Source organism: Pelophylax lessonae, assembly GCF_965119305.1.
Source record: "Pelophylax lessonae genome assembly, contig: HAP1_SCAFFOLD_368, whole genome shotgun sequence".
Taxonomy (NCBI): Eukaryota; Metazoa; Chordata; class Amphibia; order Anura; family Ranidae; genus Pelophylax; species Pelophylax lessonae.
In genome coordinates, this window is record NW_028119976.1 from 85,174 (window position 1) to 157,262 (window position 72,089).

Sequence of the window (72,089 nt, forward strand, 5' to 3'; positions counted from 1 at the left end):
GTAACAAGCAAACTGGCATGCCGCATGGCACATATTTTCTAGCAGCAGTGACGGTGAGTGTGTAGCTGTTTTCAAAACAGCTACACACTAAGGGCTCTTTCACACGGTCCGTCTCCGTAGGCGGATCCGTGTTGCTCAGCGGGGATCGATCCGCGATCCCCACTGAGCCAGCGGATGAAAGCTCCGTCTCCGCTTGCAGAGCGGAGAGGGAGGTGTCTCAGTCCCCGCTGCCCTCTATGGGGGATTGGATGAGAGCGGACCGCCTGTCCGCTCTCATCCGATCCGATCCGATTACTGAACAGATGGAAAAATAGGGTTTCCATCCGTCCAGATTTCACGGACAGGATCGGATACAGATGGCAGCAGGTGTCAGCAGAGGTGTCTCCGCTGACATCCACTGCCCCATAGAGCTGCATGGAGGATTCGATCAGATCCGCCTAAAAAACTGACAGGCGGATCTGATTGGACCGCCCATGTGAAAGAGCCCTTACTGCTAGAACATGTGCCATGTAAGGAAAGGGCACAAAAACAAACACAACACTGCTGGGATTTGTGGTTCTGCCTCCGGCAGAGCATTGCTCACTTCTGGCTTAGCAGCAGGCAGGCGTAAAAAACAGAAAACAGCTACACAACTTGGAAATGTGCACCTGGCTGTCACATCACATGTAACAAGCAAACTGGCATGGCACATGTTTTCTAGCACTAGTGACAGAGTGTAGCTGTTTTCCGTTTTTTATGCCTGCGGTCTGCCTGCTGCTAAGCCAGAAGTGAGCAATGCTCTGCCAGATGCCAGAACCACAAATCCCAGCAGTGTTGTGTTTGTTTTTGTGCCCTTTCCTTACATGGCACATGTTTGCTGGCAGTGACAGTGTGTAGCTGTTTTGAAAACAGCTACACACACACTGTCACTACTAGAAAACATGTGCCATGCGGCATGCCAGTTTGCTTGTTACATATGATGTGACAGCCAGGTGCACATTTTCAACTAGAAAATCTGCACCTGGCTGGCACTTTACATGTAACAAGCAAACTGGCATGCCGCATGGCACATGTTTTCTAGCAGTGACTGATCTGAGGTGTAACAGTGCAGGAATTGGGGTGATCTGAGGTGGGAAAGTGCAGGAATTGGGGTGATCTGAGGTGTGATAGTGCAGGAATTGGGGTGATCTGAGGTGAGAGTGCAGGAATTGGGGTGATCTGAGGTGAGAAAGTGCAGGAATTGGGGTGATCTGAGGTGTGAAAGTGCAGGAATTGGGGTGATCTGAGGTGTGAGTGCAGGAATTGGGGTGATCTGAGGTGTGATAGTGCAGGAATTGGGGTGATCTGAGGTGAGAGTGCAGGAATTGGGGTGATCTGAGGTGAGAAAGTGCAGGAATTGGGGTGATCTGAGGTGAGAAAGTGCAGGAATTGGGGTGATCTGAGGTGAGAGTGCAGGAATTGGGGTGATCTGAGGTGTGAAGGTGCAGGAATTGGGGCTGATCTGAGGTGTGAAAGTGCAGGAATTGGGGTGATCTGAGGTGTGATAGTGCAAGAATTGGGGTGATCTGAGGTGTGAAGGTGCAGGAATTGGGGTGATCTGAGGTGTGATAGTGCAGGAATTGGGGTGATCTGAGGTGTGATAGTGCAGGAATTGGGGCTGATCTGAGGTGTGAAGGTGCAGGAATTGGGGTGATCTGAGGTGTGAAGGTGCAGGAATTGGGGTGATCTGAGGTGTGAAGGTGCAGGAATCGGGGGTGATCTGAGGTGTGAAGGTGTAGGAATCGGGGGTGATCTGAGGTGTGAAGGTGCAGGAATTGGGGTGATCTGAGGTGTGAAGGTGCAGGAATTGGGGCTGATCTGAGGTGTGATAGTGCAGGAATTGGGGTGATCTGAGGTGTGATAGTGCAGGAATTGGGGTGATCTGAGGTGTGAAGGTGCAGGAATTGGGGTGATCTGAGGTGTGAAGGTGCAGGAATTGGGGTGATCTGAGGTGTGAAGGTGCAGGAATTGGGGCTGATCTGAGGTGTGATAGTGCAGGAATTGGGGTGATCTGAGGTGTGAAGGTGCAGGAATTGGGGTGATCTCAGGTGTGAAGGTGCAGGAATCGGGGGTGATCTGAGGTGTGATAGTGCAGGAATTGGGGTGATCTGAGGTGTGAAGGTGCAGGAATTGGGGTGATCTGAGGTGTGAAGGTGCAGGAATTGGGGTGATCTGAGGTGTGAAGGTGCAGGAATCGGGGGTGATCTGAGGTGTGATAGTGCAGGAATTGGGGTGATCTGAGGTGTGAAGGTGTAGGAATTGGGGTGATCTGAGGTGTGAAGGTGCAGGAATTGGGGCTGATCTGAGGTGTGATAGTGCAGGAATTGGGGTGATCTGAGGTGTGATAGTGCAGGAATTGGGGTGATCTGAGTTGTGAAGGTGCAGGAATTGGGGTGATCTGAGGTGTGAAGGTGCAGGAATTGGGGTGATCTGAGGTGTGAAGGTGCAGGAATTGGGGTGATCTGAGGTGTGAAGGTGCAGGAATTGGGGCTGATCTGAGGTGTGATAGTGCAGGAATTGGGGTGATCTGAGGTGTGATAGTGCAGGAATTGGGGTGATCTGAGGTGTGAAGGTGCAGGAATTGGGGTGATCTGAGGTGTGAAGGTGCAGGAATCGGGGTGATCTGAGGTGTGAAGGTGCAGGAATCGGGGGTGATCTGAGGTGTGAAGGTGCAGGAATTAGGGTGATCTGAGGTGTGATAGTGCAGGAATTGGGGTGATCTGAGGTCTGAAGGTGCAGGAATTGGGGCTGATGTGAGGTGTGAAGGTGCAGGAATTGGGGTGATCTGAGGGGTGAAGGTGCAGGAATTGGGGTGATCTGAGGTGTGAAGGTGCAGGAATTGGGGTGATCTGATTTGTGAAGGTGCAAAGCTCACTTGATTTCTTACTATTATTCAAGCGGTTTACAGCAGTTACTTTATATGAAGTTGAGTTGTTTTTTATGTATCTGGCACTCCCAATTTCTTTGAAAACATTTTTCGGCACACTGTGCCCAAAAAGGTTGTCTACCCCTTGATTAGAGTAACCCTCATCTTGTGCTGCTTCATACTATTTTTAGGATTCAACCATCAAAACAGGATTTAAAGTAAGACAAAAAAAACAGCATCATATGGCAGCTCTGATCTAAATTGGACCCAGTCTGTCAGATTAAACTAAAAAAAGGTACCGTAATCGAATCCACACATCCTGGAACATTTAAATCCTGTCATCAACCATCCCGACGAACGTCACGCCCCAGCCACGCCCCCGTCACGCCCCCCTCCTGGGCTGCTCAGTCCAAAATGCCCGGGCCTATTTTTTGTCCCAGTCCGGGCCTGGTTGGTTGCAACAATATTGGAATGCAGCTTGAGTTATTTGCATCTTGGAAATGGTAACTTCACCCAGGCCCACAGCAATCATTTGCGGCTATGAATATTAAACTAGATGATGGGAGGAAGGAATCCAATAGGGGACCTTCTAGTTATTGGATACATAGGGGTTGATTTACTAAGGGAAAATAGACTGTGCACTTTTCAAAGTGCAGTTGCATTCTGCAAGTGCAGTTTCTCTAGAGCTTAGTAAAGTAACAGAAGCTCTGCTAACTTCCACCATCCAATCATGTGCAAGCCAAAAATTTATTTTTATTTTTTAGTGTCCTTGCATGTGATTGAGTATTCCTTGCAAAGTAGAGCTTTACCTAATTTACTAAGCTTTGAAGCAACTGCACTTGCAGAGTTCAACTGCACTTTGCAAAGTGCACAGTCTATTTGCCTTTGGTAAATTAACCCCATAGTGTCTGGTACCACATCCTTAACAAGTTATATATACAGAGAAAAACCTAACTATAAAACAGAGGACTTTTAAGGTACCATGTGTTTGCAGAAAAGGTCAATATTTTATTCTACAAATATTTAAAAACATATATGACATTTAAGAAAATAACAATATTGCATGTGAACATTGCAAGTACATGAGATACTATTATATATCATCACTCATCATCCCTGTCAAACTTCAGTGATGGAATGCTTGCTGTGACTTTGACATGTTTCATGGGTCCATGCCAGGTTCATCAGAAGGATAGCAACAGTCAAGCTTTATAATAGTAAAAAATGCAATCATCAAGACAACAGTACAATGAAAAATATCCGATACAGGATTGTCCTCCCTTTTAACCGCTTGCCGACCGTCGCAAGTAAATTTACTGCGGCGGTCAGCCCCTCACAGGCAAAGTGACGTTAATTAACGTCACTAGCCTGGGAGGGTCTGGGGAGTGAGCGCGCGCCGCCGGAGGCGCGCTCCCGCGTGGTCACGGACCCCCCCGCGCGTGTGATGTCCGCCGGTCACTCGGCGATCGTCGGGGGAGAGGGAGAAAGTCAGGCGGCTCGTGTAAACAAGCTGCCTGTCATTCTCCTCTGTGTAAAAACACTGATCACACGGTTCTACTATGTAGAACCGTTGATCAGTGTCCTTACACCTCAAGTCACAGCCAAGTAAGAATCACGCCCCTAGGGACACACACAGCCCCTCCCTCTCAAATAAAGTTAACCCCTTCGCTACCAGTGTATTTTTACAGTAACAGTGCATATTTATAGCACTGATTACTGTAGAAATGTCACTGGTAACCCCAAAAGTGTCAAAAATGTCAGTCAAGGGTCCGATCTGTCCGCCCCAATGTCACAGTACCGCAAATAAAATCGCAGATCGCCGCCATTACGCGTTAAAAAAAAAAAACAACAAAAATGACAAAAATCTTTCCCTTTGTTAGTAAACGCGATAACTTTTGCGCAAACCAATAAAAATACGCTTTTTGCGATTTTTTTTTTACCAAACATATGTAGCATAAAACAAATTGGCCGAAAATGTTAAAAAATTTTGATTTTTACATTTTTTTTTTGGGGAATTTCATATAAAAAAAATGTGAAAAATATTGTTATTTTTGCAAAATTTACGCTATTTTTTGTTTATAGCGCAAAAAGTAAAAAGCGCACAGGTGATCAAATACCACCAAAAGAAAGCTCTGTTTGTGGGAAAAAAAGGACATCAAATTTGTTTAGGTACAGCGTCGCACGACCGCGCAATTGTCCGTTAAAGTCACGCAGTGCCGAATCGCAAAATACCCCCTGGTCGTTTAGCAGCCAAATCCTCCGGGGCTTAAGTGGTTAAGGAGCAGATAATGGTACATACCTGTACTTTGCATATAAACCAATCATGAACAGAGTGATACACACAACCACCAATTGTAAGCTTCCTGGAACAGATAGGTCAGCTCCTCTAAGGTTAGGCTTTTCCAGGACTTCTTGTTATTCTTTTCTGTAAAGATCGTTCTTTATGACTTTGGCTGCATGTCTAGGGTCATTGTCCTGTTGTCGAATAAATTTAGTACCGCGCAGGTGGTATTGCCTGACAGATAAGTATATGTCTGTACTTTTCAGAACTGACAAGACTACGAATTCAGATCAAATCCCCAACTGTGATTTCCCATATGCAAAATTTCCCATGTGCGGTAATGTAGCACCAAGCCTTGAAGGAACCTCCACCATGCTCTACTGCCTGTAGACACTCATCCTTGTACTGCTTTCCAGGCCATCGGCAAACAAATTGCCTTCTGTCTCAGTCAAATATGTCAAATTTGGACTCATCTGTCCAGACCGCCTTTATTCTGTACACTATATCTTCTGTGTATGTGCATAGGTAAGTCACTTGGTCTTGTTTCCAGTCTTCCATCAAGACCACTTCTGTCCAGACTTCTTCGGACTGTAGATAAGTGTACCAGGGGACCCACAGGTTTCTGACAAGTCTGAGGTAATAGTGTCACTGGACATTTTCCAAAGGTAAATAAGCATGATGTTTTTTTTATTTTTTTTTATTTATCACTTAATGAGTACTTTGCATAAATGATGCATCTGATCATCCATGGGTTTTTTTTTTTTTTTAATCTTTTTTTTTTCCTCACTTAATAAATATATTGCATATTAGATGCATCTGATCACTCGTGTTTTTTTTTTTTTTGTGATATCACTTAAGCTATTACTACACAATTGAAGTTTTGGAACACATGTGGATTTTTTTATTTTTTTTGCGTGTTTTAGGGGTAACACTATTTATGATAACATTGCACAATTGTTGTATTGGAGCACGTGTGAAAATCCCTGATATTTTTTCATTCACCTATGTGTAATTTACAAGCTGGAGAACAGGGGATGTGTATTGTATTTTTGTTTTGTTTGTATATATATTTTATGTATTATTGTGTTGAAAAATTAATAAAAATTTAAATAAAAAAAAAAAAAAATAGTCAGGTGATAATACATAGTCTGCAGTAATCCTTGGCCAACCACTGCATGGTTGCTGCTGTACTCAGCTTAGTCATGTGAAGAAGGCAATAAGGCAATATGCCTAGCTGAAACTCCTGGAAAAAGCCCACACAAATATAGGAAGAACATACAAACTCTATGTAAATCGAATGCCAAGTGGGATTTACATGCTAGGAATAGAGATGTATGAAATTATTTTGAAGAAATTAATTTAGCTGTTGACAAGATTTTGCCAAAGCTATACCTCTCAATTTCGCTCATTGAGCTGCTTAGACAAAATTACTTAAAAATAAAAAAATCTATTTTTCTTTGTTTAGAGGGTGTGTTGTTTTTGTTGGGGGATTTAGAGTAGAGTAGTTTAGTTTATTTAATTTAGTCTTTTTTGTATTTGTGTTTTTTTTTTTCTTTTATCTTATTTTGTATGTACAGTATGTATACTGTATGTGTATGAGAGAGATGCCTAATATGTTTTGTGCGGTCAATGTCTATTTTCATTAGGTTTTCTATTATTTTGTATACATATACAATGAGTGTGCATTTAGCTTCCTTTTTGTCTATCCAATGCAGACTGTTTAAAGAAAGCGCCCCAGCAACCACTCACTCAGATCCTGATGACGAAAAGTTGAACCTATTGCCCTTAAAAATTTGTATTTGTGCATTTTATGAAATGCAGAGGAAATTTGTGAAAAAGATTGCGATAAACTCCCAGCTCTTCCCATCCTGCCATCTTCTACATCGCTTTCAGTCTGTCATGAGACCGAGGTGAACCATACCAGATAGCAAGCAATTGTGCTGAAAGTTTGAAGATGACTTGCTAAGCTATTGCTAGACTTGCCAGGCTTCATAAGTTTTTTGCACATTTGCAAGTCCGCATTGAATGACTCCAGATCAACTTCTTCTGCAAACATTCTGCAAGTCTGCTGCAAGTTCTGGTTCAGTTATTTTGTGCAATAGTCATCCCACCACAGGGGTCACTGTGGATGAACTTTCATGCTGTAAACCTGCAGAGCTCTTGCTGTAGACTCACCACTGCAACTTTGCTCTTTCTAGAGACTTGCCATTCAAATTTGCTACGAATTGGAAAAGTGACAACTAGAACTTGTGCTTCAAGGGCTCTGCTAGTGTAGCAAGTTAACAACAGTGCCACAAATTTGTGGCAAGTTATCCTTGCTATCTGGGATGGGACCATGGAGACACGAGCAGGAATATGTCAGTGTAAAACCATGAAAAATGATCAGGTAGCTTCCCAGCCACCCTAAATATTTCTATCTGCTTACTTTGAAATTTAATAAATAAAAAATCAAAAACAAGCTCACGGCTTTAACAGCCACAATACTTGGCTCAAGCCTTGGTGTTTTGGTGCGCCTCCACTATCCCACTGTACAACGAGATGCCTCAACAGTGCAAAGTCCAGTGCTCCCCTTGGAACGCAGAGAGAGAGGACATACCAAAGGTCCAAAGTCTGGGCTTGGTGGATAATTCTTTGCATGCAGTTGACAGCAGAGCCTTACCCTAAGGTACATTAGTGTCTTATTTTCTTCTGTACTGACATACAAGAGCATTCATGGGTCTCCATGATGAAGCAGCCTACTGGAAGTGGTCGCAGTGACCAGCTAGCAAACATGGAGACCAGGATAACTGAGAGGACATCAAACAAAGCGCATACTGCTTTAGGTGGAATTAACATATGCTCTGATCACTGCTCTGTCATTCATTCCAAGCCTAGAGTGCCCACTCAGCTTGTAGGCAGGGGCAGTCTGCTTTATCTACGACAGGTGGAACTCTCTGCGGTGGCACCATTGTTGGAGAGGAAGTCACGAGGAACAGTGTTCATCTATGGTTTACTGGGTCACTGTGTGAGCTATCCTATCCTGCCGCTCCATGTGACTCTGGTGGCCATCTTAGGATAGGCAGCTTTGGCATGCATTTGCAAGTGGGCAGTGTAGGGAAAGATACCCTGCCTGTAAGGGACAGGGTTAGCGGTAGGCAGAGGTTTCTGGCGAGGAAGGAAAGCGTAGGGTCTGCTACTCTTCTGGACATCTCCTGGATTAGGCACAAAATGGCCAGTCCTCATTCAGCTCTTTACCGGCACTGTGAGTCCGGTTGAGCATCTTTCCATTCTCTTTGCTGAAACCGTGGGCACACCCAGTTGGGCGGTCCTCCCTCTGGACTTTGTTGGGAACTGCTACTGCATTACTTCAATACAAATTCTCTATTGCACCCGACTGTGTAAGTTATTGCTGCCACACCACCCCCCACCTACCTACAAGCTTGTCAGCCATCAATCATCCTGGATAAAGGTCTGGGACAGTCCCTGGCAATAATTACGCACTTAAAATTTGACATGCTGGTTGTTCCCAAGTTGATCCATCGATTAACTTGGGAACAACCAGCGTGTTGGACTTTTCTATTTTAGTTTCTATTCTATTTTATTCTATTTTGTTTTATTCTATTCTATTGTTTTCTATTCCTTTATATTCTATTCTAAACTATTCTTTTCTGTTTTAATCTACTCTGTTTTATTCAATTTTATTCCACGCTATTCTGTTTTTTTCTATTATATTCTGTTTTATGCTATTCTATTTTTTTCTAATGTTTTATTTCCATTTCAATTCAATCCTTTTTATTTTCTATTCTACTAGGTTATATGCTATTATATTCTATTCTATTCTTTTCTTTTATTTTCTTTTCTTTTCTTTTCTTTTCTTTTCTATTCTATTCTATTCTATTCTAAAAAGCAGCCTAAGTAGGAACCATAATCTTATTCCACTTTTTCACCATACTGTATTTTTTGCAATATGTTTCCAGATAATTTGTTTCATTATTATTTATTTCAGGTTTGTTGAAATGTATTACTAAAATTATTTGGAAATGAGTGTACATCCAAATCATGAAAATACAATCCCATCCACACAATCCTATACCAGCAGTTGATCCAGAGGAAGGCGAAAAAACTGCAGCAAAGCATGATCCAATTTGCTACATTGTATCTGTTTTCAGAACTGAAGAAACTCATGGGTTGATTTACTAAAGGCAAATAGACTGCACACTTTGCAAAGTGCAGTTACATTTTGCAAGGGCAGTTGCTCCAGAGCTTAGTAAATGAGCAGAAACTCTGCTGACTTCCATCATCCAATCATGTGCAAGAAAAAATGCAGTTTTTATTTTCCTTGCATTTGATTGGGTATTTTTTGTAATATGAGGCTTTACCTCATTTACTAAGACCTGGAGCAACTGCACTTTGCAAAGCGCACAGCCTATTTGCCTTTAGTAAATTAACTCCTATGAATTCTGACCAAATCCCCATCTCCATGTGCAATACATGTCGCACCAAGCCTTAAAGGGACACCACCATGCTCGGGTTCAATTGAGAATCTGTACAATCAGCCTGCCCATAGTTGGATTGTCTGCCGATAGCTGGATCTATCTATGGCCAGCTTAATAAACACGTTATTTTCTTCAGTAGACTGAGAAACGTTTTGAACCTCTGAAACTGAATTTCTATTGTTGTCTGCATCCCCATTTGGAGACATACTTTATATACAGGCCTGGCTCTTGGCCATCAATGGGTTAATAGCGGTTAGTAATGTCAATAAAGATTTGCCAGACGGCTGCGTGGAAATTCTGCACATGGATCATGGGTTGTATTATTTGTACAGTATACAGAGAAAATACTTTCAGCTTGTCTTTTGACTGTGTAAATTGTTCAACAGAAAAGATGACACGTCTGATATGTATTTATGGCCTGACTCCTGTATAGTCTGACTGTAAAGCACATGCAATACCGAAAACAATTATGTAATATATTGCAGCTTCTTTTCAAGCTTTATTTTCACTTAGCAATCCTACAGATAATATGCTCCCTGACCTAGAGCAACAACGCTAATGATAATAGTCAGCACAGGCGCAGAGCACAGGAGGCTGTCAGTTCACAAGATTTCTCGCAGGATCAACATGTATTTTTATACATTGGGCACAAATTGTGGAAATGTAAACACATGTAGTTAACTACCAATTGTGACAAACTCACTCGGGACACAGGGGCTTTTGGAGAGGACTGCAGGCTAGGCTCTTGCCTACTGACTATGGACCCTGGCTTCTAAGGGAACACTGCTCTTTGTGGGGTGTATGCTGGGGGGGACCCTTGGAGTAATGTTACTTTGGATTCAAGTCCACATCTCCCCAAGACACACAGACTCTGGGACTCTAGGCCTAGGATCCATGTTAAAGGTCTAGCTGCCTATTGCCAATAGGTGACTGTTCAGCACAGTCAGACTCATCACAGATGCTAATGTCATCAGCTCAACCACCTGTCTTCCATACATTTTTGATTGTGCTGATTAACTCACCTATTGTCTACTGTGGAGATCTGTTTACACTTATAATAATATTTACTTCAGGAGCTCGATGACGGCAAGTCTGCTAGGTAATTAGCTCAAGTTAATCAAATCACTGTCATCTATTAGTTGCTAGAGGGAAAGTAGAATACTGTTTGTGTTGGTTGTTACTTAGATATGTTAATTATATTTTTGTACACAATTTCATCTACATATGATAATGTAGTCAGGCACCTGACCTGGTGGGGTATATATTCGTTGTGAGTTTGTTCGAAAAAAATGTTCCAGGTCTTATACAAGCTATTTTTGGCTATTTTTGGATGGGGGCGGCTAGAATATCTGACATCTATGTTCAAGAATAGAGGAAGCCGTATATGATGGAAGCACACAAGCACACAGTGGGTCGCGGTTCCGTTAAATTAATGCTGTCTAAGAATCAGTGCAAAATCTCTACTCCATTTGCTGTAACCTGAGATTCACTATATTGTCAAAAGTATTGGGACATCTGCCTTTAAACGCACATGAACTTAAACCACTTGCTGACCGTGTCATAGCAGAATGATGGCTACAGCGCGGTCGGCTTTTTCTGGGAGGGCATACAATGAGGTTCTCACAGAATAGCGCTTCCTGCATGCCCCCCAGGGCACACACACGGAAGTGTCTATGCTTTCCGGGTCCAGTGGACCCGGCGCATCACAGATTGTGGTAAAGGACCAATGACAGCGGTCTTTTACCACATGATCGCTCCGTTCAATGATGGGGCAATGTCCGGTTCAGTTCTCTCCTCACATGCTGTACATAGTGATTCGTACAGCGTGTGAAGAGAGAGACTGCAGCACCACTCGCACCTGCCTCCTCCATGCCTCAATCATAACTCAATCATGCCTCAATCATTCCTAAATTATACCTCAGTCATGCCTAAATAATGCCCATCTGTGCCTCAATCATGCCCATCCATGTCTCAATCATGCCCTTCCATGCCTCAATCATGCCCATTCGTGCCTCAATCATGTTCATCCGTTCCTCAATCATGCCACATCAGTGCTCATCTGTGCCACATCCATTCCACATCAGTGCTCATCTGTGCCACATCAATGCCATGCCAGTGCTCATCCGTGCCACATCCATGCCACATCAGTGCCACATCCATGCCAAATCAGTGCCACTACAGTGCTTAGCAGTGCCCTACAGTGCCTCACAGAAGTGTAATGGGTAGTCAGGAAATTAGATTAGTAATTTTATGCCCCTAGAGCACCTAACGGTGCTCCCTGAATGTTAGTCCTCTGTATGTGGCTGTGTAAAAGTCTCACACATGCAGTATCACCATACTGAGGAGGAGAAGCAGAATGTATTTTGGGTCGTAATTTTTGCTATGCACATTCTATGTGTTTGAAATATCTTATAAATGGACAACTTTGTGTAAAAAATAATGCGTTTTCATTTTCTTTCCACATTTTCCAAAATTGCGGGGAAAAAATTACATGTTTAAAAGACTCATAATGTCTCCTAGATTGTGTGTTGGGGTGTTTGCTTTCCAAAATGGGGTAATTTTGAGGGCTTTTGGATTGTCCTGGTGCTCAGGGCCTTCAAAAGTGTGATAGGTAGTCAGGAAATTCCCTGGAAGCTCAGGTCCTGAATCTAGGGAGGCAGCTGGCAACACTGAGACGAATGTCCATACTGGAGGAGAGCCAGGATTGTACCAGTCAGGTGCAGGCAGGGGTCTGCACAGAGGTGGGCGGAGTATCGGAGGTGCAGGCATCAGAGCAGAGTAGAGGGGTGACAGTTAGGAGGGGTAGAAGGGAACAAGGCAAGGAGGCTGATCCTGGGCTGGAGCACCCCAACAGATTCGCCCCGTTGAGAGATGTTGGGGAAACCAGTCAGGGACCAGCATTGCTGGAGCAGAGTGACGCCCCTAGCTGCCAGGGGAAGAACTCCTCCAGTGAGGCCGGGAGAAAGGGAAAGGAAAGACAGGTGCTGGTGGTAGGGGACTCAATTATTAGAAGGGCAGACAGTGTAATCTGTGACATAGACCGTGTGTGCCGAACAGTCTGTTGTTTGCCGGGCGCTCCGGTTCGGCACATCGCGGATCGGGTGGACAGATTACTGGGTGGGGCTGGGGAAGACCCAGCTGTCATGGTACACGTGGGTACCAATGACATAGGCAGAGGAAGACGGAGAGTCCTAAACGATTTCAGGGACTTAGGCGCTAAGTTGAGGACTAGGACCTCCAAGGTAGTATTTTCCGAAATACTACCTGTACCTCGAGCCACACCAGAGAGGCAGCGGGAGATTAGGGAAGTTAACGAGTGGCTGAGGAGCTGGTGTAGTAAGGAGGGTTTCGGGTTCCTGGAGAACTGGGCCGACTTCTCAGTCGGTCACCGGCTCTTTGGTAGGGACGGATTGCACCTAAATGGGGTGGGTGCAGCCGTACTGGGTGCGAGGATGGCCGAAAAGTTAGAGGGGCTTTTAAACTAGGGAATGGGGGGGAGGGTACAGATGTAGAATTAGCCAGTGGAAAGCAAGATTCAGAGGGCAGAAATGGGGGCATTAGCGGTAGGGTGTTCGGAGCTCCTAAACCCAGGGTGGGTACGGGGAAAAATCAAGAGAGCAGCCTAAAAACATCAAATGAGGATAAATGTAACCAATCTAAATTACGAGGCTTGTATACCAATGCCAGAAGCCTGGCCAACAAGATGGGAGAGCTGGAGCTGCTGATGTTTGAGGAGGACTTAGATTTTGTGGGGATAACTGAGACTTGGTTCGACAGCTCTCATGATTGGATGGCGACCATTCAGGGGTATTCCCTTTATCGCAGGGATAGAGAGGGTAAAAAAGGGGGAGGGGTATGTCTGTATATTAAGAACAGTATACAGGTAAATATGAGGGATGATATTAATGGAGCTATGGACGAGGCAGAATCCCTATGGGTAGAGCTTCAAAGGGAAGGCACGGTGGGGAAGGTAATATTGGGCGTATGCTATAGGCCCCCCAACCAGAGTGAGGAGGGGGAGGCGGACCTCATGTTACAGATAGGATTGGCAGCAAGGATGGGAAATGTCATTATAATGGGGGACTTTAATTATCCGGATATAGACTGGGCAGAAGGAACCGCGCACTCAGCCAAGGCTAGGCAGTTCCTAAATATTTTGCAGGACAATTTCATGGGTCAGATGGTGAATGCACCGACAAGAAACAATGCGGTACTTGACCTACTGATTACCAACAATACAGACCTGCTCACGGATATAGAAATACGGGAAAACTTAGGGAACAGTGACCATAGGTCAATTGGTTTCAGTATTAATCACAGTAATAGGAAACACAAGGGTAATATTAAGACGCTGAATTTCAAAAGAGCCAATTTCCCTAAACTGCGCTCACTGCTAGAAAATATAAAATGGGATAGAACCCTGGGAACAAAGAACACGGAGGAAAAATGGGAGTGCTTCAAGAGCATACTTAACAAGGGGGTGGGCCAGTGCATTCCACTGGGAAATAAATTTAAAAGAACAAAACTAAACCCTGGGTGGCTAAACTCCAACATAAAAATGTATATTAGAGCTAAAGAAAAGGCCTTCAAAAATTACAAGACTGAGGGGTCAGTGGCAGCATTTAAGCATTATAAAGAGTGTAATAAGAAATGTAAAGATGAAATCAGAGCGGCTAAAATAGAACACGAGAGACATATAGCGGAGGAGAGTAAAAAGAACCCCAAGAAGTTCTTTAAGTATATAAACAGTAAGAAAGCGAGGCCAGAACACATTGGCCCCATAAAAGATGATAAAGGAAAAATGGCCACTGAGGACAGAGAAAAGGCGGAAGTGTTAAATAATTTCTTTTCTTCAGTCTTCACAAAGGAATCGGGGGTCTACACGAACCCAGCTTGTAAGGCCGAACTAAATAATACACCTCAGGAAGTGCCGCCATGGCTAACAGAAGATAGACTTAGAGCTAAACTAGAGAAACTTAACATAAATAAATCCCCGGGACCGAATGGCTTGCACCCGAGGGTTCTTAAAGAGCTCAGCCAGGTGATTGCCAGACCATTATTCTTGATCTTTATGGATAGTTTACAGACGGGTATGGTGCCAGCTGATTGGAAAAAAGCCAACGTGGTACCAATATTTAAAAAGGGGCCGAGATATATCCCGGGTAACTATAGGCCGATCAGCCTAACATCTGTAGTCTGCAAAATATTGGAGGGGATGTTAAGGGACCACATACAAGACTTTAGTAATGAAAACGGTATTATAAGTATTAATCAGCACGGATTCATGAAAAATCGTTCGTGCCAAACCAATCTATTAACCTTCTATGATGAAGTGAGCTGCCACCTAGATAAAGGTAAGCCTGTGGATGTGGTGTATCTGGACTTTGCAAAGGCCTTCGACACCGTTCCCCACAAACGCTTACTGTACAAACTAAGGAAGATAGGTATGGACCATAAGGTGAGTACCTGGATAGAGAACTGGCTCCAGGGGAGAGTACAGAGGGTGGTGATTAATAGGGAGTACTCGGATTGGGCGGGTGTGGAAAGTGGGGTCCCCCAGGGTTCTGTCCTGGGACCAATCCTGTTTAATTTATTCATAAATGATCTAGAGGAGGGGATATCTAGTACAATCTCAGTATTTGCGGATGATACTAAATTAGGCATGCCAATATCTTCTATGCAGGATGTGGAAACCTTGCAAGCGGACCTGAACAAAATAACGGAGTGGGCAACTACATGGCAGATGAGATTTAATGTTGAAAAATGTAAAGTAATGCACTTGGGGGCCAGAAACCAGAAAGCAAGCTACTCGCTAGGGGGGGAACCTCTGGGTGAGTCTAGGATGGAAAAGGACTTAGGGGTACTGGTTGACAACAGGCTTGGCAGTGGCATGCAATGCCAGGCCGCAGCAAGCAAAGCCAACAGAATACTGGGATGTATAAAAAAGGGGATTCACTCCAGAAATAAAGAGATTATTCTCCCGCTCTACAAGACTCTGGTCCGGCCACATCTGGAGTATGCTGTCCAGTTCTGGGCACCGGTCCTCAGGAAGGATGTGCTGGAACTGGAGAAAGTCCAGAGAAGGGCAACAAAAATAATTAGGGGGATGGAGGACATCAGCTATGAAGAAAGACTACAAGCCCTGAACTTATTCTCTCTGGAGAAGAGACGATTGAGGGGGGATATGATATCAATGTACAAATACTGTACTGGCGACCCGAGCATAAGGAACAAACTATTCAGAGAAAGGAGATACAATAAGACTCGTGGCCACTCACTAAAACTAGAGGAAAGGCGGTTTAACCTTAAAGTGCGTAAGGGGTTCTTCACTGTAAGAGCGGTAAGGATGTGGAATTCTCTTCCACAAGCAGTCGTATCAGCAGGGAGCATTGATAGTTTCAAAAAACTGTTAGATGGACACCTTAAAGACCACAACATACAGGGGTATACAATGTACGGCTAAAAGCAAACACACACACACATCATAGGTTGAACTGGATGGACTGATGTCTTTTTTCAACCTCACTAACTATGTAACTATGTAACTATGTAACTATGTGTAATTTATGCTCCTAGAACGCCTGGAGATGCTACTTGGATGTTGGGCCTCTGTATGTGGCCAGACTGTGTAAAAGTCTCACACATGTGGTATGGACATACTCAGGAGGAGTAGCAGAATGTATTTTGGGATGTAGTTGCAAGTATGCCTATACAGTGTGTTAGAAATAACTTGGTAATATGACAATTTTGTGAGAAAAACAAATCTTCATTTTACAAAGAATAGAAGGAAAGAATTACAACTTCAAAAATATCACCATGCCTCTTACTAAATACATTGAAATGTCTACTTTCGAAAAAGAGGTCATTTGGGGGGTATTTGTACTTTCCTGGCTTGTTAGTGTCTCAAGAATGAGATAGGCTGGCAGTACATCAGGTGTAATCAATTTTCAATGGTTGGCACCATAGCTTGTAGACTCTATAACCTTCACAAAAACCAAATAATATATACTTCTTTTGGTTATTTTTACAAAACATTTATAGCAGTATATTTGGCCAAAATTTATGAAGGAAAATTACTAAATTTGCAAAATTTAAAACCGAAACAAACAAAGATTTTTACAAAATTTTCAGTCTTCTTTCATTTATAGCGCAAAAAATAAAAAATCCAATGATGATTAAATACCACCAAAAGAAAGCTCTATTTGTGTGGAAAAAAAAGGGCGAACAGAGTTACTGGATGACTGAGTAATTGTCATTCAAAATATGAGAGCGCTGAAAGTTGCTCTGGTTAGGAAGGGGGTTTAAGTGCCCAGTGGGTAAGTGGTTAATGGCATTCCAGTCTTAGTCTGTAGGGTTCAATATTGAGATGGACCACCCTTTGCAGCTATAACAGCTTCAACTCTTCTGGAAAGGCTGTCCACAAGGTTTAGGAGTGTGTCTATGGAATGTGTGAGCATTCTTCCAGAAGCGCATGTGAGGTCAGGCGCTGATGTTTTGTGCCTTTGTCCATTCCACTGTTTTCCCATTGCTGTTATACACTAGTTAAACCAACCCTTAGTTGCCACTTTCTCCTTCTCCATGATATTTGTTACTTTTGTTTTTGCCCTTAATGAAGTAGAGTCCCCCTTCATATAGTCAAATGGCATATTGTCCTGTGATACTCTTTCACCTGCAAAAAAATGCTCAGGAAACAACCTTGTAACCTGCTAAGTTAGGAGTAAACTGCACTGGGTTTCATTCTGACACTTCTTGATGATTTCACGCTGTCTGTGGATTCTACCATCACTACTAACTACCATACTGTCTTGTGGGCAGATTGAAATAGTTAGATAGGTGCTGTCCCTGCCGGGAGGGTAGGAGTCAATGCCCTTCCCAGTTCTTTACGTTTTTTGGTGGGTTCTTCTCTGGGTCCAAGCCCACTTATCCTAACATATATTTTGGGACAGTGGTCTGGCACAGGGGCTCCTTGCAGAGAAACCCAGAGGGTGGTAGACGTGGGAGGAGCAGAATGATGATTTGCAGCACCGTCCAGATGTAGAGTAATCAGAACCTGGAGTTAACCCTGAAACCAGCACTAATTTGTGCCATGGAAGGACTTGTACCTACATGGAGATGCCTGTAAAGGACTTATCTGTGCTTAGACAACACCTTAGCAGGTATGCTGGGGCAACACTCAAGCCTATGGTTCGTTAGGGAATTAGGAAAGAATAAATGCGTTTATCTGTTGGACTGTGAGATGTCTATTTTGCACTTCCTTAAGTAAAGTGTTTGAAACTTTATTCTTGCCTGGTCTGAAGTTACTCAAAGAGGTGTATTGTAAGTAACTGGCACACATGAAATAAGAGAATATATGTAAATACAAGCAATATGTAGACACAAAAAATTCTAGTAGCGCAAAAAAGAATGATAAGCTCACTCCCCAATCACATTCACTGAAAACTTGTAAAGACTGTAGACATAAATATAAAAATATCTATAAAAAATATATATATATAAAAATAGTCCCAGCATGAATCAGTCCACCAAAGCAGCGTTGAAAAACATATGACAAATAGCGATATTCACACTGATGTATCCCTTGAAAGATCCTAATCGGTGCAGAAATAAAGGATCACCTTGACCACCACCACTGTGCTCTGAAGGGGGGAAGGTAATGCACACTCACCGACTTCACTGGCCCAGTGATTCTCACCACTGAGCAAACAAGCCACAATACAGCCACTACCACTCGGGCTTCCGAATTGGGTCCAATCAGACTAATGACAGGCTCTGCTGCATCCACTTGGAGTTCCGGGATGGGGCCGATAATGGGCTCAATCAAGTGAATGGACATGCAAGGGAAGGAAGGAATAGAGCTCCACTAGTGTGATAACGTATAATACTGGCTTTATTTCAAATTACACAATACATCACACTCACATGACATCAGTTGAAAATTCGCATGACCGGAGGTGTATACCCATCGGGACCCGTATCCTGACTCCACGCCGCGGATCGCGCCTTCCGGGTGCTCACTCTCCTCGTACACTCTGACTTGGTTACGCCGCCTGGCCACGCCCCTCAGGCGGCGTAACCAAGTCAGAGTGTACGAGGAGAGTGAGCACCCGGAAGGCGCGATCCGCGGCGTGGAGTCAGGATACGGGTCCCGATGGGTATACACCTCCGGTCATGCGAATTTTCAACTGATGTCATGTGAGTGTGATGTATTGTGTAATTTGAAATAAAGCCAGTATTATACGTTATCACACTAGTGGAGCTCTATTCCTTCCTTCCCTTGCATGTCCATTCACTTGATTGAGCCCATTATCGGCCCCATCCCGGAACTCCAAGTGGATGCAGCAGAGCCTGTCATTAGTCTGATTGGACCCAATTCGGAAGCCCGAGTGGTAGTGGCTGTATTGTGGCTTGTTTGCTCAGTGGTGAGAATCACTGGGCCAGTGAAGTCGGTGAGTGTGCATTACCTTCCCCCCTTCAGAGCACAGTGGTGGTGGTCAAGGTGATCCTTTATTTCTGCACCGATTAGGATCTTTCAAGGGATACATCAGTGTGAATATCGCTATTTGTCATATGTTTTTCAACGCTGCTTTGGTGGACTGATTCATGCTGGGACTATTTTTATATATATATATTTTTTATAGATATTTTTATATTTATGTCTACAGTCTTTACAAGTTTTCAGTGAATGTGATTGGGGAGTGAGCTTATCATTCTTTTTTGCGCTACTAGAATTTTTTGTGTCTACATATTGCTTGTATTTACATATATTCTCTTATTTCATGTTATTTTATCAAGTAGCAGCATTTGTTATCACACTATATTAGAGGTAGTTATCCTCTCGAAGCGCTTGGTTGCTTGCAAACTAGTGTTGGTTCCGGGTTGTGTGTAAGCTATCTATAACTGGCACACATGGTTCATCAAGTGGGTCTTAACACACTGGGGTAAGACATCGGTGTGGGGTGGAGTGGAGTGGTGTGAAGACACAATTAGTTGTAATGGAAGTTTAACGAGCAGCCTGTCGATAGTGTGTACTTGGTATAGGTGGAACAGCCTCTAGCAGCGAAGGAGATTTTTCACCAGCGGTCTTTCTCCCATAGCAACAGGAGCGAATTACATCGCAGAGGTTCTCATCCTGTACAGAGGTATGGAAGTTCAAGAGTAAAGTTTAGTGCATGAGTGGAGTCTGCACAGAGTGCACAGCAGGGCCCACTCCGCTACTGGGGAGCAGTAATGGAAAACGCTGGGCAGGTGGATGTGGACATTGGCTCAGCATGTCTCTCCTAAATGCAGATTATAGAGAGCGTGTACATTGTCACAGGGAACCGAGAGTTAACTGGAGAACAGTTGCAGTGCAAGTGTACGTGGCATATGTTCATCTCTAAAGAGTGGAGGCCCACCTTAAGGTCGAGTATTCCCCCACAGCAGCCTCAGCCTTGACCCAAGGCATTGATGAAGACTACACAAAAGTAAGGTATCCCTTGCGTGTAGTAAATTGACCCTATAAAAAGCGCCTAACATAGCCCAGAAGAACCCACGCGGGGTAGGCCTTCCATGTGACCCAGTACTTGGCACCCAATGAGCTAATGGTGAAACATGGAGGACATAACAAACAACTTATCTACCCCCTGTAGGCTCCTCCTGCCCATCTGCTACAATCTGCATAGACTGGGTCTCAGGGGGTATCTTGAATTGCATAAAACGGTATTTTAAACAGAACAGTAAAGAGCATGATTCAGTATACTTATACTGTATACACTCTGCTGAGAAGTTTTGCTTATGCTTCTGAAAGCACAGTCGTCTGTCCACACTATGAGTCAGCATATATTGCATAAGGAAATTAGGATCCAATAACAGTCTCCTGCATTACTCCCATTTTTCCATGGCCATCTTTATTATTGATTGCACCCTGGACAAACACTTTCTTGGGCCCCACTACCCCCACCCCCTCCCTGCTTTGAGACATACAATGAATTGCAGTAAGACTCAAAATCAGTTTACTGAAGCAGATCAGGCAGCAACTGTGAATGACAGAGGTTACAGCATATCATTACTGCTCACTGACAGTTGCTAGAGTTTACAGCACATCATTTATGCTTGATGATTGGATGCTAGAGGTTATTGCACATCATTACTGCTCACTGATTGGTTGTTAGTGGTTACTGCAAATTATTACTGCTTACTGATTGATTGCTATAGGGTACTACTTATCATTACTGCTCACTGATTGGCTGAGAGGCGGCAGGGGGCAGAGCAACTGCCACTGTTGTAGCCCTGCAGTGTATCAGATTAATCAACGATCCTGTCCACCTCCTACTCAAAATGAACACTGGACAGGACATAGACATCCCGACACCCAGAAACCAGCTTATTATGGACCAATGCAGCATTCATACAGTCAATGTATCAAAAAAAATAAAATAAAAAAAATTCTAAACTTAAACTTTATTATAAATATAATTTCCCAAATATATTAAAGAACAATATAGGTAGCCCAATTCAGGCATATACTCCTACTTCAAGCAAACTGAATCATGAAACAGGAGTCATGCATAATCTCAGTACATAAATAACTCTTGAGCTTGCTGGCACTAGTAGTCTTTCTCACAACTGAAACTTATGTCCACAAAAGTACCACTTGACAATTACTATATTTGCAAGGATGCTCCTTTGTTTTTTAACCTTGATTTTACACAGACAAGCAGATTTTGTGAGTAGGCTTAGGTAAACATACAGCTTTTTAAGCAATTGCTTTAGCAGAATATTGTAAGGGTCCATTCACATGGGCTTTCCGCCCGGCAGACTCAGTTTTTCTTAGCAGGTTGAAAATGTAATCTTTATTTGCATAAAAGATATACAAAAAACAATACTTTTGTCGGGGTACATTCTCCCCTGTACTGCGACGCAGCGCATAAATACACTACATTACAATACATTTCCGGTCATACTAATAAATACATTCAATCACATACATTCATTCTGCGGTATGATGCCTGATGTGTTGTGCGGAGTAAGGATACCCCGAGCCATCACATCATGCATGACGCCGCAATACCCCTGAAGCATGAAACTAAATAACATTGTCTATACGTTATGTTACTCAAACTGAATCAATACTGTAACATTTCAAAAAAGCAACAGGTGTGATGGGGGGGTGGGAGAGAGGGGTAAGGGGGGGGGAATGAAATCACAGGCCCGAAGCTTTATTGAATGGACAAAGACACACAAGGGAGAGTGGGGGAAGGGGAAATCTTCAGACCTCCTCTTCCTCCATGAGATCCATCAGGTTATAGTCTCTGAGCAGACTGTGAACCAGTCTGCGACAGTCCTCAATGGACATCCTCTCCCTCTGGTGGATAAGGCGCTTTCTGGCGCACCATAAAGCGTCCTTAAAGCAACACAACACCCGCCAGGCGTTGTCAATGTCCTCCTGTGTAAAAGTACCATGAAAAAGTCCATTCAGCACAGCAAAATGTGTGATGGCAGTCTGTGAAACAAAGTCTTTAAGTTCAGGTTCCAAGGCCCTCAACAGGCTCTGTGCAAATGAGCACTCCCAGAAAACGTGAAAGGACGTTTCCTCGTGGATGATACAAAAGGGGCAGTGCCTGTATCTGCACAAGTTTCTGGCATGCATAAATGTCCTGAGTGGCAGCCCTCCCTGGACAGCCATCCACGCCAGATCTTTATGCCTGTTGGTGAGTCTCTTTGAAGAAACATTCCTCCAGACCACTTTGCAAGTGGCTGAAGGGAGGCCTGGAACAGTCTCAGCAATGTCCGATGCTCTGATCAACTTGTAGATAGTTTTTGGCTTCCACAAGTCGGGCTTAACTCCATGCAGCCCCAGCTCCTTGATGAACTTGAAAGTGTCCAAGTAGTACCAAGGAGTGTCCCAGTTGTAGGGGATGGAGCTGTCCCATTTGTCCCATCCAAGGGACCTCCAGAGAGGCAGGAGGAAAAAACGGGACATGGAGTTGCCTCCAGAGTCCGAAGTTCTGTCAATCAAAGTTCTGCGGATGCAGTTGCAGGCAAAGAACACCCCCAGTAACGTTGCGATGTCGGGCACGCCCTTACCGCCCTTGAGGGGTTCCTTGAACATGACTGCTCGCTTCACTCTGTCCATCTTGGAGCCCCAGATGAAGTGGAACACCGCCCTGGTGATGGCCTTGCAGGTGTTGACCCGGGGGGGCCAGGCCTGGGCGAGGTACTGCAACACAGGGAGGATCTCGCTGCGGAGTACCAGTGTTTTCCCTTCGATGGTGAGTTCTCTGAGGCTCCATAGTCCAAACTTTTGTCTCATCTTGGACAGTCTCTCCTCCCAAGACTTCAGGGCTGCGCCCTCAGCTCCAAACCAAACTCCAAGAATTTTGATGAAGTCCGCCTTGATGCTGAAAGGGATTGATGCAGAAGAAGGCAGGAACCACTTTCCGAAGAGCATGATCTCTGACTTCCCGCAGTTGACTTTTGCCCCTGAAGCTTTGCCGAAGTCCTCACAGGTCTGGACGAGCGAGTCGATGGAGCGCTGGTCAGCACAGAACACCGTTACGTCGTCCATGTAGAGTGAGCACTTGACAACCCTTCTGTCCGGTCCCGGTGCGGTGATCCCTCTGATCTCTGGGTTCTGTCGGATGCATTCGGCAAAGAGCTCTATACAGCAAACAAAAAGCAGAGGTGAGAGAGGGCAGCCTTGTCTGACCCCAGAGAGAACAGGGAAAGGGTCAGTTTTCCAGCCATTCACCAACACCGTACTACAAATGTCATTATACATCACATTCACATACGAACAAAACATGTCCCCAAGACCAAACCTGCGCAGAGCTCTGCACATAAACTCATGGGAGACACGGTCAAAGGCCTTTTCCTGGTCAAGACTGACCAGGGCCGCGTGCACACGGCGGCCTCGAATGTACTGGACCGTGTCCCGGACAAGCGCAAGGCTGTCCGCAATCCTGCGGCCAGGAATGCCACAAGTCTGATCTGGGTGGATGATCTGTCCGATGACAGATTTCAGCCTGTTGGCCAGAACCTTGGCGAGGATTTTGTAGTCCACGTTCAAGAGAGAGATGGGACGCCAATTTTTCAGATCCCCTCTCTCCCCCTTACGCTTATACAAAATCGTGATCATCCCCTCCCTCAGCGACGGAGGCATTGTGCCCTCCACCACCATCTCCTCGTACAGCTCGAGCAGGTCCGGGCCAACGAGATCCCACAGCGCTACATAGAGCTCCGCTGGGAGACCGTCGCAGCCCGGGGTCCTGCCTTGCCTAAAGGATCTGACGGCAGAGTGCAGTTCCTCCAGCACCAAGGGGGCGTTGATTGCCGACATACCTGCAGGATCAATTTGGTTAGTGATACCTGACAAGAACCTGTCGGCCTCAGCCGTATCTGTTTCTTTCGGGGAGTAGAGGTTGGTGTAGTAGTCGCTGACAACTTGCATCACAGCCTCCTTCCCCTTCTGGAGTGTTCCGGTCTCGTCCCGCAGCTCAGACAAGGGAGTGTGTCCTGAGTGGAGTTTCCTGAAAAAGAAAGAGTTACATTTCTCACCTTTCTCAAGATTCTCCACCTTGGAACGGAAGACGAGGTGCCTGGATTCTTCCTCGAAGTGTCTCTTAGCAGGGATCGATCTGCTGATCCCGGCTGAGCAGGGGGATGACAGGTCTGTCCCCGCTCACCGTACAGAGACGGACCTGTCAGAGCCCCGCTCTCCTCTATGGGAGATCGGATGAAAACGGTCCGCCTGTCCGTTTTCATCCGATCCTATCCAATTCCATCCGATCCTCCAGACAAATGGAAAATAGGGTTTTTACAGACAGGATCGGATTGGATAGCAGCGGGTGTCAGCGGACATGTCACCGTTGACATCCACTGCTCAATATGGGTGCACGGAGCATCCAGTCAGGTTCGCCTGAAAAACTGACAGGCGGACCTGAGTGGAAAGCCTGTGTGAAAGGGGCCTAAAGGTGTTATAATATAGTAGCCGGTCCAAGCACCTTTAAAGGAGTGCAGAGGCTCGTGCAAACAGATGTGATTGCTTTACCACCACCATCAAGCTTGCAAAGGATGTCCCATTCCACTGTATTTGCATATACTGTACATATAGACTAATAGCAGGTTTGAAATAACCACAGCTTGTGCGACAGAGGTTTATGCAGACTGTTAGAGCAGCTTTGGAATGCACACATCAGCTCAAGCAGCTTGCATATAATAAGCAGAATTTTGCAGAGTAACGTAGCAAAGTGCACTTTGTCTTAAATTAGTCCCCACCTCATATTAGGCAGGAACAGGACAGAACAGTGTTAGCAAAGCAAAGCCAAGTTACCGCAAGCTTTACTAAGCTGGCTCACTGTCTCCAACAGCATGTTAAACAACAAGTCCTCCGCTCCTACCACCTGCCGCGCTGCACACTGATATTGCTAATCTTCCCAGCAATAATGCAGACAAGCCGCTGCCTGAATCGGTGTACTGACAGCTTCCTTCTCGCATAAACCTTTTGCTTTCTGCCTGATAAAGCTTTCCGGAAACCTACCGCTTAGCTGGGCACCGTGTTCAGCGCTAGAAATCTGCCGTTGGGCTTCCCGCCGTCATATGTCAGTCTCTCTCCACATAAACAGGCGGAAGCTGCTTTGAGCCCCACAGCAATGACTGAGCCCGGGGCAGCTGACCCTTTTGCCTCCTCCCTAAAGACGGCCCTGCATGTGTCTGTTCTCGCTTGTTATAAGGAAATCTTTCTACAGTTTGGAAAGCTGTGCATGTACTGGGTTTTATGTTTTCTGAACTTTGCATGTGAAATTACAAGAACAGAAGTTTACAGAATTATCCTTGCCTCTTTTATTCCTGTGCTATGATAGACTGTAATTGACTCCCAACCTGCACAAAAACCTGTTTTCAGCAAGTATCTAAGCATTTAAAAGACAGTGAGCAATCATCCTTCCTCAAGATGTAGCTGATTTGCAACAGGTAAAGATATCTGCTAAACCCAAAGTCACAGTTAGAGTTGATTTAAACCCCATTCATGAAATTTGATCTGGGCAAATATTTCTGTAGTGTTTACCTATTTCTCTCCAAAGCCCGATGTCCTGTGTCTTTCTGCTGCTCGTTTCCTCTGTTATCAACATGATAACTTCTGACAAGCTCTCTTACACACAGGATAAAAGCAACTGTAAACTTGTGTTGGGTTGTGCATATAGATAGATTAGCAGAGAGCTGGTCTATTCACAGCTCTGCATGTTTCTTCCTTCCTGTGGAGAGGGGATGTGTGCCTTTCCTCCAAACAGCTGTCACACAGCGAATGCCAAGACTCCACACCAACTGATGGAACAGGAAGAAAACATTCTAACACGATGTTAGAACCTGAATACATCAGATATACAAATACAACTTATGTAGAGAGATTTGTTTCATCTCTGTGTATCATCTGTGGCTGTGCATTTCACTGGGTATATGTGAGGGTTTCAGAGATGTATGGTAACTAAGTAGAACTACTTCACTACTATACTTAAGTACCGAAAGGCGGTATCTGTACTTTCCTAGAGTAGAATTTTTTTCTCCTACTTCCACTTTTACTTCACTAAATTTTTTCAATGATTTCAATACTTCTACTCCGATATTTTTTTTTTTGTGCTGCATAGTTACTCGTTACAATTATAAAAATTACCACAGCCAGAACAGTAGATGGCAGGTTTCATGAAGCTCAAAACATGTGTATTATCAGCGCATACGAAAATAAAAGCTACTGTATGTATAAATAAAAGCTGCATTTGAAATAATAAAAAACAATACGATCAAACTTTTGACTTCTTTCTTTAATAACTACATAACACAGTACTTGTACTTTTACTTTCAGTACTTGAGTAGCAATTTTTTTTTTCAAAACTACTGGTACTTTTACTTTCAGTACTTGAGTAGCAAAATTTTTTAAAAAACTACTTGCAATACTTAACCTCCTAGGCGGAAATCCCAAGCGTGACTCGGGGTTGGTTTTTCATATCAGGAGCGGTAACCCCGAGTCACGCTTGGGGTGGATTGCAGAGAGCGCAGCGGTGTTCTCTTACCTTATCCTGGCGATCCAGCGATGATCTCTCATTGCTGAGATCGCCAGCCGAGAGTCCCGCCGCTCCTCCGTCCCTCCGTCGGTCTGATCACTTCCTAGTTCCGTTCCCTGCAGCAGCAATGCTGCATGGGAGCGGAACTAGGGAGGGAAATTCAAAAAAAAAAGTTGCACAAAACACAAAACACATTTTGTATTATATATATATATATATAAAATTATATTATTGATTCAATTATAATTCATGCGTATATATATATATACACACATATATCTATAATATATAATGCATGAATTATAATCTAATCAATAATATAATTTTATTATATATATTATATATTAAATAATAAAATAATATTATTGATTCGATTATAATTCACGTGTTTGTGTTTCAAATTTATCACATCTGGGATGTCTACTAGACTCTTGTTTTGGTCAGGTTTAAGTCAGTAATTACTAAGAATTGTAGGCCTATAATACATAACGCCAAATTTCCATGAAAACAATTGTACCGCTTTTGGTATGTAATTCCTGACATAATCATACCGCCAGGGAGGTTAAGTACAAAAAATGTTGAATACTTTAGTACTTCTACTCAAGTCACTTTTTGATCGAGCACTTCCACTTCTACTCAAGTCACTTTTTGATCGAGCACTTGTACTTTTACTCAAGTATGGGTTTCGAGTGCTTTATACAACTCTGGAGTGTTTACATCCACTTTACGCCTTCCTTAAAACTGAAAGACAGTTATTGGGCAAAAATGTCAGAGATGACTGATAATCTATCTGATCTATGGACTATAACTATGCAGTGCTAAACTGTTGCTGATGAAACCTGTAAGGACATAAAACAATTAGGTAGTGCACTTATAAAACTTAGAAGGGCCCATAAAAGCTGTAGGAGACTGTTATTCTGTTTTATCAAACGTTAATACAGAAGATTTTGTGTAAGAGCTAAACAGCTCTACTGCCTTAACCAATATGGAAACCACATTTCTGATGCCCAAATCATAGACAGAAGATGGGATCTTACAAAAACGTGAATCTGCATTCTGTTACTCCACTTCCACCGAAAAGCTCCAAGCGGTCCTCTAGATCACTGAGGTCATACTCACAGCAATGGTTGCTTAGATCCAGATCACCACAATCTCTGCGTACCCCACTGACATTAGCCTGTGTGAACATAGAGGCAGCAAAGTTCCAAGCTTCTTCCATAAAAAAAGAAGCATCCATTAGGGCACACGTCACCAAGGCAAAAGCGTACAGGCAGAGATGCATGCAACGCAGGCCAAGGTAGATGCGAAATTGGAAGTCCTTCAGAGAGAGAGGGAGCAGCGTCTACACTGAGCTAAGGGTTTCGGAACAGGCTGCAGAGAACGAAGTCCATTATTCTATTTTGACTGCCCCTGATGGCCCTGCAAGACAGACCTTGTTCTTTGTCCTAAGCCAGAAAAGCAACCACAAAATCACACAGAATGCTTCAAGTCTTGCGCATGACCAGAGAGCTACAGGAGCTGGATAGCTACAGTCATGTAAGTTGTGCAGGACCACAGAATCCCACCCAAGCAAACTGTGATCTGCTAACCATTATGTGTCAAAAGGTTTAAAGTTGTTCACATCAACGAACCTGACCAAGGCCCTAATCTCAAGAACCAAGTAGAGATGCTAGAGCAAACGTATGACAGCCCTTAACCTCCCTGGCGGTATGACTCTTTCCAATTTTAGGTGCTGAAAGTGGTACCATTATTTTGCATGTAATTCTTAAGAATGAGCAGCCCAAACCAACTATTTACATATGATTTTTTTTTTTACTGTGCGTTCTTCTTTATAACATCTCGGGTATGATAAAGTTTGAAACACAAAATCATAAATTATAATATAATAAATAACTATAAATAAGTTAAAGTATGTATGTATATATATATATATATATATATATATATATATATATATATATATATATATATATATGTATATATACACATGTATACATATATTATCTATCTATCTATCTATCTATATATATATATATATATATATATATGTGTGTGTGTGTGTGTGTGAATATATACATATATATATATATATATATATATATATATATATATATATATACATACATAAAAAGTACAGTAAAACTGCAGGAAAGGGCACTGGGGGGCAATCTAATGTGAATTTATTTTATTTTGCAATATATCAGTGTGTTTGGTGTGTTCTACTGTTTGAATTTGCCCCCGGTTCCACCCCCCTGCGAGCGTCACGTCGCAGGAGACGGAAGCCGGGGCACAGAGGATCGGGAGGAAGATCTGGCCGCCGCACACTGCCGGGACACATCGCTGGATCCCGGGGACAAGGTAAGTACCCTCTCTTACAGGATCCAGCGATCTCCCTGACGGTACCCCGAGTGTGGCTCGGGGTTACCGCTTTTGGCACTGAGATTGAACCCTGAGCCACACTCGGGAATACATTTCTGTACATACAGTATATATAAAAAACATTATGAATACATTTTTTTTTATAAACGATAACATAACCTCTGTTCTCAACTGCATAGGGGGCATAGAGGGGTTAGGGTAATTTACTAAAACTTTAGAGTGCAAAATCTGGTGCAGCAGCTGCACAGAAACCAAACAGCTTTCAAGGGTTTTTTTATGTCAAAGCCTAACTGAACAAGAGGAAGTTAGAAGCTAATTGGCTGCCATGCATAGATGCACCAGATTTTGCACTTTCCAATTGTAGTAAATCAACCCAATAGGATTTGAGAAGCAGCAGTACACTGATATTCCCAGTGAATGGCTGTGCTGAGTGGCATGCCAGCAGAAGTCTGATCATTGAAGGACAGGTAGGCTTTGCTCCCAGAAAAGCCAGAAAACTGGCCACGCTGGGAAGGATGTGCTCTTAAGCCTAGTGTGGTCAGTTTGAAACAGGAAAGCAGGGGGACTGGCAGCATCACCAGGTATTTCACACAAAGGGAGCACATTTTAGAAATATTAAATGCTGGTGTAACATAATGTTTAAATTCAAAAACTTTCCTAAGTTATTCAGCACGAACACTGTTCAACACCAGAGGTTCTAGGGACTATGTGATTTTTTCATGAACTAGAAATTGCAAAGAATGATTCTCTCTTACCAGGCCTTAGCTTCTTAAACACTGCACACATTGTGAACCCAGTGCTGGCAAAATTGCCTTATTAATTTCAAGAAAAGTGGGCAACGGCAGTTCCTAAATATCAAAGGGAACGTCAGGTATATTTACTACCCTTTGGCTTCTTCTTGGAGTTTATCAGAGCAAAGGCCAAGAATGACCCAACTTTCTTTGTTATTGATATACAGTAAATGCTCCTAACTTCATAGCTGTGAAGCATGAGAACTCTACATCCAAATACAAGGATTAAAGCCCCGTACACACGATAAGAAATTCGGAAGGGAAATTTCATCCAACGACCGATCTGCCGATTTTCGGATTGATAGTATGGTGCTTTCGACAGCCGACCCCGACTTTTCGGCTGACAAAATCCTGATGTGCAGGCTATAAAATTTTTGTTGTCCACAATACAACGTCCGATTTTTGCCTCATTAGTACAGATTTCGACGGAAAAAAATCTTTAGAGCAAGACTAGGCATGCTCAGAGACGAAAGAACACATAGAAAGCAATCCAACACATGACATCACTTCTGAAGTAGAATTCTGTCTTACGGGAAAATTCGTATTGAAAAAACCTCTTCACTTTCCACATCAGACTAGTATGCCACAAATAATGGACGACAGATCGTTCGATAATCTGATCGTGTGTACGGGGCTTAGGCTGGCCATACATGATACAATTTTCTTTCAGTTTTCTGTTGGATTTTCTTGAAATTTACCTTCAAGTATGTAGTACGAAGGCCTGCCTAATTGGATACAAGTGAATGTGTTGTTTAGCTTTGACCTCACATTATGTGGTTTGTGGTAGATCTGACAGAAAATTGTACAACAAAAGTTGAACATGTATGGCCAGCCTAGACTTTGACTTCAGTCAGAAAGACAGGAATTGCACCTGTTGCCACCATTACTAATGATGATGGGGATGAAAGACATAAGGATCCAAATTGCTATGTTCTCATCCACAACAAGCCAAATCCTCTGAGAAAATGCAGTGCTTTTAGTTAAAGGCCTTTGGAAGAAGGCGTTCCTAAGGGTTATGACATACATTTCGGATATTGTTTGTGCATAATTTTCAGGGATTTGCTGGTACTGAGATTCTAGCTAACAACCCAGTCAGCACATCTGGAATCAAGTTAGTGAACAACCTAGGGAACTTGAAAAAGTCTCCCAGCTTAGTCATCATGCCAGAGCATTTTTCTTCACATGTAAGGAGTAGAACTTCACAATGATGGACTCGTCAAGAGTTTCCTTGAGCCAATAAAAGGGATTACTTTACCTTTACTGCCAAAGGATTATGCAAGTCTTGCCAACTTTGAAGAAGTGACTTAATACTCCCAAGAAATGATCCAGCTGTTTCAATGCTACACTGAGGAAGATTCATCACAGACACCACCATTCCCATGAGCTATGCATGTTTTTGTTATTTCTTGTTCACTATCTCTCCTTTTTATCTTTCAGGTTTAAAAGACAAAAATCATCCATGCTTACAGACTTTAAAGCTGTATTATTGTTATTGCAATCAGTGGCATAGCGTGGGCTGTCAGCGCCCCGGGCAAGGCAAGTAATTTGCACAACCAAACCTGTGGACTTTCAGATACCCCACCTTGATCACACACCTCAGATACCCCCCCCCCCCAATCTGATCACACACCCCAGATTCCTCCACTCTGATCACACCCCCAGAACCCTTCACTCTGATTACACCCCCAGATCCCGCACTATATCCCTCTACTCTGATCACACACCCCTAGATTCCCTCCACTCTGATTACACCCCCAGATCCCCCACCAGATCCCTCCACTCTGATCACACTCCCAGATCCCCCACCAGATCCCTCTACTCTGATCACAACCCCAGATTCTTCCTATTTTGATCACACACCCAGAGTCCCTCCACTCTGATCACACCCCCAGAGCCCCCACCAGATCCCTCCACTCTGATCACACCTCCAGATCCCCCTCATCCCTCCACTCTGATCACACCTACAGATCCCCCCCAGATCCCTGCACTCTGATCACACCCCTAGATCCCCCATCTGAGCCCTCTACTCTGATCACACCTCCAGATTCCCTCCACTCTGATCCCACGCCCAGGTCCCCCACCAGATCCCTCCACTCTAATCACACCTCCAGATCCCCCAAGATCCCTCCACTCTGATCACACCCCCAGATCCCCCACCAGATCTATCTACTCTGATCACAGACCCAGATTCTCTCCACTTTGATCCCACCCCCAGGTCCCCCACCAGATCCCTCCACTCTGATGACACCTCAAGATTCCACCATCCCTCCACTCTGATCACACCCCCAAGTCCCCCACCAGATCCATCTACTCTGATCACAAACCCAGATTGTCTCCACTCTGACCACACCCCCAAATTCCCTCCACTCTAATCACACCCCCAGATTCCCTCCACTCTGATCACACCCTCAGATCTCCCACCAGATCCCTCCACTGTGATCACACCTCCAGATCCCCCCCATCCCTCCACTCTGATCACACCTCCAGATTACCCCTCCACTCTGATCACAACCCCAGATTCTACCTACTGTGATCACACACCCAGATTCCCTCCACTCTGATCACACCCCCACATCCCCCACCAGATCCCTCCACTCTGATCACACCTCCAGATCCTCCCCATCCCTCCACTCTGATCACACCTACAGATCCCCCCCCCAGATCCCTCCACTCTGATCACAACTCCAGATACCCCCACTAGATCCCTCCACTCTGCTCACACCCACAGATCCCCCACCCAATCCCTCCACCCTGATACCACCCCAGATCCCCCCCCCCATCTCTCCATTCTGATGATCAAACCTCCAGATACCCCACAATATCCCTCCAATCTGATCACACCCCCCAGATACCCCACTATATCCCTCAACTCTGATCACCCCACCCCCATACCCCCCATCACACACACAATCCTGCCACATTACACCGGTCCGGCAGCACCAGGGACAGGAGGATTAACTGTGTCAGCAGGACTCCCAGTGGTGGCGGCAGCTGCACCAACATGCGGGGAGCCTCCTCCACCCTGACCTCCTCCTCCGCCAGCACCCACAGCCTGAATACCCCCCTGCACAGTATGGCCCTCACTGCCTGCACACACTCAAGTTCAGGATCCGCCTATTGCTCTGCCCTCTTCTGCATGCTTGGATCCATTCTCCCTGTTTTCTCTGTGACAGCAGCTAAACAGTAAGCAAACTCAAACCACCATGCTGCGCCCCCTCTCTTACCGAGCACAGCGTGGTGGTTTTAGTTTGCCTCCTGAGGGGTACAGGTATTTTAATAATCCAAATTTGGATTTTACTCCCCCCCCTCATAAGGCGGCTGCCTGGGCTGCCTTATGGTGGCGCCGGCCCTGTCTGTGCCCCTCTAAATGTTGCGCCCAAAGTGACCGCACCAGCTACCCCCCCCCCCTCTCCACGCTACACCTTTGATTGCAATGCAGTCACATGTTTTGTAAAGTAATATCTACCAATACCAGGCAGGGAGTGTTCTGGCCCCATTTCATGTTTTGTGCCTTGTTGCAGTTCACTGTTTTCCCCCTCAAGTTATGCATTAGTTAGGCCAGCTTTTAATTGCCACTCCCTTCTTCTCCATGCTTAGGATGTAAAGAGCTCTCTCCATCCCCCCATAGAGTTAGTAGCCTTATTGTCCCATGATGTTCTTTCACCTGCAAGAAATGACTGGGATGCCATGTAAAGGCAGGTGTCGCTTCTTTTTTATTGCAGGTAAGACTGAGATGACACCATTGACAAGGGCAATGTCTTGTCATTGGTGACTCTTGTTATTGGTGTTATTCCTTAACTCCTTCATGCTAACCGTACGCAAATACTTGGCCCCACTGGATTGGGTTTTTTTCCATGGGGCCGCATATTTTTGTATCTCCCTTTGTGCTTAGAGTGCACCGTATGGCACGCTCCCTTCACAGAGACAGGGGTCTCACCAAGAACCCGGGCCCCATTCTAATGATCGGGACACGGAACGTCCGATTCCAGGTCACCTGATCGCTGTGATAGCCTCTGATTGGCTATCACAGTGATCAGTCACTGTGAAGCCCACCCTGGTTTTTTTTTTCTTTGTGAATGGACGAGACAGATACATTGTATCTTTCTCTGTCCTTGCAGAGAAAAAAAAAAGTGTGTGTAGAAAAATAGATAAATAATAATAATAAAAAATAATTCTATCCTCCTAGATAGGTTGCTATTTAGTTCTGGTTGCTCTTCTGCAATCAGTTTGAACAATTTTGGTTGTTCTTGGCCCTGCAGGCTGCAGGTTTGATTGCTTCCCCATTTTCTAGAGCAGTGGTCCTCAACTCCGGTCCTCGGCGCCCACTAACAGGCCAGGTTTGCAAGATAACTAAATTACATCCAAGGTGATCTCATTTGCTGCTCAGTGATTGCAGTATTATAGTCTGGATCTCCCTAAGGTAATACTTAAAATCTGGCCTGTTAGTGGGCCCTGAGGACTGGAGTTGAGGACCACTGTTCTAGAGGATTCCAGAATATAGTGGGTTGGGAGAGTCAGAAGAGCAGCCTGAATGTTTTTGTGTTTCCAGCCATTCCCTGGGGTAGGGGACAGTAGGTGACTAGAGAGTGCATAAATAGTCTGGGCCTTAGGCAGCTCTGTTATTGTCCAGGAGAAGTTCCCGGCCTGAAGGGCTACTGCCCTTCTGGGCAGCCCAGCTGGAAATTATATTTGTGCTCATCAAGATCCCAGCTGTGGCAGAGCTGTGGGACCTGTTCTGCTAAAATCTGTGAAGCTAAGCAAGGAACTTGATCTGGTCTAGAAGACTTATTGAGAAATTGCCTGTCTAATACTGAAGGGAGGCATCCAAGTATTCGGGTATATTGTGAGTACAGACTCGAAGGGAAGGTCCTAGTGACTGCTGCTGATATCCCTATCATATCTTTACTAGTGCTTGTCTGGCCTGGGACATTGCTGAAGGTGTCCCGGCACCGTTCAATTTCTGGGCTTTTGTTGGAAAGACTGTTTTGAGAAATAGTCAATGGGGAGTGCCCTTAATTCAGCATTCATGTAGTATCCCACAGCTCCAACGGGCAACCCTTAGATTGTTTATTGAGCCAGAAGAGTAACTGAGGAGAGTTACCAGAAGAGTAAATCTTGCTGTGGTCTGGCTGCTTTTGCACTAATCTGGGAAAGGAACCTGATTTTTTTTCATAATTTTTATTGTTTTCAGGATAATTTGTACAAGCAAAAAGTTATCATACAGAATGTGTCAAACTGCACTTATATTACTGACATTACATAAAGCCATCCTAAAATCCTGGAAGGTCCCTACCCCATCATCACTCTCAATAGTGAAAAAGATCTGAAAATGCTTCTATATATCGAAAAATGATTTAAACTCCACAAACCACTTTTTTAAAAGATGGCAAACATTCATTGAAAGATCTCTGAATAACACAAAAAAGTTGGGTTTTAACCAACCCCGTTGCATCAAAAAATTAAAATATCAGTTTTATGTTGATCTACCCTTTAAACTGGAATTGCATAATTTACATAACAGCATAATGAGTGTTTTGAACCCTTCCCATTACATCTCCATCTTCAACCTGGACTGGGGGATCTCTTGCACAAATGGCAAGGGGCTACATATATGAAACTGTTGCCCAGGTAGTCAGGTCTGGTAAACAATCTCTTCCATCTGTAGGCACATTTTACAATTAATAAATATAGGCAATAAGCATTAGTGCGTAGAAGCTCGTATACACATTGATATGGATACAATGATTCTACGGTAAACGTAACAATCATAAAAACACAACACAGGTTATTCATACACTGGCCTTTCCCTGCTGAACCTGATGTCTGAAAGTAAATAAAGCGATTAATAGCACGAAATCAGAAATACAGATAGCGCCTATCTGCCGGTTAAACACTGCCCCGCGATTCCCTGAAATCGCCGTGTTTTTCTTGCAGTAAATCAAACTGTTTGCCTGACAAAGGGCCAGCAAATGTTGATACAAAGAAAAAGTTTCACAAGTGACTGGCGATATTTATTCAAGAATTACGGCCAGGCCACCTGCGCCACGTTGACAGAGAGGGCGTGTTCGCTTCCAAAAGCCCTTCGTATATTCAAGCCGCAATGTTGCCGAGATACCGGGAGCCGCATTCAGTGCGAGGGATCAGCTTAATTGTTTTCTCCCTTCCACTAAATGCCAGGATCTCACATCAGATCATATGTCTGAACAATATAATGAACTCCACGTTGTACAGAGCTTTATGCGGTTAGTAAAAGCTGCTTTTAAAAAAAGAGATGCCAAGCCCTAACAATGCATTGCGGTGCAAAACAAAGAAGATAAGTATACCACTTACAAGAAAAATAAATATATTAATAGGGGGAAAGTTAACCCCTCTTAAGGAAGCAGAATTAGGAGACTCTTGCTGCTCACTTTAAAGCTGAACTCCTAAGCTTAACTTCTGGAATAAAAAGAATATATATTGTATGTCCTTTAAAATTCCTTTATATATGTAACCCTCAAAATGCCTTTGTAAACCCAGGTGTTAAGTAGCAGTAACATCATCACTGTGCTGTACATAGTCTGTGCAGAAAGCACAGCTATGGGAGGGACCCAGAAGCTCCACCCACTACAGGCTGCCTGCAGAAAACTACAGGAGGGGGCGGAGACGAGACCAGTCACCCTGCAGGAGGAGAGCAGTAGAGTTAGGTGAACAGTTTGAGCCCATCAAAAGTTTGAGCTGAACATCGCCTGTTCGCCCATTCGACGAACGCACAAGTTTCAGCAGTACTTGGCGGGATGTTCGGCCCCCGAGCACCCCACAATGCACTTCACACTGCACAGTGAATTCTAAGCAGGGCATCGTGAACAGCTGGTTGTTAAGGAGCAGGTCGAGAAGCTGGCCACTGCATTCTTAAAGCGGAGTTCCACCCAAAAGTGGAACTTCCGGTCATTTGCTTCCTCCCCCCTCCGGTGCCACATTTGGCACCTTTCAAGGGGGAGGGGGGAACAGGTACCTGTTTTTGACAGGTACCCTTCCCCACTTCCAGGAGACAGGGACGCAGAAGTTCTGTCCTCCTTCTCCTTCCCCCGCTGCTGAGCCTATGAGAATGCGCAGCACGCTTCGCGCATGTGCAGTAGGGAACCGGCTGTGGAGCCGAAAGGCTTCATTGCCGGTTTCCCTTAGAAAGAATGGTGGCAAATCGGCTGGATGCTGACATCGTGGGCTCACTGGACAGGTACTGTAAGTGTCTATATATTAAAAGTCAGCAGCTACAGTATTTGTAGCTGCTGACTTTTAATTTTTTTTCTCCAGGCGGAATTCCTCTTTAACAACAGATGAGTCATCAGCTGTCAATGGGCTTCCGCACTGATAGCTGAATAAAAAAAAAAAATGCATGGGGTCCCTCCCAAAATCCATTTCAGACCCTTATCCGAACCATACAAGCACCCCCCTCCCCCTCCTGAACCATACCAGGCTGCATGCCCTCAATATGGGGGGGGTGCTTTGGGGCAGGGGGCTCGGCCCCCCCACCCCAAAGCACCTTGTCCCTATGTTGATGGGGACAAAGGCCACTTCCCCACAACCCTGGGCTGTGGTTGTGGGGGGTCTGAGGGCAGGGGGCTTTTCAGAGTCTGGTAGCCCCCTTTAACAAGGGGGCTCTCAGATCCTGGCTCCTCCCCTATGTGAATGAGTTGGGGTACATTGTACCCCTATTCATTCACCAAAAAAAGTGTCAAAAAGAAATAAAAACACACAGTTTTTGACAATTCCTTTATTAAAAATAAAAAAACAATGTCCCCTGATGTAGATCTATTGCCAGTCACGCCGCCCGCTGCCACCGCCGAACCTGAAAAAAAAAAAACGGCTCCGCCTACAACGAAGGCTAACGGCCGACTATTTGCTCCGCTATTTGACAGTTCTTATATAGGTAAGGGACGGGGCCACCAGATGTCACTGACCCAGCCTGAATTGGTGGCCCAGGGTTGTGGGGAAGAGGCCCTTGTCCCCATCAATATGGGGAAAAGGTGCTTTGGGGTGGGTAAGGCAGAGCCTCAGGAGGTTCAGGAGGAGGACCGCTCATCCCCTCCCCCCTCCTTTTACTGCAGCAGGTTCTATACACGGTACAGATGTGCCACTTTACAGGCAGACTAAGGGGACCCCCCAGGTACTATATTTAAAGGATTTTTTTTTTATTTTTATTGTTTCACATTAAGCATCATTAAAATTACTGATCCTGTAAAAACTATATTTTTATTAAAAAAAATATTTGCATTGATATTTGTCCCCCAGGGCAGTACCTGGACCCCCATACACTTTTTATGGCCAATAACTTGCACCTAAGCCTTCAAAATGGGCGTTTTGACTTTTCAAATTCGGATCCAATAGTCTTTAACAGGGTTTGTGGTTCTGGTCTGAACTTTTGCCATATTCCAGAGTTCTGGCAAGAATCACAATGGGGGTGTTTAGCCAAACTCTAGAGAGCAGCAGTGAGCAGTCTTTATTACAGGAAGCTCCTGCACAGAGGGAAAGTCTCAAACTGGATCACTGCACAGATCTGGGGGAAATACACAAAGCACACCAAGATTCAGGGAAAAATACACGACTTAAACAATATTTGCTTATCTCAGAATCCAACTTTGATGCCGAACTTTAGGCAGACAATAAAAACAAAGAACAGTCCTCATTCACACCATGTGCAGAGACGTGAGTTTTTCTGCACCTGTTTCTGCCAGGACACAAAGTAAACAATTGTTCTGTGTTGGCTCTGATTACACCACAACACTGGTTTCACATGCAGATTTTATTCTGTGCAAATCTGCAAAGTGTATGTACTTTTCTGTGCACAAAAAAAAAAAACCTCACGTGACATCAACATTGTGGTGTGAACAGGGCACATAGAGAACAATCGTTTTTTGTGCCCTTTCAGATAATTTATGTTACATATTTCCAGGGCTTTTGTTTCTCAGAGAATAGGTGCAGGAAAATGGGTGTGCAGCATGCAGAGTTCAGCAGTGCACTTCGTACAGAGTGCAGCGTTCAGGAGGGTGCTACATACAGGGTTCAGAGTTCATGAGGGTGCTACGTTTAGAGTTCAGGAGTGCGCTTTGTTTAGGAGGGTGCTACATACAGAGTGCAGAGTTCAAGAGGATGCTACGTACAGAGAGCAGAGTTTAGGAGTGTGCTTTGTACAGAGTTCAGGAGAGTGCTACGTACAGAGTGCAGAGTTCAGGAGAGTGCTAAGTACAGAGTGCAGAGTTCAGGAAAGTGCTACGTACAGAGTGCAGAGTTCAGGAGAGTGCTAAGTACAGAGTGCAGAGTTCAGGAGAGTGCTAAGTACAGAGTGCAGAGTTCAGGAGGGTGCTTTGTACAGAGTGCAGAGTTCAGGAAAGTGCTACGTACAGAGTGCAGAGTTCAGGAGAGTGCTATGTACAGAGTGCAGAGTTCAGGAGGGTGCTTTGTACAGAGTGCAGAGTTCAGGAGGGTGCTTTGTACAGAGTGCAGAGTTCAGGAAAGTGCTACGTACAGAGTGCAGAGTTCAGGAGAGTGCTAAGTACAGAGTGCAGAGTTCAGGAGGGTGCTTTGTACAGAGTGCAGAGTTCAGGAGAGTGCTATGTACAGAGTGCAGAGTTCAGGAGTGTGCTTTGTACAGAGTGCAGAGTTCAGGAGAGTGCTACGTACAGAGTGCAGAGTTCAGGGGGGTGCTACATACAGAGTGCAGAGTTCAGGAGAATGCTTTGTACAGAGTGCAGAGTTCAGGAGGGTGCTACATACAGAGTGCACAGTTCAGGAGGGTGCTATGTACAAAGTGCAGAGTTCAGGAGGATGCTACATACAGAGTTCAGGAGGATGCTTCGTACAAAGTGCAGAGTTCAGGAGGGTGCTACGTACAGAGTACAGAGTTCAGGAGGATGCTACGTACAAATTGCAGAGTTCAGGAGGGTGCTACATACAGAGTGCACAGTTCAGGAGGATGCTATGTACAAAGTGCAGAGTTCAGGAGGGTGCTACGTACAGAGTACAGAGTTCAGGAGGATGCTACGTACAAAGTGCAGAGTTCAGGAGTGCGCTTTGTACAGAGTGCAGAGTTCAGGAGGATGCTACCTACAGAGTGCAGAGTTCAGGAGGGTGCTAGTTTGTCGACGCTATAACGTTTGTGTAAACCAATTAATATATGCCTATTGGGATTCTTTTTTACCAAAAATATTTAGCAGAATACAAATTGGCCTAAAGTTATGAAGAAATGTGATTCTTTTTTTAAATTTTATTAGACATGTTTTATAGCAAAAAGTAAAGAAATATATATATATTTTTTTTTTTTTTCAAAATGTTTGATATTTTTCCTTTTTAAGCACAAAAAATAAAAACCCAGTGGTGATCGAACACCATCAAAAGAAAGCTCTTTGTGGGAAAACAATTACATAAATTTCATTTGAGTACAGCTTTGCGTAACTGTGCAATTGTCAGTTAAAGTAACACAGTGAAAAAAAAACAAAAATTGATCTGGTTATGAAGGGGAATCAAGTGGTCAAGTGGTTAATGAGTGAGGAGGACAATGCCTTATTGACTGGACAGAAGCAGGTAGAAGGTCGGACAGCTACTATATATATATATATATTATTTTTTTTTTTCTTTCTTTAAACTGTGCATTTAGCTGTTTGTTCATGGGTCTGTATTAAATGGATGGAGCAGCTTTTTCAGGAACACATTTATCCAGGTCGTTCTCAATCCCCAGTCATTGTTTTCTCCTTTTTTGCATCTTTATAATGTTTCCCAGTAGGTGAAGATAGAAAATGCCAGTGAATGCAAAGTAGGGTTTTAGGTTAAAGATGCAGTGTGGTAATTGTGTGCAGCTCCTAATGAGCAGGAATTATTCTGGTCTTCCACAGGAGCCAGTAGCAAATCACTGATGAAAGCAATGATTTATTATTTGACTCGACAGAACTCTATGAAAACTTACTGTAGGTTCACACTTATGCTCTTTTTGTAAATTTTTTTTAGTACATTTTTAAGCATTTTTTGTGTTTTTTTTTTTTTTATGTATTCTGTGTTATTTATGAACTTTCATTGAAGTCTACGGGGCTAAAAACACACCAAAAGAAGCGTCTTCACCTTTTTATAGGTCATGCAAAAGTGCATTGCATAAGTGTGAACAGGTCTAATAGACAATATTGGGATTCCTCCTGTCATGCGTTGTCATGTGATGGTATTAAAGTGGTAGTAAACTCTTTTTTTTTTTTTTACCCGCTTAAGCACCCAGCCTTTTTCTGACATTTGTTGTTTACAAGTAAAAATCTGTATTTTTTGCTAGATTACTATTACTTAGAGACCCCCAAACATTATATATTTTTAGCAGAGACTATAGAGAATAAAATGGCGGTTGTTTCAATTTTTTATGTCGCATGATTTTTGCACAGCAGTTTTTTAAACACAAGTTTTTTGGAAAAAAATACACTGTAATGAATTAAAAAGAAAAAAAAACCATAATATATACCCCTATTTTTTTGTACTATATAAAAGATGATGTTAAACCAAGTAAATAGATACTAGAGCTGCACGATTCTGGCTAAAATGAGAATCACAATTTTTTTGCTTAGAATATAGATCATGATTCTCAGCATGCAGACACTTTCCTTCCTGTTTATTTTTCTTTATGGACGTTCGGCTACTTACTTATCCGACTTCCGCTATCAGATCTAGGCTTGAATTGGCTGCCGGCTCCATCTTTGATGATGTGGCAGCAGAAGTTCCGGCTCTCTATATGATCAAAACGAGGCTTGAATCGGACTCCGGAGCCGCCTTTCGGTGACGTGGCGGCTTTTGATTCGATACTCAAAACGAGGTTTCATCCGCACGCCGGCGCCATGTTGGAATGGCGCGGCATGCCATCAATTAGAGCTTTAGCAGCTGTTTTTGTTCCATATCTCTATAAATACAAGGTATGGTACATTCAGGCACTTGGCTAATTCCTATGAGGATGTTCATTTTAATGAAACGCGTTAAGAGTATTATGAGTGCCAGACCCTAAATTGAATGCTTCTTACCATTGGAAACTCTGTAAGTGTATTTCTTTTATGTTAAATAAACCATCAATACCATATCACACTATGTTGTTCCTTGGTTCATCCCTTTATATCCATCCATGATTGGGGATTCCTTGGCATTACCTTCTGGAGCTGTTTGGGGAACATCCACCTAGGCTCAACCTGTGATCCTGAGACGCTGCAGAGGTTCCCATCATTCTGTGCTGTGGGCACATCTTCACATTCAGCCTGTATGACCCATTTGCTGTATAGTAATTTGGATCCATACCATCTGGTAAGCACATTTGAATATTTGTGGTGTGGGACCTGTTTTTTCTTCAAGTCACTATTTTCATGTGGATTGATTTGGACTTTTTGTCACTTGCACTTTTTTGGACTTTCGTTTTCTAATAAGTTTAATGAGTTTTCGTTCACTTCCCTAATTAAAAGTTTATCCAACGTGTATAACTATTTATGTACATTATCATTGGTTATTTAGCGCTGCACTATATATATAATTTACTATGATTCTCAGCGTAACATCATCTTTTACATTATACAAAAAAAATTGGGCTAACTTTACTGTTTAGTTTTGTGTTTTTTTCCCAAAAAAACTGCGTTTGAAAGAATTCTGCACAAATACTGTGAGATTTTATTCTCTAGGGCAGGGGTGTCAACCTCAATTTCATTGTGGGCCAAACCAGCATTATGGTTGCCCTCAAAGGGCCGGTTATTATTATGATACAGGATTTATATAGCGCCAACAGTTTGCACAGAGCTTTACAATATTTTTATATCTGTAAGATTAGATGTCCAGAGCACCCCACACCCCTTAAACCCTTACATGAGATGTCAAGAGCCCCCCACCATCAGAAGTCAAGAGTCAATCACCCTTCCTTACATCATAATGCACCCTATTACCTTGTGCTGCTGCCAGGAAGAAGATGCGGGTGGATCTCAGAAGAAGAAAGTGCAGGGTCTGGAGGAGAACCAGAGGAGCGCTGGAGTCAGCTTCCAGAGTCTGCTGAATGTCTGAGACCAGAGTAAGCAGAGGCAAGGTGGTGTTGTGGCTGCACAGAGAGGTGCAGGATCCATAGGAGGAGTTCTGCCCTCCTCTCTGCTGAGGATTGCTGGGAAGGGGGAGGGCCAAAGACAAGCCTTTCTGAAGCTGCACAGAGGAGTGCAGGATCTGGCAAAGGAGTTATGTCCTCTCTGCTGCTGACTACTGAGACAAAGTGGGGGCAGAGACAGGGGGGGTGGGTGTGCCATAGCTGCAGGAGAGGTGCGAGGGCCACATTTAATGGCCTGGGGTGGGGGGCGCATTCAGCCCCAGGGCCTTGTATTTGACACCTGTGCTCTAGGGTCTCTGCTAAAAAAATGTATATAATGTTTGGGGGTTCTAAGTAATTTTCTAGCAAAAAATACTGATTTAAACTTGTAAGCAACAAGTGTCAGAAAAAGGCTTAGTCTTTAAGAGGTTAAACTGCCCTCACTTACAGACGGAAGTTTATTCCTTTGATCTAAAAGAACGAAATGATACATTATAAAGCATTGTGTTTATAATTATCTCCCAGCCTTAACTATGTTGATAAACATTTGCCGGAAGCACTTTTTTTTTTTGACAGCTGTAAGTGAGCAGAGAATAGCTGTGCGGTGTGGACCATCCTCTGCTCAGCGGGAATCGATCCGCCGATCCCCGCTGAGCAGGCGGATGACAGCTCCGTCTCCACACTGTGTGCAAAGAGGGAGTGTCAGAGCCCCGCTGCTCTCTATGGGGGAATCAGATGAGAACGGACCGCCTGTCCGCTCTCATCCGATCCCCTGGACGGATTGAAAAAAGGGTTTCCATCCATCCAGATTTCACGGACAGGATCGGATGCGGATGGCAGCGGGTGTCAGCAGAGATGTCTCCGCTGACATCCGCTGCCCCATAGGGATGCATGGAGGATCCAATCAGATCCACCAAAAAAACTGACAGGCGGATCTGATCGGATCGTTCATGTGAAAGGAGCCTAAGGATTGAGGACATGCCGTTTTAAGATTGTGAGGGGAGGGTGAATCGAGATTGCGATTGTTTAACCATTAATCGTGCAGCTCTAATAGATACCTATAGAGTTACAGAGGAGGTCTAGCACAAGAATTATTGCTCTCACTCAGACGTTTGCGGCATCACTTCACATGTGTGGCCCAAACACTGTTTACATATGTGTGCGTGACCTACGTATACGTTCATTACTGTACACGGGGACAGGAAGCTTAAAAAAAAGGTTCTTTATTATTTATTTATTTCGTTATATTTTTTAATTTTTACACTGTCCCCTTATAAAAAAAAAATGTCCTCACTTCTATTGCTATCGCAGGGAGTGTAAACAAATCACAAGGGATTTGTGAAAAAGCATGACAGGTCCTCTGTATGGAGAGATCTGGAGTCTAAAAGACCCCAAATCTCCCCTCTACCCTTAAAAGCTAAAGGAAAAAAAACTCTAACTTTTGCTTTAAGATAAAAAAAAAAAACATGTTTACACGGCCTGAGGGCATAGAGATGAGCGGTGGCCATCTTGACATTGCTTATCTCTATGGCAAGCCACTGCCAACCCTGGATAGTTCCCAGGCGATCGGTAACATTAACCTTGGAACCACTGGGAAGCCGCGGGGGGACCTTTCCCACAGCTTCTAAAAAGTGATCCCCTGGCGAATCTGCTGCAGGGATCACTTTTATCAGAAAGCCAGCCCCCTAAGGGAAAAAAAAAATCCCAGGGTTATGACATATAGCTACAGACATAAACTCTGTAATTAACGTCAAAATAATGACATAAATTCACAGTTAGGCAGTCGGCAGGTGGTTCTTGCACCTACAGGTAAGCCTATAATTAGGGATGGGCCAAACACCCCCCTGTTCGGTTCGCACCAGAAGATCTGGAACAGGGAAAAAGTTCTAGCGAACATGTGAACCCTATTCAAGTCTATGGGACACGAACATGAAAAATCAAAAGTCCTAATTTTAAAGGCTTATATGCAAGTTACTGCCATAAAAATGTATAGGGGTCTGGGCACTGTCATGGGGAACATGTATCAATGCAAAAAAACATTTTTCAAAATGATTGTTTTTAAAAGAGCAGTGGTTTTATTGGTGCCTAAAGTGAAACAATGAAAATGAAAAATTCCTTTAAATATCGTGCCTGGGGGGTCCACTTAATGTGCCTGTAAAATGGCTCATCTGTACGATGTATGGAGCCTGCTGAAGCAATACTGACTGTAATTTAAACTTGCTCGTGGCTGTAATTTATTGCCAGTACACAGCAATACAGATAAGAAAATGAAAAAAACTGCGTGGGGTCCCCCCCCAAAAATCCAGACCCTTTTCCGAGCATGCAGCCTGGTAGGTCAGGAAAGGGGTGGGATGAGCGAGCGCCCCCCCTGAACCAAACTAGACCACATGCCCTCAACATGAAGGGGTGAGTGCTTTGGGGTAGGGGGCCATGTTGATAGGGACAAGGGCCTCTTCCTGACAACCTTGGGCTGTGATTGTCAGGGTCTGCGGGTGGGGGGCTTATTGGAATCTGGAAGCCCCCTTTAACAAGGGGACCCCTATATCCTGGCCCCTCCTATGTGAATGGGTATCGGGTACATCATACCCATACCCATTCACCAAAAAAAAGTGTAAAAATGTAACACAGTTTTTGACAAGTCCTTTATTAAAAAGAAAAAAATGGTGTCCCTCGATGTAAATCCATCGTCAATCACAATGCCTGCCAACCCGAAAAACAGAAAAATTGCAAAAAACGCTTTGCCTCCTAAGAGGCTACCCGCAGTATGTTCAATCTTCAGCTTTGACAGTTCTTTTATAGGCAAGGGGCAGGGCTACCGGGCTATATCACCCTGTGGCACTGCCCACTTCTGACATCACATGGCGTCCTGTGACTTCAGAAGGGCCGGTGCCCCCGGGTGATGTGGCCGGGTGGCCTTGCCCCTTGCCTATAAAAGAACTTTCAAAGCTGAAGATTGGGCAGACGGCGGGTAGCCTCTTAAGAGGCGAAACGTTTTTTAATTCTTCCTGTTTTTCGGGTCCGGCGGTTTTTACTTTTCCTGTGGTTTTTACACTTTTTCGATGAATGGGTACGGGTAATATGTACCCGATACCCATTTACATAGGGGGGCGGGATCTGGGGGCTGCCTTGTTAAAGGGGGCTTCCAGATTACGATAAGCCCCCCACCCGCAGACCCCCACATCCACAGCCCAGGGTTGTCAGGAAGAGGCCCTTGTCCCCATCGACATGGGGACAAGGTGCTTTGGGGGCACCCCAAAGCACCCTCCCCATGTTGAGGACAAGCGGTCTGGTATGGTTCAGGAGGTGGGGCCAGATACAGATTTTGGGGAGGGGGCCCACATTGTTATTTTTGTTTTGTTTTTTTATTCTGTCATAGGGTTCCCCTTAACCACTTAAATACAGGGCACTTTCACCCTCTTCCTGCCCAGACCAATTTTTTAGCTTTCAGTGCTCATTGGCGTCTAGGGGAAATCTTGGTCGGCTTGACATGGCACTGCTCCCTGTCTTTAACATTGGCCTCTATGGAAAATCTTGGTCAGCTTGACATGGCACTACTCGCGAACTATAAGTGATAGGGACACCAAACATAGGGAGCACAGAGAGGGGACCCAGGACTATAACATATTCATACACTTTAAAAGTGGAGTATGCCTGTACACTAAACTGACTGCACTAAGCTGACTGAACTCACTATCCACTATACTAACTACCTGCCTAATCTCCATTGTCACACACTATACACGGCTGCCGTATAAGCAGCCCTCTTATATGGTGTGGGGTGTGGACTTAGCCCCTGGGCCATGATTGGCCAAAGGCACTCTGCCTTTGGCCAATCATGGCTCTAACAGTACATTGTGCTGTGACTGGCCAAAGCATACAGGTCAGGTGCATGCTTTGGCCAATCATCAGCAATCAATGCACTGCAAGAGCGCAGTGCATTATGGGGCATTCATTGGTGGGAGAACTTCCAGCGCCCCATTTGTTCGGGTGTTTAGCGAACACACGAACAGCTAATGTTCGAGTCAAACACAGAGCCCATCCCTGTCTATAATATAGCTTACCTGTAGGTACAGGGAATATCCCCTAAACTTGCACTGTTTAGGAGATATTATCACTGCATGCAGCCAGTGATGTCATCGGCGCATGCACGCCAAAGGGACAGCATAACCATGCCGTCCCTTCAGAGCTCCGTGCCGCAGTCCGTAACTCCCGCGCACATGCACGGGAGTGACATCATCGTGGCTCGGCCAATCAGGCGATCGAAACACGTGGGTGGAGGGGGAATTATGGTGTGGGGTTGTTTTTACAGTGATGGGAACTCTTAAGGCATCAACATATCAAGACATTTTGGACAATTTCATGCTCCCAATTTTGTGGGAACAGTTTGGGGATGGCCCCTTCCTGTTCCAACATGACTGCACACCAGTGCACAAAGCAAGGTCCATAACGACATGGATGATTGAGTATGGGGTGGAGGAACTGACCTCAACCTAATAGAACACCTTTGGGATGAATTAGAGTGGAGACTGCGAGCCAGGCCTTCTCATCCAACATTAGTGCCTGACCTCACAAATGTGCTTCTGGAGGAATGGTCAAACATTCCCATAGACACACTCTTAAACCTTGTGGCCAGCCTTCCCAGAAAAGTTGAAGCTGTTATAGCTGCAAACTCAATATTGAACCCTACGGACTAAGACTGGGATGTCATTAATGTTCAAGTGCGTGTAAAGGCAGGTGTCCCAATACTTTTGGTAATATAGTGTATCTTGTATAGTTGGCTGCCATGGCTAAATCCCTATAGCTCCCAGTATTCACATTTCCTGAATGACCATGCCTGTTAAAAAAATCAAGCTGCTGTGTTCCCTATTTCAAAACCCCTCCCTGCATGTTAACCACACCCACACACATCAGCCTGTACTAGGGAGAATCTTGTAACATGAGGCAGCAGTCCTACTATGAATTAGAATAGGAAGCCTGCTGCCAGCCAGTGAACAAAGGTTCATTTCTATCTTCTAGACACAGTTGCATTGTTTCCCGGATAGTAGCATGCGTTGAGTTATTTTACGTGTTGCATGGAGTTGCTCGTTAATAACATCTAAATGTCTCTTCTAATGATTTTCGTCATTTTCCTTTGGCTCTGAATTTTCTTTTGTTCCTGATGATGGGGGGAATAGGACGCATTGCTGTGGCTGACAGGGTAAGTGGCTGTTTTGACAACCAGTGAATAATATGCAAAGCTCCCAACAGCAAAACAAACAGGGGCCTCTGTGTGTGGGCACGTTGTACTTGTGCAGAGTAGAATGTGAAAAACACTTAAAGAAATAATCTATTCACCTATTGTCCCAGCATTATTTTCCTATAGCACTCAGAAGACTGAGCAGTTAAGCACAAACCTGCACTGATAAACCCTAATGCAGAAAAACAGTCTGTGTTTAACTGTAGGTACATATACATCTCAGCATATGACAAACACCAATTAGCTATCATATTATGACCACCCACCTAATATAGAATAGGTTCCCCTTCTGCCAGCAAAAAAGCCCTGACCTCTCAAGGAATTAACTCCACTAGACCTCAAAAGGTATGTTGTGGTATCTGGCACCAAGCCGTCAGTAGCAGATCCTTTAATTCGTATAAGTTGCATGGTGGAGCCTCCATGAATTGGACTTGTTTTTCTAGTACAGTGTTTCTCAACCTTTTTTCAGTTTCCCTTTAAAATTCTGCACAATCTCGAGGCATCCCATTCTAAAGTGTAAAACTAAAACTAAACGAATAGTTTTACATAACGTAGCAACATCCATACACATGGGCCATCAACATCCATGCACATGGGCCATCAACATGCATACACTTGGGCCATCAACATCCATACACTTGGGCCATCAACATCCATACACATGGGCCATCAACATCCATACAATTGGGCCATCAACATCCATACACTTGGGCCATCAACATCCATACACATGGGCCATCAACATCCATACACATGGGGCATTAACATCCATGCACATGGGCCATCAGCATCCATACACATGGGCCATCAACATGCATACACTTGGGCCATCAACATCCATACACTTGGGCCATCAACATCCATACACATGGGCCATCAACATCCATACACATGGGGCATTAACATCCATGCACATGGGCCATCAACATCCATGCACATGGGCCATCAACATGCATACACTTGGGCCATCAACATCCATACACTTGGGCCATCAACATCCAAACACATGGGCCATCAACATCCATACACATGGGGCATTAACATCCATACACATGGGCCATCCAACATTAGAAGTGATTTATTCCTCCACAATTGCAAACTGGTACTGACTAGTATTCTAGCATTTCTCTTCCCCTTCAGTGTCTCTTCTTCTGCTTGCCAATGACCCCAGCGTTGATGGAGCGGGGACGAGTAAACAAGGATGGTATGCAAGCACCCGGCGTTCCCTTATCAACCAGTTATGTAATTGGTTGTCAGGATGCCAGTGGCTTGACCTGCACGGTGCCCAGGGTTGGAATGCTGCAAAGTTAAAACCTGTGGCAATTTGTTGCAATTTATAGGCATTTTGCCAAGGCACCCCTAAAGATCCCAGGAGGCACACCAGCTGTTGAAAAAGATTGTTCTAATACATCCCACATATTCTTCATTGTATTGAGATCTGGGGACTTTGAAGGTCAAGTTAAAACCTTGAACTCTCAATGCTGAGAAATACAGGCAGATACTTATCCATCATGCCATACCATCAGGGAGGCGACTGACCCCAAATTTAGTCTGCATCAGGACAACAATCCCAAACATACAGCCAATGTCATTAAGAACTATCTTCAACAACAAAAAGAACAAGGAGCCCTGGAAATTATGGTTTGAAACATAGAAACATAGAATGTGTCGGCAGATAAGAACCATTTGGCCCATCTAGTCTGCCCAATATATCTGAATCCTATGAATAGTCCCTGGCCCTATCTTATATGAAGGATAGCCTTATGCCTATCCCATGCATGCTTAAACTCCTTCACTGTATTTGAAGCTACCACTTCTGAAGGAAGGTTATTCCATGCATCCACTACTCTCTCAGTAAAGTAATACTTCCTCATATTACTTTTAAACCTTTGCCCCTCTAATTTAAAACTGTGTGCTCTTGTGGTAGTTTTTCTTCTTTTAAATATGCTCTCCTCCTTAACCGAGTTGATTCCCTTTATGTATTTAAAAGTTTCTATCATATCCCCTCTGTCTCTTCTTTCTTCCAAGCTATACATGTTAAGGTCCTTTATCCTTTCCTGGTAAGTTTTTTCCTGCAATCCATGTACTAGTTTAGTAGCTCTTCTCTGAACTCTCTCTAGAGTATCTATATCCTTCTGGAGATATGGCCTCCAGTACTGCGCACAATACTCCAAGTGAGGTCTCACCAGTGTTCTGTACAGCGGCATAAGCACTTCTCTCTTTCTACTGCTTATACCTCTCCCTATACATCCAAGCATTCTGCTGGCATTTCGTGCTGCTCTATTACATTGTCTTCCCACCTTTAAGTCTTCTGAAATAATTACTCCTAAATCCCTTTCCTCAGATGCTGAGGTCAGGACTGTGTCAAATATTCTATATTCTGCCCTTGGGTTTTTACGCCCCAGGTGCATTATCTTGCACTTATCCACATTAAATTTCAGTTGCCAGAGTTCTGACCATTCTTCTAGTTTTCCTAAATCCTTTTCCATTTGGCGTTTCCCTCCAGGAACATCAACCCTGTTACATATCTTTGTGTCATCAGCAAAAAGACGAACCTTACCATCGAGGCCTTTTGTAATATCACTTATGAAGATATTAAACAAAATTGGTCCCAGTACAGATCCCTGAGGTACCCCACTGGTAATATGACCTTGTTCTGAATGTTCTCCATTGACTACAACCCTCTGTTGTCTGTCACTCAGCCACTGCCTAATCCACTCAACAATATGGGAGTCCATGCTCAATGACTGCAGTTTATTGATAAGTCTTCTATGTGGGACAGTGTCAAAAGCCTTACTAAAATCTAGATATGCAATGTCTACTGCACCTCCACCGTCTATTATTTTAGTCACCCAGTCAAAAAAATCTATAAGATTTGTTTGACATGATCTCCCTGAAGTAAAGCCATGTTGTTTTTCATCTTGCAATCCATGGGATTTAAGATGTTCCACAATCCTATCCTTTAATAGGGTTTCCATTAATTTGCCTACTATTGATGTCAGACTCACTGGTCTATAGTTGCTCGATTCCTCCCTACTACCTTTCTTGTGAATGTGTAAGTGTAATAAGAAGAATTGAGGCTGGTTTGAAGCCAAAGGGTAGTCACACGAAATATTGATTTGATTTGGATTTTTCTTGGGTTTGCTAACTTTGCATTTTGTAAATTGATAAAAATAAACAAATAAAATATATATATTATTAAAACCATTCTTACTTGCCAGCATTTTGTCATACCTGCCTAAATCTTTTGAACAGTACTGTATAAATGTATAAAGTATAAATGTATAAAGTTCAGATTCAGTTTTATGCAGACTTTTTTATGTAATGAAGGATTCAATGAGTTTTGGGGCTCAAATGGTCCTCCTTCATTACGGTTTAGCATTGGTGTGTACAGGACTGATAAAGCTGGAGGGATCCTGAGGGGTAATTAGAATGATCACTCAAGATGCTGGTCTCTATCTTAATCTGGAGGCTGAGTTGACAAGAGATCTTCTCTGCACCTCCTGCCCTGTACCCCCTGGAGCTGAAGACAGGGTGTAGCAGAACAAGGAGTGGCTTGGGTGCCTGCAGTGGGTCCAGGTGCAGCAAAGGATCATAAATTCGGGAGCTGCTGTGCAGTGTAAATGCTTATAGCAGGTTCACACAGTAGGGTGGAACACAGGACAGGAACAGGAACTTGCAGTAGCAAAGAGAAGAGCCATAATCAGGCTAAGCCTAGTTGTCAAAAGATAGCAGAAGTACAAAGCAGGAGCAAGGTACATAAGCAGGAGCAAGGTCAAAGTCCAGGCCAGGGTCAATAACAGGCAGGCAGCAGTGGTACCAAGGCAGCATGCAGGTGTAATCAGGATATGAACCAAGGTGTCACGTACCTTGTGACAAAGTCTGATGTCTATAGGGATGCCTTTCGTACAGCCCTAGCTCAGGGATCACTGATGTTGCGACAAAGGCCACGAGAGCACGGAGAGGTATGAGCGCCTTTAAGATCTTCCGCTGGTTGCAGAGGTGCATAGCCTGTGCATCACCAGAGTTGGGCCAGAAGGCTGAAACAGCAGATGGTGGTAAGGGCAGCAGATGGATTACTGGATATAAGGTCAGACAAGCCAGGCCAGCCATAGGTAGCAGTCAGAGAATGGTCAGGATAGAGGCAGAGGTTAGCAACACTTGGGGCAGGCAGATGAGAAAAGGCAGAGCAGGGTCCAGTCAAGTCAAGGTCAGGGCAGGTACCATTCAAGTGAGGTCAGGGCAAGCCGGGTCAAAAACAGAATTTAAACACAGGAAGAGATGCAGGAACACAAGTAATAGCTGCATATCCAATAACACCGGCTTCTGCAGTTGAAAAAATCCAAATGGTGTCAATGTTAGTGGCGGGTGCGCACCCATATGTGCACATCTATGCACAGCAAGGTGAGCACCCGCATATGTATGCACCTAAAGACTTCACTTGCACTATAGGTGTCAGGTCAAAGGTGCAGATAGCCATTAACCACTTGCCGACCGCCGCACAACTATCTACGTCGGCGGTCAGCCCCTCACAGGCAAACTAACGTAGGGCTACGTCGCTTGCTTGTGAGGGTCTAGGGAGCGAGCGCGCGCCGCCGTGGTCACGGACCCCCCCGCGCGTGTGACCAGCGGACCCGATGTCCGCTGGCCACTCGGCGATCGGCGGGGGAGAGGGAGAATGTCAGGCAGCTTGTGTAAACAAGCGACCTGTCATTCTCCTCGCTGTAAAGACACTGATCACATGGATCTACTATGTAGATCCGTTGATCAGTGTCCTTACAGCTCAAGCCACAACCAATCACAGTAGAAAGCACTCCCCTAGGGACACACACAGCCCCTCCCTCCCAAATAAAGTTAACCCCTTCACTACCAGTGTATTTTTACAGTAACAGTGCATATGTATAGCACTGATTACTGTAGAAATGTCACTGGTAACCCCAAAAGTGTCAAAAATGTCAGTCAAGGGTCCGATCTGTCCGCCGCAATGTCGCAGTACCGCAAAAAAAATCGCAGATCGCCGCCATTACGCGTTAAAAATAAAACAACAAAAATGACAAAAATCTTTCCCTTTGTTAGTAAACGCGATAACTTTTGCGCAAACCAATCAAAATACGCTTTTTGCAATTTTTTTTACCAAACATAGGTAGCATAAAACAAATTTTGCTATTTTTGCAATTTTTGCAAAATTGACGCTCTTTTTTTGTTTATAGAGCGTGATCAAAAAATCGCACAGGTGATTAAATACCACCAAAAGAAAGCTCTGTTTGTGGGAAAAAAAGGACGCCAAATTCGTTTAGGTATAGCGTCGCACGACCGCGCAATTGTCCGTTAAAGTCACGCAGTGCCGAATCGCAAAATACCCCCTGGTCGGAATGGGGGTAAAATCTTCCGGGGCTTAAGTGGTTAAATAACTCAAATCAGTTGTGTTGTGCTTTGAATGTGTTTTGTTGTGCTTTTAATATGGTTCTTCAGGACAGAGCTATTGCTGGACATGCACAGTCATAGTTAGGGTGAGTTAGCAACAGCTGGGCAGCATAAGAATGAAGTCAAAAGTAGGAGCAAGGTCAAAGTCCAGGCCATGGTCAATAACAGGCAGACAGCAGAGGTACCAAGGCAGCAGGCAGGTGTAGTCAAGATATGAGCCAAGGTCAGCAACCGGAGATCATGAGGCAAGCTGGGTCAAACATTGGATAGCAGAATACAGGTCAGGTCTTGGATCAAAGAATCGGACACCCACACAGCAGCTTTATTCAGTTTACTGTGGTGTAAACTGGGATCTTGGCAGCAAAACTAGTGCCAGATATTGCTTACAGTAGGTGCACCAACATGTGTTGATGTCTGCAAAGCCATGACCCATGTAGCAGGCCACAAGCTGTATTATACAGACAGGCAAATCTCTTATACAGTCATACATTTGACTCTTTTGCAACCAGTCCATACTTGAGTAAAAAAAAGAAAAATCTGAAAGGGATTCTAGCTACTTCCTACTCTGTCCAAAACTTAAAACAAGGTTTTGGCTTTGAAATTCTTCAGCCCAATGCATTTTAAATATAGTCCATTTGCTAAGTAAGTTCACTTTCAGGAGCAATTAAAACCCTGGATAAAAGGTATCATTTTGTAACCACATTACTCAAAGACTCTAATACTCTTCTGTCTAAACAATGTTTAGTAAATTCTGTTTTTAACTTGAAGAAACACCCTTTGATACATTGTAATTCCCGGTGAGAGCTCCCTGCACTTTCCGCAAAGTTCTTTTACTGCATGCTAAATAGTAAAAGAAAACATTGATCCTTACATTTCCTTTCTGTCATTTGTTCTCCTTTTTTGCTACGCATCTTGTGTGTTTTCTCATGAAAGTCATCTTTCATCGGGCCTGAGGCTGGTAGTGTATTTGTTGTGTTTTGTTTAGGAATTACCATTCTTCTATCTGGGGAGATTATAAGGATTGCCTATAGAACAGGTCTCACCCACTTTGTGTTTGAAGAATGCAACTTCTCAAGGCAAAATCAACAAGGCGCTGCCAATAGCTCAATGGTGGCGAGATTATGCCATTGTTGTCACACTGGAGAACAAAAATATTTGAAAAGTGAAGGTCCTGTATGAGGACCCATTCAGGGGAGAGGTATGATAGCGTGATGCATACAATGGAATATTTTTTTAAGCAGACGTCTAGTAGCAGTGGATCTATGGTTGAATTAAAGTGCACCTGTCATGGGAGGAATATGGAGACGGGTCTGACCTCTCTTTGTCATTATAATGTTTTGGCTTCAATGCTTTTTGAATAGCAGTCCCACAATAATTACCATTAGCGCTTTTTAGACCAGACTTTCTCAAACGTTTTACCCCAGAGGAACCTTTGAAATACTTTTTAAGGTTTCCAGACATGCTTGCTAAAACAAAATCATTGGAGGTCTGGAAAAAAATGCCTCTTACAATGTTAGTGATTGGGAAAAATGCCCCCCTTATAGTGGTGGTCAGAATGTCACTGCAAAAATGATCATTGGTGTAATGCAGCTGAGTCTGCCAAGTAGCATTGACCCCAGAAATTTATAGGTACCATCAAATAGTTTGCTAGTAGTCAGCTACACCTTAAGAACCCCCTAGCAACCTCTGAAGGAACCATAGGATCCCATAGGGCCATAGGTGTGCGCAGCCTATTGCATTAGGGTGTGCACCTCAAATCTCAAACATACATGCATGTGTGTGTCTACATGTATATGGCCCCGGTGACTTTATCTCCCTGCTGGCACAATGAAAGAGTAGTGCTTTAGCACTTCTTTTATGGCTGAGCAGGTAAGAGTGAGATCTTTCCCATCTCCCCACCAGCACAGAGAGCGATAATGCTAATGTGCACTAGGTGATTAGGGTGTGCCCAGGCACACCCGGCACACCCTGTGCACACGCCTATGCATAGGGCCCTGGTTGAGAATAGCTGTTCAAGACACTCATGTTTGGCATTCTTGTTCTGGGTCAGATGACTAACTTTTTCATAGTGCGTGGCCAGCAACGGCAGCCTATATAGTGCTTTCCTTACAGGTGTCATTTAAGGAGCACCTGTAAAAATAAGCATATAAATGGGCAGCACAGTGGTGTAGTGGTTAGCACTTTCACCTAGCAGCAAGAGGGTCGCTGGTTCAAATCCCAATCACAACACTACCTGCCTGGAGTTTACATGTTCTCCCTGTGCCTGCGTGGGTTTCCTCCAGGTACTCCAGTTTCCTCTCACACTCCAAAGACATGCTGGTATGTTAATTGGATCCTGTATAAAAAAAAAAATTGGCTTTACTGTATGTATGAATGTGAGTTAGGGACCTTAGATTGTACACTCCTTGAGGGCAGGGACTGATGTGAATGTGCAATGTATATGTAAAGTGCTGCGTAAATTGACAGCGCTATATAAGAACCTGAAATAAATAAAATATAAATCAGCAGGCCTGAAGAATTTTCTTATTTGTGTGTATTAAAATTATGCAAATTCATAGCATGTTACGGGGAACATTGACCCACTTACATCAGTCCCTGCCCCACAAAAGAGCTTACACATTTCTACTGCATTCATCACCTTGTGCACACACTGCAGGGCCAAATACTGTATATGTTTGCATGTTGCCATACCTTTCCAGGAATTTTTTTAATATCTTGTACAAATTTATTATTGATTGTTTTTTTTAGCACTTTAAATATTTTGTTTTCATCAAGTAAATACAAGGGATTATATTAGAATCTTTCACATTTATTATTTTTAGAAGATCATTTGTCATATTAGGCTCCTATTTACATTAATCAGGCTAATCTTAACTGCTTTGATGAACCCTACCTCACCTGCTTTGTAAACCTCTAATAAATATGTATATACTGTATGTGTATAAATATATATACACAGTATCTCACAAAAGTGAGTACACCCCTCACATTTTTGTAAATATTTTATTCTATCTTTTCATGTGACAACACTGAAGAAATGACACTTTGCTACAATGTAAAGTAGTGAGTGTACAGCTTGTATAACAGTGTAAATTTGCTGTCCCCTCAACATAACTCAACACACAACCATTAATGTCTAAACCGCTGGCAACAAAAGTGAGTACACCCCTATGTGAAAATGTCCAAATTGGGCCCAATTAGACTTTTTCCCTCCCCAATGTCACTCGTTAGTGTTACAAGGTCCCAGGTGTGAAGGAGGAGCAGGTGTGTTAAATGTAGTGTTATTGCTCTCACTCTCCCATACTGGTCACTGGAAGTTCATCATGGCACCTCATGGCAAAGAACTCTCCAAGGATGTGAAAAAAAAAATTGTTGCTCTACATAAAGATGGCCTAGGCTATAAGAAGATTGCCAAGACCCTGAAACTGAGCTGCGGCATGGTTGCCAAGTTTAACAGGACAGGTTCAACTCAGAACAGGCCTCACCATGGTCGACCAAAGAAGTTGAGTGCACATGCTCAGAGTCATATCCAGAGGTTGTCTTTGGGAAATAGACATATGAGTGCTGCCAGCATTGCTGCAGAGGTTGAAGGGGTGGGGGGTCAGCCTGTCAGTGCTCAGACCATACACCGCACACTGCATCAAATTAGTCTGCATGGATTTTGTTCCAGAAGGAAGCCTCTTCTAAAGATGATGCACAAGAAAGCCTGCAAACAGTTAGCTAAGGACAAGCAGACGAAGGACTTAGATTACTGGAACCATGTCCTGTGGTCTGATGAGACCAAGATAAACTTATTTGGTTCAGATGGTGTCAAGCGTGTGTGGCGGCAACCAGGTGAGGTGTACAAAGACAAGTGTGTCTTGTCTACAGTCAAGCATGGTGGTGGGAGTGTCAGGGTCTGGGGCTGCATGAGTGCTACCGGCACTGGAGAGCTACAGTTCATTGAGGGAACCATGAATGCCAACATGTACTGCGACATACTGAAGCAGAGCATGATCCCCTCCCTACGGAGACTGGGCCGCAGGGCAGTATTACAACATTATAATGACCCCAAACACACCTCCAAGACGACCACTGCCTTGCTAAAGAAGCTGAGAGTAAAGGTGATGGACTGGCCAAGCATCTCTCCAGACCTAAACCCTATTTAGCATGTGGGGCATCCTCAAACGGAAGGTGGAGGAGCACAAGGTCTCTAACATCCACCAGCTCCGTGATGTCATCATAGAGAAGTGGAAGAGGACTCCAGTGGCAACCTGTGAAGCTCTGGTGAACTCCATGCCCAAGAGGGTTTAGGCAGTGCTAAAAAATAATGGTGGCCACACAAAATATTGACACTTTTGGCCCAATTTGGACATTTCCACTTAGGGGTGTACTCACTTTTGTCGCCAGCGGTTTAGCCATTAATGGCTGTGTGTTGAGTTATTTTGAGGGGACAGCAAATTTACACTGTTATACAAGCTGTACACTCACGTCTTTATATTGTAGCAAAGTGTAATTTCTTCAGTGTTGTCACATGAAGAGACATAATCAAATATTTACAAAAATGTGAGGGGTGTACTCACTTTTGTGAGATACTGTATACATATCCAGTGGTATTTAGCTAAATAATGACCCTCCAATTGATTCTGTATCCTCCACCTAATTGGAAATATCCGTTAAAACCTGGTAGTTAAGGCCTCCCCCATCCTGGTGCTTACTGTGAGTCCTTTCTAGACCCTCTTCCACTAGTTTACTTTTAAATGATTTTTTTAAGAACTGTATATTGTCATTTTCAGTATATATATATATATATATATATATATATATAAATATGTTTTAAATAAATATGCAGTAAAACAAGCTTGTTATACTTATTGTGGAACCCAAGGGGTTAATCCTCTGCATTGTGTAAAAAGGCTTCTTGATTCTGAATTCTCTGATTCTCCCCTTCTTCCACTGTCCCCTGATAATTTCCTGATAAGAGAGCCTTTGGAGTCAGGTTGCACATGCTCAGTTTGGTGTGTATTGCTAGAGATATTTTTGTTTTTTTCTGGTCCAGCAGCAGGCCAAATACCCATAGGTTGTCCACAATATGTAGAATAGTTGAGCTGGAGCCCATTGTATCCCAAATCATGACTGAGCTTGGTTTCTTCTTAACATAACAAGCTACAAAAAACTTTCTCTTGTGCTCATATTAGGTAAAGTATAGGTAAATTGTTATCAGTCATATAACATTGCCACTTTCTGACAGTTTCCTCTAACTTGGCAAGAGTCTTTAACTTAACTGTCACTTGTATTTTGGAAAGGTTTTCTTGTAATTTCCAAGTCTAGGGAAAGGAGTATGCAATAACAACCTTCTACTTGGAAGCCTAAACTCTGCAACACACCCCTGTGTCTCCTGGACCAGTGGAGACGAGGGGGTGAAACAATTCTGACTTTGTGATTGGACTGCTTCCATCTGAATACTGAGCGTTCTGAGGGGATCTCGGTGAGCTGGGGAGACCACACCAATATATTTTAGTAGCCTTGTTTTATGTTTTTTCTGTCTAGATAGATTTAACCAACAGGCAGGTTTTCTTTAAATTAAACCTGTCATAAGAGAAACAAGAAGAGAGCCCTGCTAAACTTTCCTTCTATTAATGATGGCTGCCTGCTGTCATTCTAACCCAGTCTTTCTCAACATTTTTAACACAAAGGAACCCTTGAAATAATGTTCAGGTCTCAGGAAAACCCCTGCCAAATTTACTGTATCTACAGTTCATTAGTTAGGTGGTCATTGGCTAGTGGAAAGAATTCACATACAGTACATTAGCTAGTGGAAAAAATCATCTTGTATTGGTGGTCATTAAGAAGAAAACATCTTCTATTACTGGTAAGAATTCATGAGAAGAATGATTCTTCATCATAGGTGTGCGCAGCCTATTGCATTAGGGTGTGCACCCCAAAGTTTAAATACACATGCATGTGTTTGCCTACATGTATATGGCCCCGGTACATTACCCTCCCTGCTGGCAAAGTGAAATAGAAGTGTGTGGCACTTCTCTTATGGCAGAGCAGGTCCGAGGGAGATCTTTCCCATCTCCTCACTGGCAAACAGAGCGATAATGCTAATGTGCCCTAGGTGATTAGGTGATGTTTGTGGGAACAATGCTTCTTCTATTTTTGGTTGGTGGTAAGAATTCTTCAATTGGTGGTCAGTAGGAAAAATGCTTCACTTACAGATAGGCAAGACGATCATTGGCGTTAGTAGTTACTTATCTGAGAGGCAGAAATTGCTGATTGTTCATGGAACCCCTAGCATCTACTGGAGAAACCCTAGGCTTCCATCAAACTCTGGCTAAGAATGGCTGTTCTAGCCCCATGCTTCAGTACTTAGAGTCATCAATCCAGAACTAGTGCGCAGATAAGGACATCTGATTCTTCAATGACTTTGGTGCTCTGGCACTTTCACTGCTTACACACATTGAACAATTCATGAAGAAAGCAGTGCTAGGTGCAGGAAGAATAGAAGTCTTTTTAAGATGGGCAATTATCTTAACATGTCACTCTCATCAAGATCTGACTGTGGCCTACTCTGTAAGACATTGACATTTTAGCACATTAGCCATGTGTTCCACTAAATAGGTATTCTATGGCGCTTTTCCACTGCATGGAACCGAACGGTTTGGCTCGCTTTTGTGCTTTTCCACTGCTGGTACCACATGGTATGGTGTAGGAACGGTTCGGTACGGTACGGCACGGTACGGTGGCGCTTTTCCACTGCATGGAACCGAACGGTACGGCTCTCAAAAACAGTACCTACTCGATTGTGGTTCCAAGAGGTACCATAACCGGTACCATATCCCACAATCCTTTGCATGCAGTCACTATTAGCCACTGATTGGTCAGAGAATCCCACCCACCCCGTTGTTATCCCACCCACTTAACTTTAGTACTACTTTAGTTGAAAAGCAAACCGTACCGTACCGAACCGTTCCAACACCGTACTATGCGGTACCAGCAGTGGAAAAGCAAACCGGGCCAAGCAGGGCCGAGTAGAGCCGAGCCGGTACTTGCAGTGGAAAAGTGCCACTAGTGGACCCTCTCTTCTGCAAGTCAAGACATAAGTGCTCTCTTTTGCTCTAAATGGGCTCTGCATGGAACATTTCCAAACTCTGAGTAGATATCAGGATGAGGCAAGAGGGCAAACAGAGCACACTGGTAATGAAGAAGTGAGGTATTGGGGGATGATGTCTCCACGGAGAAGAAGTAACATTATTTAACCACAATTACACACAGACACTCTATGTGTTGAAAGCTGAAAGACGAGCCTTTGGACCTGAGACAAATTCTTATAACCTGATACACAAGACGTGGTTTTCTCTTCCAGCAATGGGTTGAAACTTGTTGGAAAGGTGTTTGCGGAATATCTCAAGCATTGTACGTCCCCGGAACACAGACAAACAGGTAACAATGTATCCTGTGGAAGAGATCATAAAGGTAGGCTCATTTGTATAGACAGGGGGTGTTGTGTGTGAGCCTGAGGTTTCTGTGGTAAACCTGAACTGTGTGTTTTTTTAAAGTGTGCTATCACTGTCTGACCTCAGTTGTTTTACTCGACATGTTTGTGGTTTCTGTCTCCAAACAATCACCGAGATAAGCAAATATGCAGCTACCACATCCATCGCCCGTTTACACCAGGCACCTGTTCCCAGAGCAAACAGTGCTGTCAGCCGATGTCTGAGGGCTGCCGCAGTGCACAGATAGATAATGGAGGCACAATGGCCAAGTCACACAGCCAATCAAATGGAGCACCTGGCTTTTCTGTTTGAACTGCCCAAGCTGGTGCCTGCTTGGTGTTGTGGAGAACAAGGACAGCAGATTCAACATTAGTGGAAGGTTTATCCTGAAATCATTGTACAGACGCTCAGCAAAGCACTTTAGTGAATAAAGGCATTTTGCCTAAGCCATTGGGATAACCTAATGCTTGTTAGTGGTGCACATTAAAGCGGAGTTCCGGCCCCAAAATCGATATAGTCGATTTTGGGCCATCCACTTGCTATAGGTCACCTGAAACAGAAATGGATAATTACGATTTTTTTTTTTTACTTACCTTGTAATTGCAGAAAAATATACTCACCTTTCTTCCACTTCCTCCTTCGGCGGCCACGGCCCGTGCCGTCACTTCAGCTTTGCAATGATTCCTGGGAGCTGAACGTCATCACTACCAGGAATCAATGCGCCTGCACCAGCCCCAACGGTTCAGGCGCATCATACCTTGCTAAACATCTTCTGGGCGTGCCCAGAAGCTGTGCAGGGATGAAGCTGCGGCCCCAGAAGTGACGGCGGGGCCGGCGCAGTGCATCGTGGGAACGAAGAGGAAGGAAGAGGACGCAGAAGAGGATCGCGCTGGCTTCAAGCTGCCCACACCTGAGATGAAATTTTAAAAGTGAGTATTTCTTCTTGCAGGTAAGTGCGAACCGGGACAGATCAGAGGCTATCCATTGTGGAATGTACTAGCCCTGACTGTCCCGGGGGTATTTTCATTGAAATTTTTTTTTTGTGCCCGGAACTCCGCTTTAAAGTGCACCTAACCAAACAACAGGCTTTTTTTCTTTATTCTCACCCAGTCATTCTGCCAGTAACACACTTCCTGTCCTTGGGTGGACAATGCTCACTCACTGTGCCTGTAGAGAAGAATCATTGTCGCTCTATACCACTCTATTGGTTGGAAATACAAACATCTCCCCATCTTCATAATGGGGTGGAGGTGTTCTGTAGTTCACAGAAGAGAACTGAGAAAGCTGAAAACATTGTTTAAGGCTTTGAGATTTCATTCTGTGCACAAAAAAGTTTCAATGACACTGGATTTCTTAGAGGATCCAGAGCCACTTGCAAAGATGTAGCAAATTGACAGTGGTCAAAAGACTCAGGGATGCCAACAGCATCTGCCACAAGGAGCGAAGTGCGGCCTGGCCCCGTCGGACCCAAATGGAAAGCTTCCTGAAGAGGTAGACGTAGTCCCTGCTCTTTCCCTACTCCTTCGGAACCTTTCCCTATCCCTGCCATTGTCCCTGCCAGACAGGGAACCTGTCCCTAGCCTGTCCATTTTCATGAAGCACACCAAACTAGGGGGTCAGAGACTTAAATAGACTCTGCCGGACCCAAGATGGCCACCAGAGTCACATGGGGTATTGTGCATCCAATCAGGTCCCTACCCGAGTGACCACGGAAATCATAGAGAAACATGGCTTTTCTCAACATCCTCTTCTATCTGCATTGCTGTTGCGAATGAGCACCACCTGCAGTGGAGAATATAGACTGCACCTGCCTACATGTACACAAGCATGGTTATTTGCTTACTGAACATAAATGTTCCACTAAGTAAAATGTTACTTTCTCAACTCCAGCTTTAGGATCGGTGACCAGCTGTACCCAAGTAATGTGAGTCATATCATGATTATTAGAAAATCAGGCCTGGCATATGCTTCCAATTTATCCTGTTACCTCAAGGAAAGGAAATGTTTCTCTTATATGAGCTTCCTATTTCCCCCAGGTGTTTCTCACCCACACACAAGGAAATGCTTTTCAACCCTGTCACTCAGCTGGTACTTCTCCATCCATATTCACAGGACCTTTCAAGGTACATTAGGAATGACTGGATGTCCCTAAAACTGCATTGGTTCATAGAATAAACATAATTTTACTTCCGATAGAATTCTCCTTTGTTCAACATACTATCTTTGCAAAAGCTCTCTGCTTACAATCATGGTGGCAAGGTAATAAATGAATATACCTAAAAAAGGCATATCCCTCGCACCACTGTAAGATACAATTGTGAACTAAACCGTGATCTCCTATATAGATGTGAAAAAAATGCAGCAGCTGAGGACAAAAAAGATAAATGAAAAGATTATTAGCCTCTACATCAGGGGTGGGGAACCTACGTCCCGGGGGCCGTATGCGGCCCTCAAAGTCATTTGGTCCGGCCCCCCGTGAAGCTGAGTCTGTGTCTCTCAGCTGATCTGTCAGAATAGAGCCAATGCTTCCTGTATAGTTCCGGCTCCATTCTGACAGGCTGAGTGAGTCACAGGCGGAGTGATATCAAATGCACTCCGCCTGTGACCAATACAGGAAACATTGCCTCTTCCTCCAGGGCGGCGCCACTGCTAGCCAGCATTTCCCGCCAGCAGCACACAGAGCAGTACCAGCCAGAACCAGCAGTACCAGCCAGAGCCAGCAGTACTCACAGCAGTACCAGCCAGAGCCAGCAGTACTCACAGCAGTATAAGCCAGAGCCAGCAGTACCCACAGCAGTACCAGCCAGAGCCAGCATTACCCACAGCAGAACCAGCAGTACCCACAGCAGTACCAGCCAGAGCCAGTAGTACCCACAGCAGTACCAGCCAGAGTCAGCAGTACCCACAACAGTACCAGCCATCAGTACCTACAGCACAGTACCAGCCAGCAGTACCAGCCTGAGCCAGCAGTACCCAAGGCAGTACCTACAGCACAGTACCAGCCTGAATCAGCAATACCCACAGCAGTACCAGCCTGAGCCAGCAGTACCAGCCAGCAGTACCCACAGCACAGTACAAGCCAGCAGTACCAGCCTGAGCCAGCAGTACCCACAGCAGTACCAGCCAGCTGTACCCACCAGCAGTACCAGCCACCTATACCCACCAGCATTACCTGCCAGCAGTTCTTTTCAAAACTTACCACCACAAAGTCGACTGTGCTCCAGACTCACCGACGCAAACTTGGAAAACCAGTTGCGAGTAGCAACATCACCAATACCAGCTAACATCACACACCTCACCAAAGAGAAGCAGTTGCAGCCATCACATTAGGGGTGAGTTCATTCAATTTTTGACCAAATATAACAGGCAAATTTTTAAGTTGATAATTTTGTATGGCCCCCAAATGATTTTATAAATACCCAAATGGCCCTTGGCAGAAAAAAGGTTCCCCACCCCTGCTCTACATGGAGGGGCTACCTTCAGCGCTTGCCTAAAACGTAAAAATAAATGCTCTATACAACACAATAGAAAATACATAATTACATATAAAGTGAATTGTGTGCATAAATATACTGTGATAATATTAATTACTGTGCTCCGTGTCTATAAAAATTAATTAAAAATCAATAAAAGTATTTTAACTAAATGAGTGTTATTATTGGTGATATATAAAGGCGCTTTTCCAATGCATGGAACCGAATGGTTCGGCTCGCTTTTGTGCTTTTCCACTGCTGGTACCACATGGTATGGTGTAGGAACGGTTCGGTACGGTACGGTACGGTACGGTACGGCGGCGCTTTTCCACTGCATGGAACCGAACGGTACGGCTCTCAAAAACAGTACCACATCGATTGTGGTTCCAATAGGTACCATACCCGTATCCATATCCCACAATCCTTTGCATGCAGTGACTACTAGCCACTGATTGGTCAGAGAATCCCACCCACCACGTTGTTACAGTGGGTACGGAAAGTATTCAGACCCCCTTAAATTTTTCACTCTTTGTTATATTGCAGCCATTTGCTAAAATCATTTAAGTTCATTCTTCTTCCTCATGAATGTACACATAGCACCCCATACTGACAGAAAAACACAGAATTGTTGACATTGTTGCAGATTTATTAAAAAAGAAAAACTGAAATATCACATGGTCCTAAGTATTCAGACCCTTTGCTGTGACACTCATATATTTAACTCAGGTGCTTTCCATTTCTTCTGATCATCCTTGAGATGGTTCTACACCTTCATTTGAGTCCAGCTGTGTTTGATTATACTGATTGGACTTGATTAGGAAAGCCACACACCTGTCTAGATAAGACCTTCCAGATCACAATGCATGTCAGAGCAAATGAGAATCATAAGGTCAAAGGAACTGCCTGAAGAGCTCAGAGACAGAATTGTGGCAAGGCACAGATCTGGCCAAGGTTACAAAAAGATTTCTGCTGCACTTAAGGTTCCTAAGAGCACAGTGGCCTCCATAATCCTCAAATGGAAGACGTTTGGGAGGACCAGAACCCTTCCTAGAGCTGGCCGTCCGGCCAAACTGAGCTATCGGGGGAGAAGAGCCTTGGTGAGAGAGGTAAAGAAGAACCCAAAGATCACTGTGGCTGAGCTCCTGAGATTGTAATGTTCCGGTACCTTTGGTACCCTAAATTACTCTATTTACAAGTGTATGCGCTCCACCATTCTCTTTTGGAAAAGTGCGCATACACCTTTAAGACTGAAGCTGTCATCACTCAGCGCCGGACTAGATGGCTATTTAAATCGCCGGTTCTCACTCACATGTGTTCGTTCAAACACCCTTACCTGGATGCTAACTTGGCTTGAAGCTTTCGTGCTTGCAAGCATACCTCGCTGACGGAACCTCGCTGCGCTGATCCCTGCATCCCACTTCCGGATCATCCGCTCCTCCTGAACCAACCTTCGGCTGTATTGCTATTAGTGCTAAGTACCCCGCAGGGGAACCCTCTATAAACTTATACTAAGCTTACACTATCTAGCTCTGCATAGTAAATACTATTTATCACATCTGCATATCTAGATTGCTAGCTCTTAAGACTACTGCTACTTATTCCTGCACTGGGTTGATCTCTCTTGTATGTCCACCTGCTACTCTGTCATCTGCTACCATACATGATTGCTAAACCTACCTGCATCCATCTGCTACTGTCTTACCTTCAAGTGTCTGTCACCTACCACCTCCACTCAACCTGTCTCTTAAATCTTCATCACTGTGTTACTACATACATAAAGTCACTCTAGGAACCAGCTTGTTGAGTGTGTGTATTTACTAGCTGAATTAAGACCTTCCACACATGATGAGTCATTGAGGTTGGGAATGGTATCTCAGCATCTCTCTTACATGACTACTGAAGTGGAATATTTCTGCAGCTGAAAATCCACACCATACATGAAACGCAGGAGCGTTACAGATTGAACGAACCCACAAATGGATTCAGCAGAAATAACCACTCAGGTGACACAATTAAAACAGCAAGTAACTGCGTTAATACACGCACTTGCTGAATTAAAAGAGGACAATCAGGCTCTGTCGCAGCAGGTAATTAGAATGACACAACTTACCTCTGCTCAGTCCCCTGAACCCAAGATAAATCCCCCTTTGGTATTTACAGGCGATCGCAAAAAATTTCGCGAATTTAAAAACGCATGTGAGTTACTTTTTTTGCTAAAACCTCGTACCTACCTTACTGATCACATTAAGGTTTGTACTATTATTTCTTACCTAACAGGCGAACCTCGAGCCTGGGCAGACTCTCTTTTTGAGAAAAACGACCAGCTTCTCAACTCCTATGCCTTGTTCCTAGCAGAACTCACTAGCCTATATGATGACCCCAATAGGCAGAGTACTGCCGATCTTCAATTAAGATCCTTGAAACAAGGAAGGAGGCCTGTAGAAGACTTTGTCGCGGAATTCAAGAGATGGACCCTTGATTCAGAATGGAATGATGCATCTCTGAAAACCCAATTTAGGCTTGGCCTATCAGAAGCCGTTAAGGACGAGCTCGCCCGAGCGGATCTACCAAAAACCCTGGATGCATTAATACAACTCAGTATTACCATAGATAGAAGACTACGAGAAAGAAAGGCTGAAAAAATGGGAATGCCATTATCCGTTTCCCCTCGGATTCCGGCCGTTAACCCCGTTCCTATGGAGGTAGGAACCATACGCTCACCGCTATCAACTATGGAAAAAGCCAAAAGACGATATGAAAATCTCTGCTTGTACTGTGCATCCCCGGATCACAAGATAAATGTCTGTCCCCTAGTCAACAAAAAGAAGGGTGAGTGTTCACATGTCCTCCTAGGGGGATTGACAACTTCATTCACTAACCCTTACATTTTTGTTTGTTTGACATTACAGTGGGACCAGAACAGGATTACTACTAAGGCCATGATTGACACAGGATCTTGTGGAAATTATATTGATATATGTTTTGCTGCTTCAAATAAAATTCCTATTATTTCTAAACTTAAACCTGTCTCAGTAAGTCTTATTACCGGTGTTCCATTATCCTCTGGTCCGATCACCGATCAGACACAAGCACTTCTAGTCACTATTAACGAGTCTCATAGGGAGACTACTACCTTCGATTTAATACCTTCACCCCACTTTCCCATTGTGTTGGGACTTCCCTGGTTACACACACACCAACCAACCATAGATTGGAAGGAACGGTCCTTGGCCTTCCTCTCTTGCTATTGCGAGGATACGTGTAACCTCCCGTCTTCCGGGAAGATTCTGTCTATGGTGACAGATGAGATTGCACCACTATGTTATCAGGATCTTTCTGAGGTTTTTCTTGAGAAAAATGCTCAAGCATTACCTCCTCATCGAGACTATGATTGTAGCATTGATCTACTCCCAAATAGCAAATTGCCGTTCGGTCATGTTTATCCTCTTTCACAGGATGAACTTTCCCATCTCAAAACCTATTTGGATGAGAATTTGGAAAAAGGTTTTATTAGACCTTCCACTTCTTCCACAGCAGCAGGACTCTTTTTTGTTCGCAATAAGGACTCAAGTCTCAGACCTATCATCGACTACAGGAAATTGAATGCTATCACAATAAAAGATCACTATCCTCTACCGCTTATCCCTGAGCTCATTGAGCAGGTGCGTGGAGCTACCTATTTTTCAAAATTGGACCTGAAAGGAGCATACAATCTCATTCGAATTCGTGATGGACACGAGTGGAAGACTGCATTCAGAACCAGATACGGATTGTTCGAATATCTTGTGATGCCATTCGGGCTATGCAACGCCCCTGCAGTTTTCCAACGATTTATAAACAATATTTTTAAAGACTTACTAGATGTCTGTGTTGTGGTATATCTGGACGATATACTTATATATTCACGATCCCTGTCTGAACACATAAGACATGTAAGACTTGTACTATCGAGATTGCTTGCACATAACCTTTATGTGAAACTGAAGAAATGCTTGTTTCATAAAGACGAGGTACTCTTTCTAGGCTACATCATATCCAAAACAGGAATCGAGATGGACATGAGTAAAATATCCTGCATTCAGGATTGGCCTACACCAACCACACGCAAGGCGCTACAGCGATTCCTGGGATTTTCAAATTTCTACAGGAAGTTCATTAAAAACTTTTCTGCTATTGTGAGACCCCTCACACAGCTCACTAGCATAAAAAAAACATTCAAATGGTCAGAAGAAGCCAATAAAGCTTTTCACTTGTTAAAGACAAGGTTTACTTCCGCTCCCATATTACGCCATCCAGACCCATCCCTCCAATACATTCTGGAGGTAGATGCGTCAAACATGGCAGTAGGAGCAATACTCTCCCAACGACCAACCCACACTTCACCACTTCATCCAGTCGCCTTTTTTTCTAAATCCCTAAGCAGTCCCGAGATAAATTACCCCGTGGGTGAAAAGGAACTGCTTGCTATAAAATTGGCTCTGGAGAATTGGCGACATTTACTCGAAGGCACCCAATTACCAATAATTATATACACGGACCATAAAAACCTCCAATATCTTCAGACTAGCAAAACTCTCTCGCACCGACTGGTACGATGGTCACTATTCTTTCTAAGGTTTAACTTCCTAGTGACTTACACACCTGCAGATAAGAACAAAAAGGCGGATGCACTATCACGACTAACTGAAGAAAACTACTTTGAAATCCCTTCCGTTCCTATAATACCTCACAAACGCATTATTGGAGTTGTCAGTTCCTTGAAGGAAGAGGTTTTGCATGGTATAAGTTTGGATTCACCCCCACCACAACTAAATACTGATGCAGAAGGCTTCCTCTACTACAACGACAAACTTTACATACCACCTACCCTACGCACCAAGATCTTGGAATTATCTCATGATGTGCCTATGGCAGGACATATGGGTATGACAAAGACTCTTAATTTGATTTCCCGGCAATTCTGGTGGCCTGACACGAAAACATCTATACAAAAATTCGTCTCTTCATGCAATGTCTGTGCCAGGTCCAAAATTGACACTACGAGACCATCCGGTCTACTATGCAGTCTACCAATACCCCAAACTCCATGGGAAGTTTTGTCCTTGGACTTCATCGTAGAATTGCCTCTTTCCAAAGGATTTAATACCATCTTGGTGTCAGTGGACCATCTGACAAAGATGGCACATTTCATTGCTATTCGCAGACTACCTTCGTCCAAACAAACGGCAGAACTCCTGATGAAACATGTCTTTAGATTACATGGTATCCCAAAAACTCTTCTGTCTGACCGTGGATCCCAATTTATTTCTAAGTTCTGGCAAGAACTATGTCACATACTACGGATCGAGCGGAAGCTCACTTCTCCTTACCATCCGCAGACCAACGGACAGACTGAAAGAGTCAACCAATGCATCGAGCAGTATTTACGTTGTTACACTTCTTACCAACAGGATGATTGGGTGGATCTTCTCCCTCTGGCAGAATTTGCCTACAACAACGCAACCCACAGTACAACCAAGCAGAGTCCGTTCTACTTGAACTATGGGTTTCATCCCTCTATTCTTCCACCACGCATCCTTCCTTCAAACAACCCAGTAGCCTCAGACTATCTTACCCAAATAAAGGATTCTCTGGGTTTATTAAATACTACCATTGCACACGCTCACAGTCAACAAAATAAGTACTATGATCTTCGCAGAAGACCTTCTCCACAGTACACTATCGGGGACCTCGTTTGGCTCTCAACAAAAAATTTAGGACTGAAGATCCCTAGCAAAAAGCTTGGACCTCTGTTCTTGGGACCTTTCCCAATCAAAAAACTTATTGGAAAAGCTGCAGTACAGCTTACATTGCCAATAGACCTAAAAATCCATCCCATTTTCCATGTGTCGCTACTGAAGCCCCATGTTCCGGACCAAGGAATAAGGCCAAATATTCCACCTCCGCCTCCTGTACAAGTTGAAGGTGGAGAAGAATACGAGATAAAAGAGATTCTGGATTCTCGTATCTACAGAAGAAGACTTCAGTATTTGGTTAGATGGAAGAACTATGGGCCCCAAGACGACACCTGGCTAAACACCTCTGAAATTCATGCCCCTAGATTAATCCGCAATTTTCATGCGAGATACCCAGACAAACCAGCTCCAGAGGCCTTCAGGAGCCGGCCTTAAGGGGGGGGTATTGTAATGTTCCGGTACCTTTGGTACCCTAAATTACTCTTTTCACAAGTGTATGCGCCCCACCATTCTCTTTTGGAAAGGTGCGCATACACCTTTAAGACTGAAGCTGTCATCACTCAGCGCCGGACTAGATGGCTATTTAAATCGCCGGTTCTCACTCACATGTGTTCGTTCAAACACCCTTACCTGGATGCTAACTTGGCTTGAAGCTTTCGTGCTTGCAAGCATACCTCGCTGACGGAACCTCGCTGCGCTGATCCCTGCATCCCACTTCCGGATCATCCGCTCCTCCTGAACCAACCTTCGGCTGTATTGCTATTAGTGCTAAGTACCCCGCAGGGGAACCCTCTATAAACTTATACTAAGCTTACACTATCTAGCTCTGCATAGTAAAGACTATTTATCACATCTGCATATCTAGATTGCTAGCTCTTAAGACTACTGCTACTTATTCCTGCACTGGGTTGATCTCTCTTGTATGTCCACCTGCTACTCTGTCATCTGCTACCATACATGATTGCTAAACCTACCTGCATCCATCTGCTACTGTCTTACCTTCAAGTGTCTGTCACCTACCACCTCCACTCAACCTGTCTCTTAAATCTTCATCACTGTGTTACTACATACATAAAGTCACTCTAGGAACCAGCTTGTTGAGTGTGTGTATTTACTAGCTGAATTAAGACCTTCCACACATGATGAGTCATTGAGGTTGGGAATGGTATCTCAGCATCTCTCTTACATGACTACTGAAGTGGAATATTTCTGCAGCTGAAAATCCACACCATACATGAAACGCAGGAGCGTTACAGAGATGCAGTCAGGAGATGGGAGAAAGTTGTAGAAAGTCAACCATCACTGCAGCCCTCCACCAGTTGGGGCTTTATGGCAGAGTGGCCCGACGGAAGCCTCTCCTCAGTGTAAGACACATGAAAGCCCGCATGGAGTTTGCTAAAAAACACCTGAAGGATTCCAAGATGGTGAGAAATAAGATTCTCTAGTTTGATGAGACCAAAATAGAACTTTTTGGCCTTAATTCTAAGCGGTATGTGTGGAGAAAACCAGGCACTGCTCATCACCTGTCCAATACAGTCCCAACAGTGAAGCATGGTGGTGGCAGCATCATGCTGTGGGGGTGTTTTTCAGCTGAAGGGACAGGACGACTGGTTGCAATCGAGGGAAAGATGAATGCGGCCAAGTACAGGGATATCCTGGACAAAAACCTTCTCCAGAGTGCTCTGGACCTCAGACTGGGCCGAAGGTTTACCTTCCAACAAGACAATGACCCTAAGCACACAGCTAAAATAACGAAGGAGTGGCTTCACAACAACTCCGTGACTGTTCTTGAATGGCCCAGCCAGAGCCCTGACTTAAACCCAATTGAGCATCTCTGGAGAGACCTAAAAAT

General features: G+C 44.1%; 1 protein-coding gene across 1 annotated transcript; it reads right to left on the reverse strand.

The window, feature by feature from the left end:
• Window positions 1-22,225: 22,225 nt before the first annotated feature.
• Window positions 22,226-52,240, reverse strand: LOC309543820 (uncharacterized protein; the record flags this gene model as incomplete). The annotated part of the gene is made up of 3 exons (XM_082276253.1): window positions 22,226-23,278; window positions 23,987-24,268; window positions 51,997-52,240. Coding segments are annotated over 3 exons (1,579 nt in total), but the record flags the coding sequence as incomplete, so codon positions are not given.
• Window positions 52,241-72,089: the final 19,849 nt, after the last annotated feature.